At 41.8% G+C, this 65,507-nt stretch overlaps 1 protein-coding gene across 3 annotated transcripts; it reads left to right on the forward strand.

Annotated features, from left to right (window-relative positions):
- The first annotated feature begins 9,523 nt into the window (after positions 1 to 9,523).
- Positions 9,524 to 41,031, forward strand: NR4A3 (nuclear receptor subfamily 4 group A member 3). 3 transcript variants are annotated; one of them, XM_021528679.2, is made up of 8 exons: positions 9,524 to 10,012; positions 12,521 to 12,673; positions 15,249 to 16,138; positions 18,346 to 18,475; positions 19,422 to 19,594; positions 24,922 to 25,121; positions 26,294 to 26,472; positions 35,871 to 41,031. In XM_021528679.2, the coding sequence occupies exons 3-8, from the start codon at positions 15,251 to 15,253 to the stop codon at positions 36,131 to 36,133; spliced, it is 1,833 nt and encodes a 610-aa protein (XP_021384354.1). In that variant the 5' UTR covers positions 9,524 to 10,012; positions 12,521 to 12,673; positions 15,249 to 15,250; the 3' UTR covers positions 36,134 to 41,031. The 3 variants fall into 3 exon arrangements, with proteins under 3 accessions (XP_021384354.1, XP_077640824.1, XP_021384353.1); XM_077784698.1 differs by lacking the exons at positions 9,524 to 10,012; positions 12,521 to 12,673 and having other exon boundaries at positions 12,693 to 16,138; positions 19,422 to 19,652; positions 24,950 to 25,121; XM_021528678.2 differs by lacking the exons at positions 9,524 to 10,012; positions 12,521 to 12,673 and having other exon boundaries at positions 12,693 to 16,138.
- Positions 41,032 to 65,507: the final 24,476 nt, after the last annotated feature.

Genomic DNA, 65,507 nt, shown 5'->3' on the forward strand with positions numbered 1-65,507 from the left:
TCATTCAGTCCAACCTTCGACCAAGAAGGACTTTCTCGAGTACCAAGAGATATAGATAGAAAAAGATCCATTAATGCCTAGGTAGAAAAGTAGTAAATAGTCAAGGAGTTTGTTGGTGAAACAATGTGGATACTATATTGATGATGCTACAGGAGATGGAAAAGAGGAAATCCAAAGGCCTCCAGTGTTAGAAATAACCCAACTGGGGGTTTCATGTTCTCGTCATGATTTAAATACCATGCTAGGAATAGGTATAATGAATTATAAAATCGCAAAGCTTAGTGATGTTACCGCGCTGTTGAAAGCATGATACTATGGCTTAATATAAGAGCAGCAGCATGGAAAATAAAGGGAATTGTCTGAACTCTGAAGGGTAGAAATACTGAAAATTTAACTTACTACTTCATCAGCAACAAAAACAATAAAACAGGGAAATATAATAGGAAAATATATCTAATTTAGAACAGATGGCAGGAAGCTTTTTTCCCTCTTGCATGGAACCACAACTGCACAGAATGATCAGTGGGGAATTTTGGTAGGGTGAAAACACCACAGTTATTCTTGCACTCAGCACATGAAAGCTTTGGTGAAGGGAAGAGAAAATGGGAATGAAATTTGCTTTTTAAATTGCCCAGAACTTCTAATTAGTTTCTATTGCCAATTTTTACTGCAATATGACAAAGCTTTTGCCTCATCATCCACAATGAATTTCTTATAAAAATACAAAACATGTCCCAGTACAAAATAGGAGACTAATTCTCTTCATTAATTCTCTTGCTCTCACTTTGCTCTCTTCCTGTAAGGCAGGGTGTTGAGATTTGGCCCAAACTATGCAGGACAAGGTCTTTGGAAAGACCTTGCCTTCTTGCTTTGGAAAATGCACAGGTCATTTTACTAGAGAAACACATAGAATCATAGATCATCTAGTTTCAAGCTCCTGCCATGATCAGGAGATCATGATTGATCAGGTTGATCAGGGTCCCATCCAACCCAGCTTTGAACGCTGCTCAGGGATGGCGCATCTGTGCAGCAGTGAGCACCTCCACTGATTTTTCAAGTTCCACTTGCTGTTTCCCATTTGCCTTTGTGAAGCTCAAACACCCACAGGATTTCTTAAGCAAGCAGAATACAAGGTATGGAATCTCTTCGCTGCCATTTGCCCCCTCATCTCTATCATTGAGATACATAGGCTTTCTGTAACTGGAATCTCTGCTCTACATGTCCCAGAAGCAGTGATGATTGTTCTCTAAAGCTATTTACTTGTGTTTGACTTTCACTTCTTGTTACAATATTTCAAATTTTTTGCTATTGGAACCACACCATCATCTCATACAGCACTCCACCTGTAAGTTTTTGTGTCGTTTTTGGTAACACACACTGATGTTTTGCTTGTTGCTGAGCAGGGCTTACACTAAGTTAAGGACTTTTCAGTTTCTCACACCAAACCACCAGTGAGTGGATTGGACATGCAGAAGTTGTGAGGGGACATAGCCAGGACAGCTGATCCCAACTGATCAAGGGACATTCCATACCATATGGCATCATACTGAGCACATAAAGCTGGGAGAAAGCTTGGGAACAGGCTGGGCATTGGTCAGCAGGTGATGAGTAGTTGCACTGTGCATTGCTTAGTTTGTATATTCTAACTAGTGGTGGTAGTAGTAGTAAGAATAAGACTTTCCATTTCTGTTGTATGAAACTGTCTTTATGTCAACCCATTAATTTTAGTTTTTTTTCCCCAATTCTCTCCTCCACCCTGCCTGTGGGGGGCTTGTAAAGCGAGTGGCTGTGTGGTGCTTAGCTACCCACCGGGTTAAACCACAACATCTACACTGCACACCTGCACTCAGTGCACTTTGCTCCATTTGTTCCCAGTGCACTTTGCTCCATTTGTTCCCAAGTTTGTTTTGGTAATCCTCATTCCCAGTGTCTCCAGAGGGCTGCAGAGAGAGGCAGGTGTAACACACATCCAGGCATGGCATTGCCAGCCCACTCTGGGCTGCAGCAACCCCAACTTGCCAGTTTCATTCAAGTTTGGATTTCATGATTTTCACAACCCCAAAGACTGGACTCTGAGCTCATCATCCTGCTCCAAGCTCATCATCCTGCTCCTGGAGTTTGGGCTGTAAGTTTGGGTGCATACACCATTATTTGGTCTTTCATATATAGTGCAGGGGGGTGGAAATGGAACTGATTTCATCAGCTCATTCTAGCAGTGTATTTCAGCTGATTCAGAGATGCCAGAAGGTTTAGACATGATTGAAGAAAGCTGATGCTTAAACTCTCTTAACCTGTGACGTGATACTAGTGCCCACTTCTGATCTTTAAGATATTATAAGCTTGAAAGAAATAGTCCAGATTCTCTCAGGTGAATTATTCATTTTTTATATAAGAGAGAGAAAAAAAAAAAAATTACTGCCATTGAGGGATTTGAGGCCTTGTGCATTAGTAAGAAATAAACATTAATAGTAATTAGTTTTCATTTCTGTGCCTTTATTTTATAAACACTCTGTTGTAATTTTACAGATGGGGAAATGGGGCAGGTGGAGGTAAATGAAATTGTGCAAAGGCACAAGCCAGGACAGAGAGGAAGCAAAAAGCAAACTTGGACAGGCAGTTGCCCTGGCAGCTGCAATCTCTCACTTCTCAGACCCCTCATCTACTACAGCTGAAGAAATGCTACGCCTTGGGTCTTGGGAATGGGCAGTTCAGACAGCACAGTAGTGAGAATACAAAGAAACCGTAGGGAAATAGTAGGAAACAGAGAAAATGTGGTCCAAGAAGAAGAGAGTAAATGAAATGCAATGCTCAATAACCTAGGAAGATCCATTGGTTTGGAAATCATTAGGAGCAAAACAAACAGGGTAACCAGAAAGTTAGTCCAATAGAAAGCAGATGAAATTTAAAAGATCTTAGAAAAAATAAATAAGTAACAAGTTGTTGCTTTTGAGGAGCTATCCTTTATCAATACAAATAGAAAGTCTGCCAAAAAGGCAGTGCCTCTGAACAAGCCTAAATGATTATCTGGTATAAACTATTATTTTTTTTAAGAACAATACAGTTGCATTTGTTTAGTATTTCATGTGGTAAGTAAATAGACTCCTTCTTAGGAATAAAGATTGACAATCCAGTCAAGAATTAAATGTAGAAATGAACCACCCAAAAGGAAGCCAGAAAAAGAACTTAAAAAATAATTATAATTGCTATAATTTCATTAATTATGAGATAGAGGGGAAAATATTATATTTGGGGGGTTTTAAACCATTCCCATGGCCTTGATCTTTTATTAAAATCCATCTCTCTGTAATAAACATTACAGTCTGTGAGATCTTTGCCTAGGATAAGATGAGCTTGAGCCTTTTTCTTTTCTTCCCCGCTCTCATTTTTCTTCAAGTGAGCACAATCAAGTAAGATTGTCCTTTTGAAAGTATCAAGGCCAATGTAAAATGTAGTTCTTTTGTATCCATTATAAGTCCAGTTTAAAGCTGCTTCATTATTACATAATTAATGTACTTAATTTAAGATCCCTCTGAATGCTCCTTCATCTCCTTATTTAATAATCTGCTGTGCTTGCATGTCTGAACTTTGTCTGGTCCTGGTTTCTCCCATTCCTAATCAGCTCTTATGCTGGCAGTAGGAATTACACTCTCAACAGCCCCTCTGCTTAATATGATCACAGTTCAGTCTGTGGGCTTGTCTACAAGGCAGTCATTCCATTTGTTAATATGTGACCTCCTTTACTTTTAATTTTGGATCTCCACAACCAAGGAAGAATAATCTATTGTCTTACAAACCAGGCAAAGTGAACAGACTGAGTCAGTCCAGGAATATTCAAGCCTCCCCATCTGTGGTATTACAGAATTCCAGGGCAATTCCACCAGTTGGTGGAGCTTCTGTCTGGGAAAACAGAGCTATTGTGAACAAAGCATACTGTGCATATTTCTAACATTCATAAAAGACTGGGTTTGAATCATTTGAATCTTTCTCAAAATTTCTTCCTTTGGGGCAAAAATTTCCAATGCATGGCCATGATCCAATCATAGTCATTTGGAAAATCTGAGCATAAACCATGCAACCATGTCTTTAACTAGTTGTAAAAGAAAAGATAAATGTTTGACTGTAAAACTATGACAGCAAGCTAGTTTATATTGGTACTTCATTTACTGAAGACTAACACTTGGTTTTAGCAGGGCACAGCCTGCCAAATACACCACTAAAGACTAAGATAGGCCTTCCCCTCTTCCTCATCATGACCTCTCTATGACAAAGGCTCCATTCAAGCAAAGGAGGCAGAATTAATTCCTTTTTCAGTTTGGAAACACAGAAGTGATAAACTGGGTGTTCTGATAACCTTTTGTAGCATGCTACCTCTCATCTAGAAACATTCTGGCCTAACGTTATAAGGTAGCTGAGGCAGAGCTGCTGTTCTAGGCTATCAAACTTTGGTAAGTGTGGTTTTGAAGAGGGTCACACCCTATTTTCAAGACTTTAGTCACCTTGATCAGCACCAGAAGGTGTTATATTTATTTTCTGAATGACAGAATACCTCTGAAGGGCAGGATTCTGACTCAAACGTAAATTCAAGGATGTTTTAGATGATCAGATTAAAAACTGCAATGTTTTTTCTAGTACCCTATGCCCACATATTCAGAAATTCAAATTAATCATTTAACCCTTCACATGATTGCAGGGTGAGGAAAGGATACAAAACACGACCAAGTTCAACACGATGGTAAGAGCCATATTCCAAATCCCACCCCTCTGGAGCAAGGAGATGTAGTTTAGGATAGCAGGAAGTCTTAGGCTAGTAGAACCCTACCTCACCTATGAGATTTTTTTAAAGACACAGCTGGAAGGAGACAGGTACTATTTTCTGTAGCTCTGACAATTACAGCACTCCCTAGAAACAGAAGATCTGTGATTCAGCTCCTTTCTTAAGAAGACTCAAATCCACACTGACCTTTATCTGAAAGAATAGCCTCATCACCAGGTTATTGGTTGTCTATGAAGATATGGAGGGGATAAAGGAACTTTAACATAGAAATCATGCTCAATCAGACAAGAAAGTTCTCTTAAGGCCATGGCAGTATTTTTATACTATAGGTGTGTAATATTAAATAACACAAGCCGTCCTTAAGCAGTAATGGATAGGATAGGCAGATCTCCTCCAACCTAGCAGACAGCCTGAAGCACTAGACTACAGTGCTTGCACACAAACCTGAAAGTGGTTTTACCACTTCAAACAAGTGGTTGAGATACCACCCAGAATGATGCAGAGATTACAGCGATCAACTGGGAGGTAGGGAATGTAGGTTAAATTTCCCCATTCCCACCCTTGCCTCCCTGCTCCAGACAAACTCAGTGAAACTAAATGTCCTGTTTTCTGTGCAAGTGTTGGAACTACTGAGCTATTGTATAATTTAGGTGCACTAGCCAACTCCTCTTTGGGGTTTCCCTAGAATGGCATTTAGGTAGATGAGCAGTTGCTTTCTGCATCCTGGAGGAAGACAGGAAATGTTATTTTAAAATATGCCAGGGGATACTCTTTGCATAGGAGGTTAGACTAGATGCCATTTCTACGGTACTACTGAATCTGTGATAGAATGCCCTGGGTTGGAATGGATCCTAAAGATCATCTAGTTCCACCACCCCTGTCATAGGCAGGGAAACTTCCACTCAACCATGTTGCTCAAATCCCCATCTAGCCTAGTCTTAAACACCTCCAGGGATGGGGAATTCATAACACCTCTGGGGAACCTATTCCAGTGCCTCAGCATCCTTGCAGTAAAGAATTTCTTCCTAATATCTAATGTGAACCTGCCGTCCTTCAGTTTAAGGCCGTTCTCCCTTGTCCCATCATTGTCCGATTTAGGTGCCTCTGGATAGATTGCAGGCAGTCAGGATTTCAGAAGTTTGATTTGGGCATCCTAACCCTAAAAACAGTGGCATTTCATTGCCTTGGCCCCAGAAATCTGCAGCCTAAAGACTGCCTCTGGTCTTGGGGCAGCCAAGGGAATTCTGTTAACAAGTTGCCATCAAGTTATTTGGCCATAAATGCAAACATGCATTGGTACTGGAAGTGAACCCTTCAGCCTCTCCATGCTGTCTGCTCTCAGTGTAACCTTCAGTCTCCCCAGTTCTGGCAGCACCCAGTAAATTGCTCCTCAACAACCTTCCCCATTTCCTTGAACTTTATTTCACCCAAGGCCTCCTTCATACTGCTGCAGGCTTCCTCCCGTTGTTGCAGTGCCTGGTTTTATTATTCCAAGTTATCCAATAAGCCCTAGGAATGACATCCTTCTGGCCCTCTCTCCTGCACGGCCGCCTCCAGCGAATCAAGCTGTGTACACACCAGTTAGACAATTTGCCTACTGTTGTTCCTGTCCCCTTATCTCTCCCCCCACCCCCACCTCGGTGTTTATGCTTAATGGATTGGGAGTTCCTTGCACGAAGAACTTCCTTTTCGCCTCATGGGAAGCACACAGAGTAATGTGAGTGACCTCTCATGTCATAAATAACTGCAGGACAGCAGACCGTGCTCTCCCTAGAGGGAACCACTGCCTTGGGTCGGTCGGTGAGCAAGTGCCCGGCCCCCTGCGCAACTCCCGCATCTGCCCGAAGCACATAGCGCACTCAACGCCACTTTCTAATCATTTTCTCCAAACATCCCATTTCCTGTTCTTTAAATAGCACCTCAAAGATTATTTTAAAGGCTTTCAAAACACTCTTGCCGCCGGTTTTGGGTTTGGAGTGGGTTTTGTTGGTTGGGGTTTTTTTTTAGCCTTCTTGCATGACGATATTTTCACGTCGTGGGAGACAGGAACAGCTCGAGGAAGCTGCGAAGTTGCACGGAGTACCCGGGGGAGGAAAGGCGGGGGGAGCAATACGGTTTCTAGGACAGTCCACCTGGCACCGACGTTTTGTTCTTGCACACACTTTCAGTGCGGAGCTGCAAGTTTCGGCACGACTCTGGAACTTTATACCCCTCTCGGGGGTAGCCCGCCCGGAGCGGGGCGAGGGGCCCGGAGGAGGGCGGCGGCGCTCCCCGGAGTCCCTTTCCCAGCAGAGAGGCCGAGATGCAAAGGAGAAATGACAGCATGGAAAACGGAGTATTTTTATCTGGGCCAGTGCCCGGGGTGAGGGGTGGGCGGAAAGTGCCACCCTCTCTGTCTCTCCTCCCTTGCCCTCAGCCGCCCACGCCGGCAGCAGCATCAAAGGGAATCTCCCTTGTCGCGCCGTGTCAGCACCGGGGATGAGCGCACCGGCCCGTCATGGCATTTTCGCTTCTCCCGGCGCTTACTCAACAGGCGGCAGGGGAGGGAGGGCTGGTTTGGAGGGGGGGCGGGGGGAGGACTCCCAACCAGCGCCGCTTCTGCCATGAGGTCACCGCGGCGCTATGCGCTGTGCCCGCCGCCGCCCCTGCTCCGCTCCGTTGCGTCAGGCAGGGGGTATCCCCGCCGCGGCCGACCGAGCGGGGCATCCCCGCCGCGGAAACACCCCGCGCTGCTACGCCTGTCCCTCGCCGGCGGGGCGGGGGGGCGATCCTGCCTCCGTCCCCTCCGCCGCCTCCGCGCCACCCCCCCGCGCCGCGGGCGCTCGGCCGTCGCTCGGGAATGTCAGCAGTGGTTCGCCGGGGGACCGTGCGGGGATGTCATGCGATGCGATAGGGAGGGAAGGCAGCGCCCTGCACCGAGGGAATCGCACCGAGCCGGCCACGCGGAGGGGAACTCCAGCCACAGCCACCAAGAGACTTTTTTTTTTTTTGTAGGAGGAAGCCGGGTCTGGCACCCCCCGCCAGCGTGCGGCTGCGGCTCCCTCCCCCCGCCGCCGTGAGGGCTACCGGGAGGATGGGTGTACGCGCCGGGGTCCCCGTGCGCTGCCCCGCACTCCACCCCCTGCGCAGAGGAAGCCGGGCGGGGGCGTGGCCCCACGACAATGGGACTCGCCGGCGCTATAAATACCCGCCCGCATCTATATTTGGTTTGGCCGGATCACAACCGGGGGGGCCGGGAGGGGGTGTCCCAAAAATAGCCCCGCGCTCCCGCCCGCCGCCGCCGCCGCTCAATGGGCTCCGGCCCCGCCCCCTCCCTCGCGCGCGATCCCGAGCGCCTCGCGCGGGGCCCGGCGGGGCTAAATTTAGCAACGCCGCTTGCGTCAATGACGCGGCCGCCGTGCGTCAGCCCCGCCGCGCCCCGCCCCTCGGAACGGGGCCCGCCGCGTCCTGTGCGTGGATTGGCCGCGGCGGCGGCACGAGGGCGGTGACGTGGGGGCGCGGGCTGGCCCCCGCCGGGGGCCGGCGGCGTCCGGAGGGGAAGCGCGGCCGCGCGGGGAGCCCGGCGGGTTCCCCCGCGGGGGGAGCGGGGCCTGGCAGCGCCGCGGCCCCGGGCGGAGGGAGGGAACCAGGGAGGGAGGGAGCGAGGGACGCCCCGGCGCCCGGGGGAAAACGGCGCGCACCGCCTCGGGAAGGGGATCCCGGGATCGGACGTGGCCGTTGCGCCGCCGGTCCGCGGCTTCCGCAGAGCTCTGCGCCGGCTCCGGCTTTGTCTCCCCGGGAGGGAGCACGCTCCGCGGCGGTGCCGGCAGCGGGATGGTGGAGCGAGACGCAAAGCGAAAGTGCCGCCGCTGCCGCCGGTCCCTCCTCCTCGGGGCGGCAGGCGCCTCGTCCGCTCCGGCTCCCGTCCGTCGGGAGCACACACTTGGCGGAGCCCCTCTGTGCGGAGCACAAGCGCGGCACCGGCCGTCACGGCTGCGGTGACAGTCGCGAACATCCCGGCCGCCGGCGGTGGATGTAAACACGGCACCGGGCACGGCGGCGGGCGGCTGCCGCCAGCGGAGACAGCGGGGGAGTCGTCCGCCGCCAGCCCGGTGCCCCACGCAGACACACAGACACCGAAAGACACACGGACACAGTCACAAGTAGGCGACAGCGCGGACGCTTCTCAGGGCCGCTCGCACTCGTGCCCGCTCTGTGAGCGGCACCTCCGGCAACCTGCTCCTTGCTCCTGCGCGCTGGAAAGTTTCGAAAGAAAAGAAAAAGAGAGTGAAAAAAGGAGGAAAAAAAAAGTTGGAGAAGAGAAAATAATTCGGAAAAAAAATAAAAGGCAAAAAGAAAAAACGTTTCTAGAAAATGAAAAAAGTGAAAGAAACCTTTATTAATTAATCCTAAAAGTTCCACTAAGTAACGAATCAAAGCTCTTTTCATTTGAGTCTCTCCAGTAAAGATATAATAATTTTGTTATTATCACTATCTTAATAATAATAATAATTAGTAATAATATTATTATTATCAGATTTGGGAACGACTCGCCAGGTTGTGGCGGGCAAGAGGCCCGAGCCGGCCGGCCAGCCGTGCCGTCCCGCTGCCGGCGGCTCAGCACGGCTCTGCCGGGGCTCCGCACCGCTCCGCACCGCTCCGCACCTCTCCTCTCGGCTGTGCGCGGCTGTGCACAGCTCGGCGCGGCGCGGTGCGGCGGGAGCGCGGCGCACACACTGGGGCGGGGGGGGGGGGGTCAGTAGCGTCAGGCTCCCATGGCGTCACTATTGACGTTTCGCATTCCAGCCGCTCTATGGAGAGGCCGCTAGGGCTCCTCTCACATAAATGACGTTCAGAGAGAGGGAGCGGGAGAGCAGCGCAGAGAGGCGCCTCCGTCCCCTCTCTCCGGCGCAGGCACACGCGCACCCCGGGGCACTCGCACCGGGACGCGGGCACAGGTCCCGGCCCGGCTCCCGCCGCACACACACAAAGGCACATCGCGGCGGCGGCCGCCGCTCGGCATCCCTCGCCCGTCCGCCTGCTCACTCCCTCCCTTCGCCCGGGGACGGGCTCCTGGCTCCTCAGGCTTTTTCACTCCTTTTCCATGCCTCGGGATAACGCACCCTCTGGACCTGCAGCTACCCGGAGTCTGAGGGATTTTGTGTCTCGGGTCCTGCCGCTGGACAGCGCCTACACTCGCCTTTAAGGAAGCGGGCACCTACAAACTAGATGTAAAGACGGAACCTCCACAGCAACCGAGTACGTATGCGAGTGAACGGGAGCGGCTGAGGGATAGGGACAGCGCGGCATGTCCCCACTCCGTGAAAGTTACGCCGCCGGGGTACAGATGCTGGGGAGATGCCGGCGGCGAGCGATGCAGCTCAGCCGATGCGCTGCCGTGCCGGGCTCTCGCTGAAACTTTTCCCTCACCTTCCCCCCCCTCCTCCCCCATCCTCCCCGTGGATGTTCAATTGCCGCTCGTCTTCCGAGCGTCCCTGCCGTCTCGGCAACTCCTGCCGTGCGCGGGGCACTGCTGCTCTTCGCAAACGGGAGGGCTGTGGTTGAGCGGAGCGGGAGCCGGAGTCGGTGGTACTAAGGTATTCCTGCTAGTTGTTGTCATGGAAATGATGCTGCCGGCGGCGGCGGGGAGTTTACAGCGCCGGTGATGAATGGCAGCAATTTGTCTCCCTCCTTTAGCCGCGCTTGGGAAATAGGTGGCTCTGTTTGCACAAGTTCAGCTGTCTAATAGGGACGGCGAGGCAGGTTGAGCTCATCTCACTTTGGGAGAGAGCAGCCCCCCTCGGCAGCCCAAAGAGCTCGCCCAAGAGGTAATTGCTGGAATGTGACATATTGTATTGAAATGAGACGGGATGTTTGCACGGCACGTCTGCCCGGCATCTGCTCCTCGGAAATGTGCACTTTTCCCTCCGGAGGTCAGAAGTGGTAACGAGGGGCCGCGGTGCCCCGGCACGGGCGGTACCGTGCGGGGAGGCTGGGCTGCGCCGCCGCTGCCCCGCTCCCTGCCCCCGCGGCGCCTCTCGCCTTTGCCTTCTCGCCTTAATAGCTGCGAAAGAAGTTTCAGTCTTGGAAAGAGGCGAGAAAGCGCGGGCGTTGGGTTCTGAATTATGTAGAGGGACAGTTATCGGGGCAGCATTATCGCGATAGCCTGTCCCGAGCGGAGATGCCGCTCACCTTAGCACGGCTAGTTAAGAACGCCGTTACTTAACTTGAAATTTTTGGGTACGATGGAATCCGTGCGAGGATATTTCTCAGGGAAAGGGTGTAAAACACTGTTTTATGTAGGGAGATTAGTGTATTGGGATAGGATTTTTTTTTTCCTCCAGGAAAAAAAAGTTTGGGAATGAATCGCTAACTTTTATCCAAGCCGCTTCACTCGATTACATTCTTCGCCCTATTTTTCTCTCCTCCGTGGAGACCGTTCTATGCTGGAGTCAAGCCCCGGTAAAAAAACAATGGACTAAACCAGACCAGACGGTTTCTTCGGAGGTGAATCTCACGCGATCTCGTGGATATTTGCTGGAGTGACCGTGCGGCTCGGAGCGATCCCTCCCACGCACCACCCCCCCACCCCCCCCCCAAAAAAAAATATCGCCAGCTAACCGGCGGTGGAAATCCAGCACGAAACTTTTTAATTGAATGGAGCTTCCCCCTCCACAGTCCCTCCCGGGTAAATGAAGGTTTCGAAACTCGCCTGAAGAAGTCACAATCACAATGGAGAGTTTCACGGTTTCCTCCTCGTATTACAGGGTGGGGAGGGGTGTCACTCGGGGCTGAATGTAAAGTGCACGCAGGAAGAAAAGAGCTTTGACAAGGGTAGTTATTTCCTCCTAATTTACAGCCCTTACGGCCCTGCGCTCCTGGCTCGGGCGGCGGCAGCCCGGAGGGGTGCTGCGTGGTTAAAGGCGCAGCGAGTGTCTCTAGGTAACCGGCGGCTCGGGGGGGCAGAGAGGAGCCCTAGGGCGCTCCGCGCCGAGCGGGAAACCGCCTCGTAGGAGCTCGTAAGGGAACAAAACCCTCGGGAGAGAAAGGGACGAGCTGACAGGCGCTTAACACCCCAGGAGCTGGCGGGGGTTCAAAGGCGAGGGGCGCGGGGAAGGCAAAAGATAGACGAGAAGCGGGAGAACGAGTCGCCGGAGACCGGCTTCCGTGGGCAGGGGCCGGCGCGGCCGAGCATCCCCCGCGCTGCCGCGGAGTCCGGCTAGCAGCGCCCAGAAGGTTGGGGGAGGCGGCTGGGCTGCGCTCCCTCCTCCCCGCCGGTGATGATGGGCCCGGAGACACCGCAAAGGGTTTAAGCCCGGTCGGCAGGACACCCCTCAAGTCTGGCCGGTACCTTGCATAGAAACTCCCAGCCTGCAATTTTTCCCGGTCTCTGCATCCCAAAAAGAGAAAGTTCTCACGGGGAAGTGGACGCTCGGGGATGCTGTCCCGCTTGTTGTAGTCACCCCGCCCGGGGTTATCCTCTTGCCCTCCCCAAGCTCCTCTCCTGGAGAACAAACCAGCGGCTCCGTTGTCCCAGCCCGGTGCTCTCTTGCCTTTTGTGTGATGAGGGAGCGGGAGCCGGCAGGAATGCGCTCCTCCGCCGGCTCCCGCTTCCCACCCGCGGGGCGAGGCGGAGGGTTGGCGTGCGAGTGCGGGGGACGGTGCCCGCACGTCCCTGCGAGGCGCCGCGCCGGGGGGAGGCGGGGAGCTCCCCTCTGCCCCGCCGGACACCGCCGCCCCTGACTGTGCCTTGTCTCCGGCGGACAGAACCCGGGTCGGAAGAGCGCCCCCCGCCCAGGCCAGGCCCCGGGCCCGCCTCCGCAGAGAGGTCCCAGCCGGCACCCACCCCGCCGCCGCCGCCCGCCGCCGCCTCCGTCCGCACCTCCAGCCCCACCATTCAGCGCGCAAGATATCCACCAGGTAAGCTGCCGCTCCGGGAGAAGGGCAGGAGGAGGAGAGGGGTGCGGGAGCTCCTGGCGCGGCCCCTACCCTTCCCAAATCCCTTTGGCATCATCGGCCCCCGACGTCCCGGGGAGTTTAAATCCCAAAAGGATCAGAGCAGCGCGTGTCTTTCGCAGCGATTTTGGAGATGCCGTGCCTGGGCACACGGGTTTGCGAGCCCCTCGCCAAAGGCGTGCCAGATTGAAGGGGAAGCTGGTTGGGGGTGCTAGTGTCCATGTGAGAAGCCCAGCTTGCCTGGCGTTAAACTGGGACTCCTTTACCTCACGTTCTCGAAAAGAAAGCAGAACACCATAGTAATAGCTCCTAATGTCCCTGTCCTGATGCTTTTATCCATTCATTTGGGTTTTGATGACAGGTTGCTCTTCAATGCATCTCCTGTGGGGCTTTTTTTTTTCTTATTTTAATATTGTTGGATAAAGAAAAGGTCCCAGGTTATTTTCCTTGCAGGGGAATTAATACTGGTGCCCTAAGTGGAAAAGTAGAGGTTAGACTTAGACAAGTGCGCTGACAAAAAGCAAGGTAGGAGGAGTCCCACAGAGCCAGGAGAGACCAGATCTTTAGGTTAGGGATATTTTTTCAGTCCTCTAGTCAGAGTTATTTTAGACTTCTGTTTTTCTGCTCCACTTTGCACAGAATTCAGTGACATAACTCTGTTATGCTTGGAAAAATGCAGGAAAAAAAAGGGACATAATGATCTGTTCCCTTGAACTCCTGCTCATATTCTGGGCTAGCAAAAAACCATTTTTACTTCATAGAGCTGTGTATCAACATGTCCAGTTGTGACATTAGCTGTGAACTCACTCTGTTGTATTTCTCCATCAGTTCTCAGTGGAGGTGTGTGGAAAGAATTTAATTCCCTTTCTATCTGATTAAGCACTGATCACTATGTTTTAACAGCCAGTCCTTAAACTAGCAAATGATAATGATACGACTTGCTAGGAAATGTGTGTGTGTGGAATCGCATGGACAGAAATTGACAGGAAAAAAAAAAAGAGAATAGTAGAATAATGCATAAATAACATTGGGAGGCAAGGCTTAGGGGGGAGGGTTGTCCTGCCTCCTTGTGCAAGCTTTTGAATTTAAAGCAAAGAAGGTCTTAATTTCAGGAAACAGCACTAATGTTTCTTTCCTCAGATTTTAGTGTTTTCTCAAGAGGAAGAAAGATGTGAATGGTTTGTGACAGTGTGATAATTCAAATTTGGGGCTTAGTTTAGATATATTTATCTGCAAAGAGGGAAGGAAATAATTAAAAGTTGATTTAACACAAATTATTTGGATTTCTGCATGCCAGGAGTGAATATTTTAAAATTGTAAGTGAAAAGAGTTCTTAAGAGTTCTCGTTATTTACAAGGCATGTTTTTTTTTTGTTGGTTTTTTTTTTTTTTTAACATGAATTATTTCTCAAGTGCATCTGGAATATAAATTACCCTGATTAAGGAGAGATGAACTGCACTTAATTTTGATATACATTTTATCCATAGTTACTTTTCTCTTTATGAGAAAATTTATACTAATTGATGCATTTCATTCCTCTTCTGTGCAACCAAAATACACCACACACTTTTAGTTCAAGTTGCAAATATTGGTCTAGAATCTCACAGTGTTTAGTCAGGCAAACCTCAGTGAATTGCAGAACTGGGTCTATTACTTCCTGTGACCAGCAAATTACATGGCAGACTAGTAGGAAATGTAAAAGAAAATAACAATCAGATCTTTTCAGCCAGGCACTGTGTTGCTTTGACCATTCCAGCTATCAGTGAACCACATTAAGTTTCATGACTAATGAATAAAACCAACTGTATTACTGGCCTCAACCTTGCTTTCCCATGAAAACAGAAATAGCACATATCTTTTATCCAACATTTTTGCAAATTGAAGGAGGTGTTGCACCTTCCACTTTTAAAGGAGAACATTCTACCAAAGATAAGCCCTAAAACTAATAATGAGACAGCAACCTTAAATTATTAGCTGACCAGAAATATTCTTCAAATATCCAGAGCTGAGTAAGCAAAATTGATGTTTGCAAGTCTTAAGTCACAAACCTTGTGATTTGAGTATTCCTCTGACATGCGCTGCAGATGCTGCTTTTTAAAAAATAAATATAATTTTTAAAATTATGCATTTGATAATTTCGTTTACCCTTCATGAAAATGTTAAAAATTTTACGGCATGATTGCATGCGTAGATTCAGAGTCATAAACTGTTCTCATTGTGCTTATCTAATTCTCATTGACACCTATGTATATTAAGCAGCAGATGTAGGGCAGCTTGAGATGGATTCTTTTCTCGCTCACACTGGTATAAATGTGAGTTTCTCCCTTGACTAGATGAGAGCAAACTCCTAGTACTGAATGCTTAGTCGGTCCCTGGTGCATATTTGTTGTTGAAAGGAAAAGACTCGAGGCAAATTTAAATGTCTGAATGGGAGTTGGGTGCCCAGTTGAGCTCTGGGAAAGCTTCTAGGAAAGAAGTTAGAGAGGGCCTGGGCCTGGTGCAGTGGGCTTGTTGTTAATGTGCCCCTTTGCCCTTGCAGATATGCCCTGTGTGCAAGCGCAGTATAGCCCTTCACCGCCCGGTTCGAATTATGCATCCCAGACCTACGCGTATGGCTCGGAGTACAGCTCAGACATCATGAACCCTGACTATGCCAAGCTGACCATGGACCTGAGCAGCACCGAAATCACTGCCACTGCCACCACCTCCCTTCCCAGCTTCAGCACCTTCATGGAGGGTTACTCCGGCAGCTATGAGCTCAAGCCTTCCTGCCTCTACCAAATGCAAACTGCCTCCTCTGGCCAGAGGCCCCTCATAAAGATGGAAGACACCCGGCTGTCCCCATACCAGCCCTCCCTGCCCCCATCCACAGATGAGGGGATGCCCAGCACTTCCATGTACTTCAAGCAATCCCCACCCTCCACGCCCACCACGCCTGGCTTCCCCGCTCACCAGAGCCTGTGGGACGAGCCCCCGCTGCAGCCCACGCAGACCTGCCTGCCTCCCGGTGGGCACCTGATGGACGCCGCCCCCATGAAGACCGTGCCTCCGCGCTTCCCTCTCTTCCACTTCAAGCACTCGCCTCCGCACACGCCGTCCGCGGCCGCCCACATGTGCTACGACCCTGCCTCGCTGAGCCTGCCCCTGGGCTCCGAGAGGCCCGCCGCCAGCCAGGCTCCCATGGAGGGCCATTCCTACGGGCTGCACCTGGCCAAACGACCAGCCACCTTAGCCTTCTCACCGCTCGGCCTCAACGCAGCCGCCTCCAGCCTGATGGGCGAGAGCAGCGGGAGCGGCAGCAGCGGCCTCCCGTCTCCGCCCAGCCGGAGCTCCTCGTCCGGGGAAGGCACCTGCGCTGTCTGTGGAGATAATGCCGCCTGCCAGCACTACGGGGTGCGGACATGCGAGGGCTGCAAGGGCTTTTTCAAGGTGAGGGATCCGCGCTTTGCTCCCCTCCCTGCTCGCTCCCACCTCACTTCCCACCCTCTCTGTCCCCACGGGCTCCCCGCCCTGACCTGGGGCTTCAGGGACATCGTGTGTTAAAACTCAGCTCCCCAGCGGGGTGGGAGGGATGCCCAAAGTTTTTGAAGGTCAAGGAAAACCCTCTGCAGGATAAAAGGATCAGCTATTCTCTGCTGAGGAGAGGCCGTGGCAGTGATCTGGGGGAACCACGTGTCCGGTCTGCCAGCATTCCTCAATGAAATATAGGTCATCCCAGTTTAAGCTATAAACTGTGTTTATTCTGTAGTGAAACTCATCTGGAGTACATTCAACCTGGGTTTTACTCAGTCACCAATTCCAATTACACTTTTTTAAATTTTTTTTTATTAGATGAGGAAAGAAACCCCGAAATCATAAAGTCCACTTAATATTTTAGGTGGTGGCAGCAGTGCCATTTGTTGTCCAGGGAAAGTTGGCCTGAGGAAGAATGCAGGGTGGTCAGCACCAGGAAGAAACTGGTTTCACTCATGGGACAAACCCAAGTACTTCTAGTTACTTTTGATTGCTGCCTTGTCATTACCCTTCAGCTCAGGAGCCCGGGGAGTCCTTACCAGGGAAAAGCTGCCTCCAGAGCAGTGACTAAGCACTGCACAGGGTCCCCGTGCCTGCTCTGCAACGAAAGCAGCTTTGCAGCTGAGTAGCAACACACATAACTTAGACACAGCAGTTTCTCAGTGGGAACTTTGCACTTATATTTTCAAGAGTTGAATATATTCTTTAGATCTTAGGTCTGGGTGCTTTGTAATTTCCTTTCATCAGAGTCTGAAGGTGCAGATTCCAGTATTAATTTCAGAAATAGCTTGTTTAAGAAAAGAGCTTGCGATTGACTTTTGGTAGGATTGATCTGCGCAGCAAGTTTAAGATTTGAAACATTAGAGGTTGATTTTGTATATTTCTTCTTGCTAAGACAGTAGTTATGCCCCTATTCTGGTAAAAGATACAATGGGAACAAAAACAGACCCAAAGTATTTGGGGGGAGGGCTTACAACATTTTTTTGTTGTAGGTGGAGTTTTCAGTGTTACTTAATAATAGTCTGTTGACCACGTGGTAACACATACGTCTCCTATAAAACTAATTTGTTATTTAAATATAACTAGAAAAGGGACCACACGTAACATGGCAATAGCAGCTCTTTTTATCCCAAACCTGCCCCTGTGGAAATCAATAGCATACCCTTGAGTTCAACAGTACCTTATTCTGCAAAATAAACTGTTTTCAGCTCCAAATCACAATGAACAATATTTGCTGTATCTCTTGTATTTAGCACATTGAGGCTGTTATCTGATATCCACCACAAATTATGGAATAAAATTTATGCATTAATTTAATTGACATTAAAGATTTAATATTGAATGTTGAGTTGATTAATTTGTTCCTGATGTCTTTTCTAGTAATACCTTTTTGAATGTTATTTATTGATGTATCTTTTATTTTAAGTATGGCAGCATTATATGTTTTTGCACTGCTATTTGTTACATTCTTGCAAAGCTTACCAGGTTTCTACACATTTTAATTTTGTTTTAGTTTTTTCAACATGACTTTAGAGTTAATTAAATTTACATAACTATGTCATCATTCTGTCCTTTTTCCTCAGGTCAGGTTAACTTTCCCAGAGTATTTAGCCAAACACATTTTGTAGGGGTTACTGGTATTTTTATTTTTCTCCCTGATGATTTTAATGGCTAACCAAACCAGTTATTGTGGTATTTGACTAACAATAGTGATAGCAAAAGAAGTACATTGCAGATCATTTTGATTTTATTTTAATAAGGTCAGCAATAATCAAGGGAATGAACCAAGTAGAAAATTGTTCCCAAAGGGATATTAAAAGCGGAGATAATCTAATCCCCAAAGGTAGATGGGATGACCTGGTAATTTCAGATATGATTTTATCATTCAAAGTTGCCTGTCTCCAGAGACTTGCTTCAGAAAAATCCTAGATGATTTTCATTGTCAGCAGCTAGCACTAATAAAATTGTTTTTCCTGCAGGCTAGTGTGTTAGGAAATTAATTTTATCTAATTATATGAATTGCACTGTCACTTTTCACGTTGTAATTAAAACACATTTTGTCAGGTTTTAAGCTGCTCAAGAAACAATCAGTTTACTATTTTTACTGTGTTGCATTTTCGCAGAGAACAGTTCAGAAAAATGCAAAATATGTTTGTCTGGCAAATAAAAACTGCCCAGTGGACAAGAGACGTCGTAACAGATGCCAATACTGCCGGTTCCAGAAGTGTCTCAGTGTCGGCATGGTTAAAGAAGGTAAGGACTCTGGCTATTTATGATCCCAGAAAACTAAAATATCATATGTTTTATGAATCCATGTCTCTCTGTGTGTGTATGTCAGCATGGATGTCACTACAATAAATTTGACAGTGATGAGATTCATAACTTACCCCAAAATATGTGCATTTATGTAGTAATGTATTGATTTTGTGCTTTTCACCCCTATTATCATATTTAGACCATAGACCCCAGAGTTCAAGAACAGCAAGGTCACAAGAGGATAATTTGACAGTGGCCAAAATGTCTCCTTTATTAACTTTGAACATTGCTCGATAATGCTGCTGGCTTCCCCTTGTTATCTCACTGGGGGCTGCACTGGATTGTGTGCATTTTGACGTAGGATCTCGTTTCATTCCCATAAGCTGATTGTAAATTTGCAATTAATTTAAATGGAAACAGGATCAACTCATTAGTCCCAATTCTGCAAATATTTAAGCATGTGAGTAATATTGTGTGAGCAGTCCCATTGCAAATACTGACATGGATAATATAGCCTATATAGTGTGGCCATATTTTTTCAAATGCTTCAAGAAAGCTAAAATTACTTTGAATTAATGCCTCTGTCATTTAAAAGGGACACTGCTAGTAGAAACACTAGAATCTGTGTTTCATATTCCACTTGTTTTCAGCAGTGGGGTGTCACGGGCACACTAACATGCTGCAAACAAAGCATGGACAAAAGGAACACAACTGGGCTCTCACTAAGCAGCTACATTGCTGCTTACGATCGTAGGTCTGACACAGTTCTGGTGCCATTTGTGTTCCTTTGCAATCAAAGGCATCAAGAGCACGTGCTGAAACTAAAGAACACTCTTATTTTTGCTGGTCTGGCCACCGTAAGGAAAGAAAGCAGGGTGTTCATTCTGATCCATCATTTGCTGGTACCTTCACAACTGATTCCCTTGGGATTTTTTTCACCTAGTTGTCCGTACCGACAGCCTGAAAGGGAGAAGAGGTCGGCTGCCTTCCAAACCAAAGAGCCCCTTACAGCAAGAACCCTCTCAGCCCTCCCCGCCCTCTCCTCCCATCAGCATGATGAATGCCCTCGTTCGAGCTTTAACCGACTCCACGCCCAGGGAGCTGGACTATTCAAGAGTATGTCTCACTTTTCTTTCCCTGTTTGCTTTCCGCACAGAAATGATTTGCGAGCTGCGTTTCCCCTTACCAGCTGGTTTGCCGAAATGAAATTAAGTGTGAAATTTGGATGAGGGTAGAAATGGGTCCAGCCAGACGTTGTCTTTTTGTGATAGGTGCGCAATGAGAGGAAAGGAAGTGCAGTAGGCATTAGTGTTAGTAACTATTCATTGTGAGGATCTCAATCATAAAATAATCTAATAATCTGCAGTAGATTCAGTGGCTGAGTTAAAGCAAAGATGCATGGATAAAGAGAGCATTCTTCTTGCAAAAAGACTGTGCTGAAGCACGATCAATTATGATGTCATTGATTAAGCAGGAGCAGTACTTGTATGTCCAATATCTTAACTTCCATTTTCTGAAGGCTAAAATTTAATAGCACTTCCCTAATATTCATATAGAAGGGTTGCAGAGTGTGACACTGAATGGAAAAGACCATTCCTGTTGAAATCAATAGGAATTTTGCCATTATTTAAATGGGAACAGGGTATGCTTTGGATACTCCAGCATAAATATTCCTTCAGTAAAACTCACATTTTTAAAACAAGCCTTTTAAAATTAAAATTCTGAAAAGTCATCAAAGCTTTACCAAAGATTCTATATTTTTGTAACCTTATGATTTAATGTAGTATAGTCACAATTTAAATATTCATGGAATATTCTGAAAGCTGAAAAAAAATGTTCAGGAGTTATTAAAATGCAGCATTGAAATGGCTTGTTAAATACAATTTTTAGGCACGTTGATATAGGATAAGAAAAAAACTACAGCTATGGAAAAACAAGATCAAATTCTTCCCCCTTAAAGAAATATGATTGTATTTGAGACTGTTAAAAATAGCAGCTGTACTCAGAGAATAACTCCATTGGCCATTTATCACTTGTTGCTAAAGTAATATTTAATCCTAAAGCATATTTACTGCAATTATATAAAAATTACATTATGCTATTTTAGACTATACTTATATATGTATATATATATTTTTAGCAATTTAATACATGCTGTAACATATTTTCTTCAAACTAATCTGGAAGTATTAAATCATATTATTTTTCAAGTCATTATCAAGAATCTAGCTGTTCAGTGTCTGACAACTTACTATGAGGAGAATGTATTAGCCATATCTACATGTACCTTAACTTACTCAGAATGTCTGAGAGATCATTTTGCAAATATCAAGGTGTGTGACGAGCTGTGCTCTTTGATAGAAATCTTCTGGGTTCCACAGAATTGCAGGAGTCGAGAGGCCATGGGTTGTATTTCTTTATCGATATAAAGTTCTTTTGCATTTATAGAAAACTGAACAAAAATTATGTACTTTTATGTGACTTTTTTCTGTCCTACAGTAATTCTTTATCTTTTAATGAAAACAGCACACAAATTTAATTGTTGAACAATTGTTGGATGTTACAGGGAGGATATGATTGACAGTAAATTAATTTAGTCTCGGTAGCTAAAAGATTAAGTATGATTATCTGTTAGAACCTATTAATATCTACGTTTTTCTTTGCACTAAAATATATAATAGTCTGTTATGCCCAGTGGTACTGAAATAACAAAAATATTCTATAAGAAATTAGTAGATTCTTATGTTTTCCATAGACCCTTATACTTACTTTTAAAAGTTAAGGGAGATCAAAAAACAAATGCTGTGTAAAGAGCAAAAGTAACTGAATTTAATGAATTTAATGAAACATGCCGTAAACACACTGCAATGCTAAAATATTCCTATGAAGAATAATCCTGTAGCTGTAAACTGTAACTTATGGTACATTCAGCTAGGCTGTGATCCTGCTGAGCACCACAAATGGGCAGATCTGGAAACCTGGCTTTGGAGTCAGCCCTGACACTGCTGCAGATATGACCTTAATGTTTAGCACGGTCTTTGTGTTTACAAGCTGTAATATCTTGACTGTCTTAAAACGACTGATAAAAGTTTCGGAGAAAAGCGTGTATCCCTTCCTTTCAGAAAACCCTGTAGACACACACACACATGAACAACCCAGGAAGAAAACAAAACCAAAAATAAATTACATAAGCTACAAACTTTACACCAAAACATTGGAAACAATTCTGTTCAGAACATGGCTGCTTTTCATCTAGCACTGGTTTTAACTTACCAGTCCACAGCAGTGGTATATTTAGGTACTTGGTTTCAAAAGGCAATTGCCAAGGGCCCTACTCTGGTCTCACACCTGTTTACTGGTACAATTCCCTGAGTTTACGCTTTTAAGGAAGTGAGATGAGAAACAGACCCTTGCCATTCTTATTCATGCAGAGTAGGCACCAATGTAAATAGAAATGTTGCCTTTTCAGAGGGGGAGTGCAGCTTTTAGGCAATATTCCCCCCTTTCCTGGGCCACAAAATTAGGCACATATCATGGCTTTTGGAAAAATGAGTGTAGGCTTTCGTCTGTGCAGAGAAGTTATTGTTAGGCTTTTGCAGCTGTAGCCGTGGATGAAGGACTGATGAAAGCAGGCAAAGGGCAGAGCTAAGTTGTGCTATTGGGCTTCCCAACCTCAGGCTTTCCAAATCTCTTCAGATATAACATAAAAGTTAATGTTTCTTGCTACACATGCAACCCCCTCCTTAAGCAACAGTCATATTTCATTTAATTCCCAAAGGCGCTCCAAGGAATGGAAGGGGGCAGAGCTTTGTATTTTGTCTTTCTCCTGGTTTGCCTCCAGTTTGCATAGGGCAGGTTTAGAAATGCAGATCAGAGGGAGCCCTTTCGTCCTGTGGCCTCCTGACCAAGGGCAGGATTGCCAGCTGTCTTGGTCACAAGTTAGGTCAAATATCACTTCTTCTCCATGAAATGAACATGATAAAACCTCACAATTGTCTGCATGAAACATAAAAATACATATTGTTTATGTTACTTGTATGCTCCTAAGTCTGTTACAAGTAAATAATATTTTATTTTAAGAACTCTTTGTAAGTGCTAATACTTTATAGTGAGCAGTGATGTATTGCAGCAGCTGAAAATTATACAATTCCGTGTAATCTTTTACTTTTCTTCTAAAATTGCCCTCGTGGGATAGACTTTGCTAAAATATACACGTTATAATTTTTTTAGATGCATTTAATTTGATGCAGTGCCCAGCGTGGGGTATACCACACTGTACATTCACAGTTACATGACATAATGCAGCATTCAGCTTCATTAGAAAATGTGAAAGCTTTGCCTTACTTTTGCCAAAGGAATGTTTTATAAATATTGGGAAAAAATTAACACCTGGCATAATTACTGAGTTGTGATGAGTTGTATTTAGAATGAACCCATTCAGAATGAGTAGTACCTTTTTTCTTTTCCTTTTGTTTTCCTTCTTCTTTACTGCTCAAAGGATCAAGAATATATCTTGGCTTAGCAGTACCTGTTGTGAGGCAGGAGTTTCCATCAGCCTGTTTTCGTTTCCTTGTGTAGTAAGAAAGAGGCATAGGTCAGCCCGTGTGTGTAGCAAAACACATCTCCCAGAGCCAAAATGCACACTTGTTGTGGCTTGCTCTGCATGGTCACTTCTAGAAGGTCCAGAACATGTGTGGTCTCTGAAAAAGTAAATTGTCTTTTTCTACCCATTAATTACCTGGGTGCATCTTGCTGCAGTTCAGTGCCAGGGGTAGTTGATTCTTGCTGCTTGAGCATCCTTAGCTGCTCCATTCAAGCGGGGGTCTGAACACATGAATATGATGCAGCATACAGATTTTTCTACTGCTGCTCCCTATCTTCTTTGTATTGTGGCCTCTACCTGTCTCAATGTCATAGGATCCTTTGGAGCAGCTGAGGCAAAATTTATCTCTGCATGAACTTTATAAGAAGGATTGCACCTGTTTCACTAGCTGATTAGGGATGTGATCTGGAACTCACTGTGAGAAACTCATGCAGTTAGTGTTGGGTAAGCAGAACAGAATCACTAAGGGCTAGTACCAGGACCCAGACACAGACAGAGGTATCTAGGGTTGCTGTAGTTCTCCCATCAGTCAGCAACTCTGACAATTGTGTACTTTATCCCTTACCTACCAATAGCAACCAGCTCCAGCCAGGAGAGGCAGAGTACAGGACAGCTACCTGAGAAGTTCTGCTTACTGCCCCATCTCTCCATGCTGCACAGAGGTGACTTCTGGGTGGCAGTTAGCAACTTAGGTGATACCTGCAGCCCATGGTTGTAATATTGTCCTCCCAGGCTGCCAGACCACTGTTACTGATGGGAAAAGAGTTTTTCCCTGCTTCCACTCTGGCTTGGAAAGTTGTTAAGAGTGGCCTTTGGGCTGATGGACTCAAGCCTAAGTGCATGTGGGAAGCTGTTCCCAAAGGGTATGCAGGCTTCTTTTAGCTGTGGAGACTACCTCAGCCTTTCTGTGTCTGAACCTGTAAGAGAGAGTGGATATGAAGTCTCTCCCAGAAATAACCCAGCAGATGTCTGATGATGAGGATGTTACTACAATAAATGCCACATTATTCAGTACCTGCTCAAAAAAAACAGCAGCACTTTCCAAGCACAGAATTGGACTAAGCCACAAAAGCCCCTGTTTTTATATTCTGCCAAGAGAGAGAGAGCAGTGTCAAAGGAGTGACAGGGATCCACTGGTGATGAAGTAGGAGATAGTGGGGAGGGAGCTGTCAGAGGGTCACAGGGAAGCTGAGCAAGCTGAGACTGTCAAATGGTTGCCTGGAAGAGTTATGGCCACATAAGCAGGATAATAGGTTCTGCTGAACCTCAAATGCTTCAATTTGAAGGATAAGAGGTGATATGGGGCAGCTGGTTTACTTTGAACCAATTCTGTATTCAAATGAAGCAATGCTGCATGTGTCAGATAAAGTGTGATTTATCTTATGTGTCTCTATCACTGTCAGATAAAATGCACTTTGTGAGGTTTTGGAAGAAATCTGCATTTCTGACACACTGAGACAAATTCATCAATGGGAAAAGTGTTTCATTGTAGTAAGCCAAATAATGTTCCTCTTCTAGTGTGATGCAAATTAGCCTACCCACCAACCTTCTATTTCTGTTTACTAATAGCATATAGGTACTTGTAAAATGTGATATTATATATTAGTTATAAATTTGAAATTACTTCTATACATATGGAAATATTTTTGTAATACCTATCTGAATAGCAAAATGCCTGTAGGTAACTAAATAAGTAGGTAGATGTAGACCTACTTTTTATGTCTTTATAAATAATACCAGCTTTGCCACAGAAGGAAATGTTGTCGGGCAAATAATGCTGTATGTTTCACAGAATGCCCTTAAATGCATATAACTTTGCTTTCTGTGGCTTTCATTTTAGTACTGTTCCACTGATCAGGCTGCTGCAGGCACAGATGCAGAACATGTACAACAGTTCTATAATCTTCTGACTGCCTCCATTGACATAACTAGAGGCTGGGCAGAAAAAATCCCAGGATTTACTGACCTCCCAAAAGAAGATCAGACATTACTCATAGAATCAGCTTTTTTGGAGCTGTTTGTACTAAGACTCTCCATCAGGTAACTATTTATTTAATTTTCTCTTAAGATGATGTGAAAAATCACCCATCTGAATATTTTTAAGGAATAAATATGGCACTGTCTTTGAACATTGTCATTTGTACCAAGAAAAAGGCACCAAAAAAAAATCAGCAATGTTTGCACACAAAGGATATGGTGTTTAATTTGTTTTACACTGTGGGAAAAATCAAGAAGGTGATTTAAAAAGAGATCATGGATGTCACCAATGTGCTTCTTTTATTTGATCTGTCCCATTTTTCTCCTACATAGTAATCAAAATTGATCCTCAGGTACTATTTGAGCAAGTCTGCTCCTTACTCATAAGTATGAAATATAGAAATGCACTCCAAGTATGAAAGTTTTTTCTTTTCCCTTTGTAATCTGTTTTTGAAAGGGATGAGGAAGATTTAAAATCTTGTTTGGATTGGTTTTCTTATTAATACCAAGTCACTTAATAGAGTGAGATGCTTTGTCAGTCTAGTACTAGCTAAGACACTACCAAATCCACTTTCAGGAACTGGCAAAATTGCAGACTGGTGATTTCAGTTATGCCCATGTTTATTTAAGTTGAAAATGACCTTTTAATGTGTTTTTTAGCAAAAATATTAGTAATAGAGAGGGAAAAAGATGAGAGCTTGGCTGTAATTTCTCTCTTGCACACAGGTTTTCATATAAAAGAGTTTATGCAGTTATGTGCATTGTCCTGCATTACTGTGTGTGTTCTCCATTATTTTCTCCCTGCCAATTTTTACAATCTGAAAAATGCAGATGATACTAAGTAAATGCTGAGAGCTGCAGAACCTATCTCTTTTTATTAGTTTTGTATGTCAAAATGCACTCAGTATTCCTTTGGTTCAAACATACAGTATTTAATGCAAAATGTCTTCTCTGTTTATGCCTTTGGGCAGGACTAAAATCTTAACTAATTAGACAGTCTACACCACATGCTGCAGCTAACCTCAGGCTTATAACTCTACCAAGTAAGAAATCACAGAAGCTTGTTTGTTGTACTTTGGCCCCAAGGGAGAAACATATTGTCAAACGTGAATGCCCACATATGTCTCGGGATAATATGCCTTGGATTTTAAATGACAGATGCCTCAATACTGGTTATGCATTTTTCTGTAAAGTAGAAGATGCATTTATAATTTTTTCAATTGTTTTTATTTGAGGTCTGATACTGCTGAGGATAAGTTTGTATTCTGCAATGGACTCGTGCTTCATAGACTTCAGTGCCTTCGTGGATTTGGGGAGTGGCTCGACTCTATTAAAGACTTTTCCTTAAACTTAAAGAGCCTTAACCTTGATATCCCAGCCTTAGCAAGTCTATCAGCTCTAACTATGATTACAGGTAAGTGTTCTTTGTTAACAGAAAGCTTAAGACTCTAGTGCTTTGCTTTATTGTAGATTCAAACAATTTCAGTTAATTTAGCTATATTGAGGGTGAAGTAATTATGAGTTTTAAGCACTAGCATGACCATATTGAAATTGTGGATTAGCATTAGGCTGTCAGACACCCCTCTTAAAATGTAATCTAACTATTTATTTGCAGCTTCATTGTTTTCTTGGAGTCATCTCTAAAAAGCAAACTGCTTCGTAGCTCCTACAAAAATATTCAAGATACTTGCTGAAGTCCCATAAAAAAAAATCTTAACAAAATTACCAGAGCTAGGTCTTCAGTGTAGGAATAGTAATATCAAGACAGCTTGAGACCTAGAAGCTGTACAGCTAGCATAGCTCATCTCTCAGCAAAATGGCTAGACCAGAAAGAGTGCTCCATGAGGGCAGGCACGCTGCATTTGGTAGCCAGGCTAGCCTAGATATTCCATGTACTGCTTTTCTGAGAGAGGAAAATCAGCAAATTATGAGAAAAAAGTCACATTCTGCAGTTGTACAAAAGCTTTTGGGTGTGCATGTGACTGTATGACCCTTTCTGCTTGCTGGGCTGAACAGCAGGAAACTAATGTCAGAATCTTCCAAATCTGTCCAGTAAGTACAAAATAGGGGAAGATAACCTTTTAAGGTGTAATTTTTGCATTCCTGAAACAATACAGCCCAGGATACCTTGGGCATCTTGCAATAGAAGAGTCACGGCTGATGCAGCAGAAGGAGTTGGGAGAAAGCGTGTCTGACAACCACATAGCAGAATTTGGAGCAGGAGTCATCTCCTCAAAGAGCCTCACACTCATATCAGAAAAACTGATAACAGTTTAACAGTGCAACCGTGTCATCAGTGTGAGACAGGGCATCAGTGTGCCCTGAGCTGGATCTTCCCAGGGATGCGTATAAGCTCCACTGGGATAGATATTGATTTCCTTCTGTATTTCAGGCATGCACTATGCAGGCAGTGGCCCCAGCAACACCAGCTGTAGTCTTCATTTTACCTGGGATGAGAGTGATGTCAGGGCAACCCTGAGATAAAATGACAGATAAAATAAAATTGGCCAATTCTTGCTAGCATTTGTGGGGCCAAGATTTTGTGTTCAGAGTTTGCACAGTACGCTGCCTTCCTGCATTTTGGTGAAGGGTTATTGTATGTATGTAGCTCTTTGTTTCTTAAGTATTTTCAGGGTTTTTTTTTTAATTTCTGTTAATTTCTTCTGCAGTTGGAAAGGGTACTTTAAGATCCAGGCTCTGGTTTCTTTGATAAAACATTTAAGATCAGAATAACTAAGTGGAGCTGCTTTACTCTGTAAAAAAAAATCATCAAAATGAGTGGCATGTTAAAGTCAGAAAGAACTTTACAAATTTATTTTTTTTCTACTGCATATATACATGCACTAGCATATGTTCACACCTACTTACATATATGTACTATAAACACCTACATATATGTGTATGTGTGTGTATACTTATATACATACATAATGTATTTATGTATGTATATGCATTTATATAACTAAATCAAGGGCAGGTGCTGTCCCTCTCTATATTTATATCCAGGCATATGTACTTATATATATATACATACATATAGCACACATCTGAGTGATTTAGATTACTTACTATATATGAGATATGTCTTTTTTTTAGGTAGCCATAGGTAGTATGTTCTTGCTTATCCTCCTGGAGGCTGAGAGTCTGCAGGATGATGAACAGGATTCCCAGAAAGTTATGTGAATGTAGCAAAAGCAAATGTATAGGAGGAAAACTTACTGCCCTTACAAAACCATTTTCTGTTTTAACATGGTAATTTGTTCAGTTAAGCACTGCTTGTTTGCCCTTTACATAAGGAGACAGTGTTGTCCAGTGGCTGGCTCAGTTCACCTTAGGATAATTAGAAATAGGTTTTAATTGCATACATCCCACATTTCTTCCTTTCCTTGATCACAGCACTTACAGGAGTTTGCTATATTGTGCTTGTCTTCTCAAAGTTTCTAAATGAATGGAAGCAGTTGTTGCCTTTAAAAGGAGACAATTTCTGTTCAATTTCTGTTCAGAAGCTTTAAGATTTTTCTCTGTTTGTCAAGCTTCTCTTGATTTTTTTTCTCCTGTGTGAGATGGTATTTAAAATTAATGTTGTTTTCTGCTTATTCTTTTATTTCGTGAGGCTGGTATATCTCTGCTGATTTTGTCTAAGGACAGCATGTATTTTCATGTGATCTAAATTAGACCAAAGCTGTAGTGACTTATATTCACAGGTTTCAGATATCCAAGGGCAGTTAGCTAACTCAGGGACTCAGCCAGAAATTTGGTCACCTGAAAACGGATAGCATTGTATAATGATGAACAATATTAAAAATAAAACATGTAAGAGGAAATCAGGTGATTCTAGCTAGTGTATTGGAATTTTTTATTCAGGAAAACATTGAGATTTAGCTCAGATGTGCATCCCACAAGAAATGGCTTCTTGTCTCCTCCCTTCAGTTTGAGTATGACAAGCCATGTGATGGTTTTCAGCTAGTCAGACCAAAAGAGAAAAAATAATATAGAGAAAACTTGCAAAGATAAAACCTGAAGAATCTGAAATGTTGAAAAATTTTAAACATTGTTCTGAGGCTTGGCTTAGATTTAGATGGGTGGTTTAGGTGCCCTTCTTTATCTCTGGGGAAGACATCCTTTTCTTCTGTAATGGATTGTTGAAAGCAATGGGTAGTTGGCAAACTCTGCTTCAAGCCCTTTCTGTGAGTCAGACCAAGGAAGAGCAACCTTTCCCAGAACATAGGATATCCAACTATTGAGTACCACTGTCTTTTGTCTTAAGGCAACTTGATATATTTCACAGGCCACAGAATGGCTGTTGTGTCTGATGATTTGTGGACAAGCTGGTGGTCAGAGGGACACCCAAGGCCCTATCTCTGGTCTGATTCCAACAGGAAGGGAATCTGACCATGGTTCTCCCTTGTTCCAGGTGGATATCTATTTCATTGATATCTGCTTCAAAATAAGGAGTGAGAAAACTTTCTAGTTGTTTGCCTTTAGAAACAACACTGCAAAACCAGAATGCTGCCTTGAACAAAATTTTCTTGATTATCACATTAATAGCTGATGGCTATTTGATGGCTTGATGGCTTAATCAAATGAAACAAACAAAAAACCCAGAAAACAAAAAAACCAAGTAAACAAAAAATCAACTCCAAGATAACAGTCCTGTGATCTGTAATAGTCATAGCCTGTTTTAATACTGTGCAGCAATTTAGGTAGCATTAAATTCAAGAATTTTCTTTCCAGATAAAATTCCTTCTGAGAATAATGACCTGTTAATTCTTCTTGATTTAATGAGTGCTGTCCCAAGCCCAAACAAAGATGTGCACTTAGAAAGCAAACCTTCTTAAATACTACCAATCTTTGGCAATTTTGCTGAGGGAGAAGAGTAAGAGGAGTCACTACTCTCTTTCTGCCTGTGTTCTTCAAGAGTGACAGGGACAACTAATATATGTCTCCCAGTGAAGGAAGAGGGAATAAATGTAAAATTCAGTGCTGGAGACTAAAAGATGTTCCACTGGTCCCAGTGTCTTAAGATATACTGAAGGCTGTTCCTTCAGTTTGGGATGTCAGATTGTCTCCCCAGTAACAGCTCCAGTAGTTCCAGTGACCTTCAATTAGCCCTGCTGACTTGTTTGGAGCTGCAAAGCTCCATGTTCTCTCCCAACCACAGCTGCAGATGACAGCACAGGATGCATATAGGCATGTAGGGTCATTCTTCTCTTTTCAGTGTAGTTCTCTACATTGCTTGCTTTGGGTAAAACTGATTTTTGTACAATATTTTGTATTATATAATCCATTAGAAAGTCCATATATTTTTTGCTTTTTCTATCTCTTTTATATGTCCTGGATATCTGTGGTATGTTGCCTAGAAGGAAAAGCATTATGTCAGATTACTGATGAATTTTCCCGTCCTCTCAGATAAGACATCCGCTTAAAAGAGCACCCAGAATGAAGGAATTTGCATCTTTACTGTGGGGGCTTGCAAACAGTTAACTTAGAACTCTGTCATGCCAAAGCACATCTTTTTACTGTAAGGTGCTCCTTTAGGATCTTCCTCTCTCTGTCTCTCTTCTCTTTTTTAACTTCCTTTAGTTGGTTTAGAAAGGCTGGACACAACTTCCTCCGCAGCATATGAGTGTTGCTCTAAGCATCACCCAGAAGAAAGTAAGTGGGAAACAACACATGACGCTCACCTTACATGCCTATGAAAGTAGAAAAATTATCTCTCATGTTCTCCTTTGGATTACTTATTCTGTTGGTATGTAGCATCTAGTGAGCTAACGAAGGGCACCAACATGGAAAGGAAATGCTGGTCATCTTGGATCAAGTTCTGTTGTTAATTCCACACAGAGGATTTCTATGAGTTTAGAGTGTTCATGGATCGCAAGCGTTCCTGCACAGTCACTCCATGATGGACTAGGCAGTGTTGAGGATGCAGCTTTGCAGAGTAGACTAGATACTAACTCAGCCTGTGCTTTAAAATGCTTCCTAAACTTCCCAAATGACCATTTGTTAGTTTTTTTTCAATCAGAGTGTAAATAGAAAGACTGAGAATCCAGTACAGATCATCTGAAGGGCACATTCTAATTCAGCCTCAAATTTTTGTCTGCTCTAGAACTGCTAGAGTTTTCTCTTTCTCATTCTTCTTGTTGATTATGTTTTCCTCTCTGCCCCTTCCGTTCTCTATCCACATCAAACCATTATTATTTTGCCCACTTGACACTCTCAGTGGGATGCTTCTGAATACAGAGCATGCTAGCCCTCATTCAGCCAAGCTCTTTCACCATATGTTTTATTTTAAGTGTGTTACAGACCAGCCCAGAACCACTGTATGTATTGGGCTTATTTACACTCCTAATGCTTTGTTAGACTGGCACCAGACCACTGAAGAATATTGTGAGGTTTCAATTAATTAGGAGTTTGTGTTTGTCTTCCTGCTGTTGGGCTTTCTGTTCCAGTTTATAAACAGAATTTTTAGCACCATCAGTCATACCAAGAAACAGTGATGAGACCAGTGTGGCTAAAAAGAGTATGAGTATGCTGCAGTTCCTTCTGAACATTACTTTGTCCAACCTCCCAATGGAATTGAAACTTACCTACTCTTCAGCAGCAGATCTCCTTCAGTCCTCTTGCCAGGATATCCTCTGGAGTGGGTGCTTCATGTGCTGGGTCTACATACAAGCAGGTGGCAGACTGGAGGAGTGTAGGAGAGCTAGTTATAAAAAAAAAACCCTCCAGATTGCATTGTCTGCCTTCCCCCTGCCACTTAGCTGAGGGAAATACTGTCAGCGTCAAAGTAAAGTACTCACTCCTCCTTTTACACTCCCACCTCTTTGTTGAGACAAGAACTCTTTGCTTCTACAGCAACCAGCAATTTCTGTGTTGTATTGTGGTTTTCATAAAAGAGGGAGCAAACTATGGTATTCTGTGTGGCCACTCATCTCACCTGACTTCAGGTACCTTGGTCACCTGATGGAGAATACAGGGCACTTCCAGAAGATGATTCATGCACCTAAAATTGTAATAATCTTCTAAAAATGCCCATCTTTACACTAGTGTTAGGAAGAGTTTGTGAGGTCTGTGCACCAAGGTTGGGGACCCTTGTGAAGTGTCTGAGAGCTAGGCAGGATAAATATGGGCCAGACTGCAACAGGAAAGGAGACTCTTGGATCTGCCCGCTTGCAATATTCCTGTGTAGCAGTGTGTGCACAAGAAAGCTGTAGGCAACTGAGCCTTGTGCTTATTTGAGTTATAGAAGAGGAAGAGAAATGTGAAGGGGGAAGAGAAAATCACATAACTACATCGAAACCAAGAAAATCAAGAGGCCTATTTTAAGACTGCAGTGTTCATCCCTTGCGTTTCTGGACACCTCAGAATTAATTGAGGCTAAAAGTGATACCCTGTGACACAGAGTGCAGAGCCCAAGGTCTTTGAGGTACTCACATTCTCTGAGAGGCATTTTCTGTAAAGATAGTGCTCAGTCTGCCTGACCCTGGCATGATCTACCTCAGGTCAGGGGTTAGGGTCTTTACTTTCTTCTTGTTGAGTTTTTGCCAATCAGTGTAATGATACCACAAAACCACATTCAGCTTCCTGGGAAAAGGAAAAATATGTAAAAAACTGCTGTGTTCAGTTTACCAGTATAAGCTAAGTTTGCAGAGCTTCAGACGTAAGACTTGTGATGAGTTTTTTTGATAGCATTTTTGCCATAAATCACTATTTTTCTCACAAAAATCAATGATATCCTAAAACACAATCTTGCTTTGTTACAGGCTGAGAAATCTTGTATTAGCTTTACACGTGCCTCTGTCATTATAAGAAAGTCTGACTACGATAATATTTACACATCTCCTCAATCAGTTAAAGAAAACCTATTTATTTTGGCCAGCTGTACTTCTTGGGAAAAATCTTGGCCTTATCATTCCCATGTGGATAAGACCATCCTGTGGAAGACAGAGAATGAGGCCCTTGGCTTCAGTGCCACTGTATACCCTCTAGCACAGGGGCCTCATGCTGCTCCCTTTAGGTTGGATAAGAAAGACTGTGCACTTTCTTTGTGCAAACAGAACAGGGCATGTGAAAAAGGCAAGAAAATGTGTTTCCTGTTATTTGACTCCTGTTCAATCTAAATCTTTGAGTTAATTAGGCCCTAGATGCCTCAAGTCTACCGAGGAACCTATTCTTAGATGAGTGTGTTCTTCAGAAAATAGTTGTGTTGTACCACCAGAAACTACAGTGGCAGTGCTGGTCTATTCAGTGTCCTTCCAAATAGATGGCTTTGACTTTCTATGGATGCCTGAGGAGTTTAAGACTAAAGCCCCTAGAGGCAGCTCCAGGCATGAGGAATTAACGCTTTTGGAGATTTACAAGTAGAAAAGGCCATTGTATGGCAATTACTCAGGGGAGGACAATATGGTTTATCAGGGACTGCTTTAATATTGTAGCCCCAGACTTTAAGGACAGAGTATCTCTTAATTCTGAATTTCCATGATTTTATTATGTAAAGTAAGGCCACTAATATGATAATCTTTACACACATAGTGTTTTGCCTTGTACATTTCATGGCTATTCACAAAAACACATGATTTTTTCATGAAACCTTCTGAACTTGTCAGTGGGAGGCAAGCTGTTTAGTTCTGGCTGGAAACGCTAACAAAGTTGCAGCACGCTCCAGAGACAGAGATAATTTTTCATACTCTGTAGCAAGGTATACACCTACTGAGGCAGTGGTTTGAAAATGTGCTCTGCTAATTTGTAGTCAGGTTTTGGATCCATTCTAGTATTCCAGCTCCTTACATCTACAAAATATCTTCACTTACACAGCTAGGAAACAAAATAGATTAAAAGATGGGCACTCTTCAAAGATTGTAAGATTAATTTAATGTCCTGCAGTTTCTCTCAGTAGGCTAGTGGTAAAAAAAAAAAAAAAAAGGCCCTACAGCTTTTCCAACCTGTATAAAATATTTATCTGCCAAGATTTTTAATGGCAGAATCTGTCTAAGTATTTACTCTCAGTGACCTGTATAGTTAATGCTTACGTAATTACACTATACACCATTTACTGGAAAGGCTTTAAATATTCATTGACTTCTCATGTTTTAATGTAAACAAGGCACTTAGGATACCTAGGGTTTTTAATTCCTGCAAGGTGGAAATGATGTCTGAAGCAGATGTCACTGGCTGGATAAGTGTTGCTTTGAAACAACAGGGCAGATTGATAGTACTTAAATGAGTGAGCACAGCAGCTTCTGGACAGAGATGTCCATGTCTGCACAGCTCTCTGATTCTGCTCCCAAACCAGTATATTCAGGAGCTAACTCTGCTTAAGTAAATACAGTTGAAAAAAAAAGTGTAAAATGGGTGACTATCAGTGGAAAACTAGACCTTTGCATTTCTGACTGCCCTCATTGAATCCTGCTTGTTTTATTGGTTTTTAAAGAGTATCTAAGCCAAAACAGGTGGAGAGCAAGGAGTTTTTATACACAGGACTGGGCAAGACACCATTGTGCCTGGTGCAGGCAGTACTCCTGCTTCTGGAAGTAAAGAGAGCTGTACTCTTTTCACTGTTCCTTGGGGGACAAATAGAGGACATGTCTATTGCTTGCTCCTCCTGGCATGGAGGAACAAGACTTGGGGACAATGGGTGCAATGTGGCTGCTGTTTGCCTGGGATGGGAGAGAGGCCCAGGGAAGGAGATGACTTCAAAAGCAGAAAGCACAAGAACTGCCACATTTCTCCTTATCCACTGCTGTCACTGCTTTATATATCTAATTGACTTAATATAACCTGCATTTTCTTTGATTGCCATATCTGGTCTGGCACAATTCTATTTCATGTGTAAATTATTATGACTTTTCTGTGAAGTCATTTCTTACTTACGTGTGTATTTCCGTCAGAGGCAAATGAAAACACCACAAATTTGAGATTTTTTTTCTGATTTTTTTTTTGTTCTGTTACTTTAGTTCATCCACTAAGCAAACAACATAGGATTCTTTCCCCTGTAAAAAGTCTGCTTTTAATGAATCACAAATCTGATTGATTCTACTCATGCTTAAAGAACTGTGAATGCATTTAACATTAGTATAGTATTTTTTAAAGATATTTGAAGGGGAATAAACCCCATCTATCCTTCCTTTTAGGAGTGCTGAGGTTTTTGTGATGGATAGCATAGCAGCTGCTCAGGCATTGCTCACTCAAAGCAAAATAGTTAACTTCCAGGCTTCTTTTATCTTAGAGCTTTTAAAGATGAATAAACTAAAAAGCAGCAGCTGATCAAAATAACAAAGGATAGTAAGGTGCCTTTAGTTTCTTATAAGAGTGTCTGCAAATTCCTGGTGGAATTCTAGGCCGGGCGCTGATGGAGCTAGCTAAGGATATTGATCGCCACTTGAATTCACTGAATAAATAATGGTTGCCATAGTTATTGAGCATTCACAACTGGTGGGGAAGCACGGAAATCTCCAAAACACCTCCTGTGATGGTTTTGCTGCAAAATCACCCAATTAATTCTGCCTCATATCATGAAAATCATGTCAGATACGCAGAATGCTTGGATTCCTTGTACCAGAATTTCAATCATAACTGAGCATCTCTGTCACCTGTTTTAGTAGATAAAGAGAAAAGGGCACTTGCTCTCTCTTATTTTGTGTGGCAAAAAGGTTAACTAACTCCATGTAACCCCAGCTGTTCTGAGAAATCTACACTCTCAGAGCACTTTTTGCTCCGAGTTCCAGCGCATGCACCTGGGTTACACCCAAGAAAACGCATTCTCTCCATTTGTGATAGGGATGCTGATGTGATTTTTTTCCTCTGGCTTTGCAGAACGACATGGATTAAAAGAACCAAAGAAAGTGGAAGAGCTATGCAACAAGATCACAAGCAGTTTGAAAGATCACTTAACTTTCAGTTGCCAAAACAAAGGACAACCACTCGAGTCTGCAGAGCCGAAGGTACTGGGTGTTCTGGCTGACTTGCGTTCTCTCTGCACACTGGGACTGCAGCGCATCTTTTACCTGAAACTGGAAGATTTGGTGCCAGCCCCTTCCATCATCGACAGGCTGTTTCTGGACACCTTACCCTTCTGAGTCAAACCACCCTCCTGAGAGGCAAACGCCCGCCAGAGCAGGCAAACGGATCGTGACTTACAGCTAACATTTCTGCCCTCACTTAACAGAAAAGCCGCTCCGAGTCTAACACGAGGTCTTTTCTGGCGCTTTGTCCTTACAACCTGAGGCCTGAAACTTACTGGCTTACTGGTTTGGGGTTGTGTTCTTTGTTTTTTTTCGTGTGATTTGGGTTTTTTAAATGGCTAATATGGCACTTTTGGACAATGCTATCCCAGCAGCAGTAAAAGGTTAACATGACTGTTTTAAATCTGTTGTTTAACACCTCATGGTCTGTGAGGAGTAAAATTGTAGAAGCTGTGTTTGAAAGAACAGCAAATTGTTGTTTGCCAGGGTAGTATGTGTTTTGTGAGGATACCTTTAGCATACTTCCTGCATCAAGGGCACATACATCAGCACAATCTAAACAAAAATTCACTTTTTTAGCAAAGTACATTCAATTAAACATTTCATACAAATCAAATATAGCAAAATGACAATGGCTGTTAGCTCCCATGTTCAAGTGCAATTTTTTAAAGTGCTGTCTTACTAAGTCTCGTTTATTAACTAATTTATTTTATTAGGAAAACAAACAGAAGAAATCAAGGGAGAAAATTACATGCACTAACTTACCTGACAGAGTTTTCCAAACTTGATTCCATGTAGCGTGACTTATTGACAAATGTATGTGGAAGACACGGGAGCAATTGTGGCTCAGTTGTTCCTTAGCTAAGGAAACCCGTGTAAGTAGTGATTGGAGCATACAGGGTCAGTATCAGGGATAGTTCAGTTCTAGACTTCTAACACAAGAAACTTGTTAGTAAACAGACAGAAGATGGTTTTCAAGAACAAGCAAGTCTTGTAAAATAGTATGAATGTAAGTGCTAGGAAGGATATAGTGGGCTGCGTTTAAACATTCCGTGTTCGTACTCCTTTTTGTATGTTTATACTGTTGATGCCATATTAATATGAGATAATTTGTTGCATAGTGTCTTTATTTGTATAAATGTTTGTATGCATGGTATATTGTAATGGCTTTGCCTGTATTTATTGCAATGACTGCCAGCTCATGGGAACCCTGTTACACATGATAATTAAATGGGGTGTTCACACTGACTCAGATACACCAGTTGGAAAACTATATACATATATATAATGTGTATGTATATATATGTATATACCTATATTTGTGTGCGTGTGTGTGTGCGCGTGTCTTTTTATTAACCATTTGTATATAAAATATCTGTCAAATCACAAGCAGAGTTATTTTACAGTTTATTTGCAGTGACTTCTAAGGCAGTACTGTTTAGCACTTTGATATTAAAATCTTGCTCATGTTTTGGTAAATTCAAATAATATTTAAAAAGTTCAGTTCTAAAAAACTTTATATGCACTGTATTAAGTCAAAATTTTGTTGGTCATTTTGCTAAAGAAATTTTTGAATGTCAACCTGATGTCACTGTATCTTTTGTTAGCTTTAAACATTCTAGCTTTTGTCTTTTTTTAAACTATGCTGTTTATATGGAAATTAAATTATACAATCAAACAGATGCCAAATGAATTGCCTAATTGCTGCAAAGGATAACCCAGATATCGAGTCACTGTATGGTTTTCAAAAAGTAATCTGGTATTTTATCACTTACTATGTTTGGATGTGCTTTTATGAAAAAATTATTCTTATATCAAGATTTATAGTAGTGTCAATAGGGAAACAGACTTCTAATCACTATAGTTAATATTTCTGGTTTACCTGCAGATAATATTTGGAAAAGTATTGCTTTTTGTATTGACTTTTAAGCTTATGTGCAAACATAATAGCATAATTAAATATCAGAGAAGCTAATGTTTCTTGTAGGTTGCTGTAACAAGCCTGACCAGCAAGACAAATATATTTTGACTGAATTTGCTTTTGTATATACTAAATATATATATATACATATATATATATATATATATACACTCACACACATGTGCGCATACAAAAACATACAAACATAAAATCCAAAAAAAAGAATGTTTGCTTTTGTCTCCTTGTGTAAGACACAAGGTCCCTTGAGAAATTACTTTTATCTAAGGACAAATCCTGCCAGGTGCTGAGCACCAGCCAGACAAGGGCTTGCAGGAGCTTTTTTGTGAGTGTGCCCGTATCAAGGATTTTGAAGCAAATCAGCATAGTACAGTAAAATTGCTTTTTTGTTGAGCAAGGTTTATTTATTAAGTGGAATGTGAGTGGGAGGAAGCAGGTTGAGAGCCCCGTGTGAGATTTCACGTAGTCTGTGTCCTCCAGTCTTCCATAGATAGTCTTAGCTGTGATACTCTCCCAAATCCCATCATCTGTGCAATTGTCCTTCATGTCAACTTCAATACACTGATTCATCCTAGAGTACAACCTGTCACAGTGGTAAAAGAAAGAGTTAATGCAGAATAAATCTACGACTATTCTTAGAGCTCTCTCAGTGTGAACATGCCTTTGCCTAGGCAGAATTCAGGAATATATCAGGTGTTAAGGGAGAGTGCCTTGCTTTTATTTCAGACAACAGTGTCTCAAGAGTTTCTTCACTCAGCTAACCACAGTACTTTCTTTTTTTTTTTTTTTTTTTTTTTTTTTTTTTTTTTTTTGTGGTGTTAACCTGTGGGTTGAAAGAAATGCTCATGTACATATACAATGTAAATTAAAATTATTAAATTGAATAACATTTTTTTCAGAGGCCCCATGTGTGTTGAATAAGTATGCTTAATTCTGTTAAAATCTGATGTGAATTTTTTATCATTTATAAAACATTAAAAAATTGTCTACTTGAGTCTTAAAAGTGGAAAAATTGGTGAAGCATGCTTAAGAACACTGGCAATTTAATGGCTAGTCTTTTGATTAAAATAGCTTTTACATAAATATATGCCTGCAGTATCTGGTTATGCAATCTCAATTAGATATTGAGAGCTGGACCATGGTTGTCCCTGAGGTTGAACCACATGTAGACCAGAGCAGAGAGACTATTCACCCCTCACTGTATTTCTCCTCCACGACAAAAAGGGACTATAGCTGTTAATCCAGAGCTGATGAAGCTGCAGAGACAGGACTGGTTGGCTACAGGGCTCATAGCACCTATGTCTGGCCAGAAAGATGACAGAGCTCCCATCCCATATTCAGCCCCTTTGCTAATACGTAAATCCTGCTAAGGCATCGCTCCAGCAGGCACCTGCATCATTTTCTTCAAATGTGCATCCAGCTCCTTTCTTTACTGTGCCATTGCTTTGCAGGAGGGATCGCTTATCCCCTGCCAGCAAAACTGTTTGGCTACAAATGCATTTCCAACAAATGCCGTTTTGAGAGGCATCTGCCACTATTCCGGGCATTGCCGCGAGTGCCGATGGCTCCGGCACACCTCCACGAGGGCTGTTCTGCAGGAGCTGCTCGGCTGGAGGTGGCATCAAATGATGTGTGTGCTGGGCTGCAGGATTGGCAGCCCCTTCCTTGGAAATGTGACAAAACAAAAGGTTGTGCTAACTCTTCAAAATTATTTTCTGTGGGTTTTTTTCCTATGCCATATTTTTAAAATTTAAACTATGAATCTTAAGATTGTTAATAATAATAACAACGAGTTTTGCATATTAGCTCCCTCTTGAGCAATATATGCAGATCTTGAGATCAAGCCACACCAGGGTCTGAACTTTCACCCTACAAGACAAAGTTTATCCTTACTAAACTTACAAGTATCTCAGTTTGTAACTACTTTAAGGCCTCGTGTCCTCAGACATGAGAACAGGTCTATGTCCTGATCTAACCTGCACTTGTGTCTTTATGTGTGCCTTGTGTGCTCATACCCCTAAACCACAACAGCACCAGAGGCCTTGCTAAGGGATGTGATGCCCAAAGGCTGGGCTGAGTCAGGAATATATGAGTAGGTTCCTCTAGTAGCAACCACCCTTGGACAAGAGACTATCACAAAGGCACCCAAAAATGAGGAACTTTTACTAGAGGTGAGTCAATCTCTTTCTACAGCTTTCCTACTTTTACTTTTCACATTCATGTTCATTTGCCCAATATACAAAGCTAAAATTTCAGTTATGCTGTAGTGAGGAGGGAGAGAGAGGGGTTTAATTGTATAAAATTAAGCGTGGTTCTGGGAAAAATTGGCAACACCCTTTGAGGACACTGAAACATGTCTTTTGATTAATTATTTGTATTATAGCAACACCTAGAGGCTACAACAGAGATCAGGACCTCATTTTGCTACCTACGCTAATTAGCACCTTCAGTTCCCACCCAGGAGAAGCTCCAGTCCAAACAGATAAAATAAGAAGAAATAGGAGAATGCCAACCCAAGGCCATACAGCATCTCAGAGTTGGTAATAAAACCTTCTGTTTGCCGAGCTAGTGTCCAGTGAATGCTCTTATCTAGCTTTCCTTTTCTTTCCATTATGCTGCCACTGTATTAAATTATAAAATCATGATAAAAGCATTGACAAATTCTAAATAACCCAGGTATTCAAACTGACCTTTCTTACCCTGCTTATGAAGTCATCCATGAGACTATTCAAAATTGTGGTCAATCACATGATTTCTCAACCAAACTAGGTAGTATTTAGAAAACAAATACTTACCTGTCCTTTCTTAAATTAATGAAGCCAACCATTGGGAATATTGAAATATATGGATTAAATAATAATTACTAACGGACAAAAAGGATTAACTTTTAAAAATGCCAAACCATTGATGTATTAATTGAATAAATGGGATGCCAGTTAATCAAATACTTAGCAGCAGAGGACATCTTTGAGAATTGTATTCCAGACTTGCGCTTGTGAGTATTACCAATGCAGTGATTTGTCAAATAAAAGTAAAAGAAACTTGTTTACCAAATGGAAACACTTACAGCAAATTTTATTCTGTTTTCTTTTTAGCTTTAGTCACCTTTATGTTCATATTCATAATACAGAATGTTCTGGCTGCATTTGATTACAGAAGGAGTTTAAATACTTGAAATGGTTATATGGCTGTGAAAGTCAACTGAGGCAAAGATGCTGGCCTTACCCCACAAAACCAAAGATTTTCTTTATAAAGAAGCACAGGATTCCACTTTACACTGGTTTTGGTTGAGACAGAGTTAATTTTTGTCACAGTAGCTGGTGTGGGGCTGTGCTTTGGATTTGTGCTGGAAGCAGTGTTGGTAACAAAGAGATGTTTTCGTTACTGCTGAGCAGAGCTTACACAGAGCCAAGGCTCTTTTTGCTCCCCACCCTGCCAGCCATAAAAGCTGGGGGTACCCAAGAAGTTGGGAGGGGACACAGCTGAGACAGTGTCCCCAACTGACCCAAGGGAGTTTCCATACTGTACGCATCATGCTCAGCAATAAAAATGGGAAAGAAGAAGGCTGGTGGGGACATTCAGAGTGGTGGCATGTCTTCCCAAGTCCCAACCATGATAGAAGCCTGCTGTCCTGGCTGAACACCTGCATGCCCATGGGAAGGGATGAATGAATTCCTTGTTTTGCTTTGCTCGCATGTGCAGCTTTTGCTTTCTCTATTAACCTGTCTCTATTTCTGGGAGAAACCCAAGGGTTTTCTCCCTTTTGCTCTTCTGATTCTGTCTCCCAGCCTGCCAGTGGGGAGTGAGCAAGTGGCTGTGTGGGGCTGAGTTGCCTGCTGGGGTTAAACCACAGCACAGATATAAATGATGTTCTGTATATGGTAAGATCCTTATGTGTGTATAGTGAAACTACTCAAATAGTACAAGGTTCTGAAGTCATGCCAAAGAAAAAAACATGCGGGAAAAAGGTTTTTTTTTCACATTGTTTAATATTTTCATAGAATCATTGAAACATTTAGGTTGTAAAAGACCTCTGATATCGAGTCCAACAGTTAACCTAGCACTGCCAAGTCCATGAAAAAGCCATGTCCCTAGGTGCCACATCTACATGCCTTTTAAATAACCCAGAGGCAGTGTCTCTATCACTTGGATATCACTTGGAATGGACAGCCCATTCGAGTGCTTGACAATCCTTTCAGTGAAAAAATTTTTTCCTAATATCCAATCTATACTTTCCCTGGAACAACCTGAGTCCATTTCTTCTTGTCCTGTCACTTGTTACTTAGGAGAACAGAGTGATCCCTGCCTGGCTACACTCTCAGGCAGTTGTAGAGCGTGATAAGATCACCCCTGAGCATCCTTTTCTCCCCAAACAATCCCAGCTCCCTCAGCCACTGTTTGAAGCACTTCCCATCCAGCTCCATTGCCTTCCTCCAGACTCGTTACAGCACAATATCATTCTTGTTCTGAGGAACCCAAAAGTGAACTTGGGATTTGAGGTGCAGCCTTACCAGTTTCCAACACACAGGGATGATCTCTCCTCTGGTCCTGCTGGCCTCATATTCCTGACACAGGCCAGGAAGCCATTGAATTCCTTGGTCACCTGGGCACAGGATGGCTCTTGTTCAGCCACTGTCAATCAGCACTCCCAGGTCCTTTTCCACCAGCAGCTTTCCAGCCTCTCTGCCTACTGCCTGCAGCACTGCCTGGGGTTGTTGTGACCCAAGGGTAGGACCTGGCACTTGTTGAAGCTCATATAGTTGGTCTCAGCCCATCAATCCAGCCTGTCTAGATGCTCTGCAGAGCCTTTCTGTCAATATTCCCACCCAGTAGATTGATATTCTCACCCAACTTTGCAAGAGTCTGAAAATTTACTGAGGGTGCACCTGATCTCATCCATATCATTGATACAAAGATTAAACAGAACTGGTCCCAACAGTCATCCCTGGGGAACATCACTCGTGACCAGTTATCAGCTGGATGCTACTCACCACTACCCTCTAGGTCTGGCCATAAAGACAGCTTTTTATCCAGCAAAGAATACACCTAATACACCCAATATATCCAAGACATGGGAAGCCAGTTTCTCCAGGAGAATGTTGTGGGAAATGGTGTCAAAGGCTTAACTGAAGTTTAGGTAGACAACATTTCTTTAATCCACTGAGTCACCTTGTCACAGAAGATCACATTGGTCAAGCAAGACACGCCTTTCATAAACCCATATTGTCTGGACCTGATACCCCAATGGTCCTGTATATGCCACTTGCTGGCACTCAGGATTATCTGCTCCATTTTAGACTATTTATCAGTTTTCCTAAAAGGAACAGAGATCTCAGGGCTTATTTAGGTGGAATTTTATCTCAAAGAAACAAATAAATAAATTAACCTGCTATGTGACATTTAAAGAAAGAAATGGTTTTAAGTACCTGAAATAGCTCAAATAAGCCAAAGTCTTTAATTTGATAAATAATGTATTTAAAAAACTCTCTTCATGACAACTTCCACAGTGGTCTATGATAAAACATAATTGTAGAATGAAAGTGAATTACAGAAATGCTTGATACTGGGGAAATTTTCAAATATAGCAGGCAGAAAACAGAAATTAATTTACCTTTCATGGGTTCTTATTATTTATCTTGCTGTGTTTCCTAATTAATTGACTATATTGATGTTTACATAGGGATTTGCTCCTTTCCAACTTTGCTTGATCCTGTGAAGAAGTCAGAATGCTGCATTTGTAGTATCACATTTATTGCCATGGCAACAGTCAGGGATTTCACAAACACTAATTAGGGTTGGCAACTTGGAATGTTTTCAGTGCAGTCCCATATAATTTTCCCTCTTTTATCCATTTCTCATTATACCTTACTTTAACAATTGACTTGTTCAGTCTGTGTACAGGTTTTTTCCCGCATGACCTCAGGATTCAGTTAATATCTTCTCTGATTTGCAGCCACCTTTCTTATACATTCTCACATACTCAGTTAAGAAGTAACTGCAGTCCTACCTGCATTTGTGTTAAGCTCCATTTCTTCCACTTCAAATTAGTCCAAGTTTCAGTACAACCAGCTGGCTTCTACACCAAAAGTAGTAAGGAAAGGTATGGAGGTTTAGCTGTATCTTCCAAGCTACTTTTAAAGGTAGATGCTAAATCTTGCTCAAGGCAGGCTACAAGCCTTCTGTTCACAGAAACCTAAGTTCTGTGAACATCCCAAAAATCATATTAAATATTTTAATTCAAGCATATCAAAAGCATTTATGGACACTTAATTTATTATGCAATAATATAGAGAACTGTGCCTACATAAGCCTCATGAAATTTAATAAGGCCAAGTGGACGCTCTTGTGACTGGGTCAATCCCAAACATAGGTACAGGCTGGGTCATCAGCCAGCTGAGAGCATTCCTGTGGAGAAGGACCCAGCAGGACTGGTGGATGAGAAACTGAATATGAGCCTGCAGTGTTTGCTCACTGCCCAGGAAGACAATTGTACTCTGGGATGCAGCAAAAGAAGAATGGCCAGCAGGTTAAGAGAGGTGATCTTTCATTGCCCTCTAGTGAGACCCTACCTGGAATATTATGTTCAGGTTAGAGTCCCCAGTATAAGAAGGACATGGCCCTGCTCAAGTGAAGAGCCAGAAGAGGCACAGAAAAATGACTAGGGGCTGGAACTCTGCCCCATGAGTACTGGCTGAGAGAATTGGGGTTGTTCACATGGAAGAGAGAAAGCCTCAGGAGACTTTGTTGCAGTCTTCCAGTACTTTAGAGACGCCTAGAGAAAAGATGGGGAGGGACTCCTTATCAGGGAGTGTAGTGGTAGGGAAAAGGACAATGGTTTTAAACTGATAGAGGATAAATTTGTATTAGGCATTAGGAAGAAATTCCTCATTCTGAAGCTTGTGTGACACTAGATCAGGTTGCCCAGAGAAGTTGTGGATGCCCCATCCCTGGAGCTGTTCAAGGCCAGGTTGGATGGGGCTTTGAGCAGTTTGGTCCAGTGGAAGGTGTCTGCCCATTGCAGGGGATTTTGAACTGGATTATCTTTAAGGTCGCTTCCAACCCCAACCATTCTATGGCTCTATGATTAATCATGTATTATGGTCATTTAACTGAGTTAGCATCCAAAAATCTTATCTCAAAAGTCTTATCAAGTCCTGTGTTGGTAGTGAACTTTTGAGCCTCTCAAAAAGCAAAATGTATTCATTTGTTAACAAAGGAAGAAGGTAAATTTGTGATGGCATCACCAGCAAGAGGGGAGGTTTCATTTCATTGTGCATGCTCAGGTTAAGAAAGAGAAGTGTCTACCATTCAAAGTAAAAGATTCCCATTCTGCAGCTCACTTGAGGACAAGTCCCAGCTGCTTGCCAAACTGTCTTCCCCCCCCCAAAAAAAAGACATCCAAACAAAACCAAGGAAAGAAAATCTAATTTGGAAAGCAATATGATAAATCAAATTGGTTGGAGTATATTTACACTCCAAGACACTACAAATTACTAGATAGAAAGAGAAAAATAATGCAACCACCTGAATTGTCTTTGTTACAGATGAAATCATATAATTTGTTTCTAATACAGAAATGATTTTTTACATTTTTAATTGAAAATAGGTATTTGAAGAATAAATTCTGAGTCTGATCATCTTCTTTCCCTATGTGATGGGGAGGTAAAAACTTCTCAATTTTGGAAGACATCTCATAAGGTATGAAGGAATTGAGAGCTGGTCTTGATGGTAAATCACTTAATCTCTTTAGATTATAATTGAAACCAGGGAAGAGTTACTATATTTTATAAGGAGATGTTATTGAAATAAACAGTATGATATGTTTAAAAAAAATTAGATTGGACATTCAAGTCAAGAATGAACCACTGGAAGAAGCTGTGTATTTCCACAGACATTGAGAAAACTGACATTGACATCTAAAGAAAGCCTTTAAATAAAAAAATGCTTGTTGCCTCAGAAGTTTGTTTGCCTCCCTGTGTTTTGAGGAAAGACTGGACTGTGCCAGCTTGCCCAGTTTTTGACAATGCCTCCCACTGCAGTTCACTGCAAAGATCAGTTTTAAAACCTAGTCCTAATGCTTTTGAGAAATTTGAACGCAGAGCCCTTCAGCCTTTGGGACCTTATTTTCATAACTTAACTTTGTTCCCCCTATCCTTAATTTCAAAAGGCATGGCCAAATTAATGACAGGGCTTTTTGCAAGCTTTGTGAACTGGGCTAGAGTCAAGAATTTCCACACTGAGTAATTTTATTACATGAAGTTTCCTGCCTGCTGTACAGAGCTGTGCAATATTCAGCATGAACATCTGCTTTTTGTCTGATTGCTAAAGGAAACTCTGGTAGACTGCTGCCCCTTTGAAATTAAGGATTTGGGGAACAAATTTAAATCATGAAAATAAAATGCCAAAGCTGGAGGGCTCTGGGTTCAAATTTTATAGAAGGAACAACACTCTGTTTTAAACTGATCTCTTGAGGGAAGCAGTGGAAAGTATTTCCATCCACTGGGCAAGCTGGCACATTTCAGTCTTTTGGAAAGAGAATCAGGATCAGAGAATTCGTCTGCAGGATTATACCCACTTTGGACCTAAGTTATAGCTTTCAGTGGAAGACTTTTCAAGGTAAGTTAACAAGGATGGCTGAACCTGAGAAACTAAAAATATAGATAAATATAGATAATATATACATTTAAAAATATGTGTTATGAACTTAAACTGTATGTTATGAACTTAACTTCAAATTCTCTTATGAAACATGAGACTTTTTAAAAAAAGGTTGTTTTACACCAGGCCTCCAAATCAGCCTCTCATCCCATTAGATGGACTTGTTAACACAACATTAAAAGGCTTCTGAATCATGCAACTGGACTCTCAGGGGCAGGAAAAATCCCCCAAATCTAATAAATATGGTGGAAAATACAATTTGGTGTTAGCATTCTCCTCTTTTCCATGCTGGGTTACTCTTGCAGCTCAAGTAAAGGCCAAGCTCTGTCTGGGCTACTGCATCATCTGGGCTGCAGCATTTCAGATGTGACCAGCACACAGCAGAACAATTGTCAGCAGCAGGGACACCAACACACCACACTCATTTCTTCCCTTCCTTGGGCTGGGGCAGGGATCATGTGAGTGGGAGGAGAAACAGCAAGAAACTCATCTGGCTTAAAACTAACCTGGTTTTCCCAGGTTGGGGTCTTGTCTGTGCTCCTACTGTCAAATTATTGTCCAGTCCCTGGTGCAAGAAGGACATGGACCTGTAGGGGAGGGTTTAGAGGAGAGCCATGGAAATGATCAAAGGGATGGAGCACCTCTCCTATGAAGAGAGGCTGAGAGAGCTGGGGTTGTTGAGCCTGGAGAAGAGAAGGCTCCACAGAGACCCGATTGCAGGCTTTCAATGTAGAAAGAAGGCTTAGAAGAAAGACCACTTCCCATCCTTCAAAGTGTTCAAGGTCTGGCTGGATGTGACTTTGATCAACCTGGTCTAGTGGAAGGTGTTCCTGCCCATTACAGGGATATGGGGCTGGATGATCTTTAAAGGTCCCATCCAATTCCAAGGCATCCTGTTCTTTCCTTACAGATCTGCAATGGTATAAATAGACACTTATTTCCACATTTGCTGTCAGGATACTTTGGCCGAATTTTTACATCTGCTTCATACCCACAGCATCAAATAGAACTAAGAATAGCCATGGGTACTTTTTGGAATCTTACTGCCATATATTATTTGCACAGGAGTAGCCTGCAGAACTCCCAGTTGAAATAAGGGGCTCATTGTGCCCAGTTCTCTTCACTTACATAAGACAACTCCAGGTCCAAAGACATTTACAAGAAATGAAAAGAGACAGAGGAAAAAAATATTATAGTTGCTGAATGGAGAGAACTTTTATGGACAGAGGCATTTAGAGATTGGTTCTGTCGTGTGGCAACTTTGGGAAAGTTAAGAAGTTAATCCAGATCCTACCATAATAGCCCATTGCTTTAAAAAATAAATCCTTCCCCTCTCATGCCATGAGTCAGCAGACTTTTCCAAAGCAGTTCTTTCGGACTAGCAGTCATCAAATTGCTTGGGGAGACTCTATCTTGACATATTTAGTACGTTCTTCCCACATCCCTCACAGAAGCCCACAGATGTCAGCTCCGATCAGACTCAGCTAGGACTGCAAAACCCATCAGGTTTGCAGGGCTAGAAGGCATGCTAAGATGGCCTAAAAAGTAAATCCTCCCAAAATTACTGTGTTTTCTGCACTTAGAGAGAGAAAGAGAGACATGAAGCTGCGATGGAGAACATTTTTAACAGTCTGTCCTAAAGTAAGAGTCTAGTTATTGGCTCCATATTGGTCTTAAAACTATACATTTCTAGAGCAAAAGAACTCTTTGGAAGTGGACTACTGATTTTAATCTCAAATTGTAGCCTTCCTCTGTATTGTGAAGAACTGTCACCATAAAGTCAGTGCAGCCCAAACCAGTAACAGAAACCTGCATGTCATATAAAGCAAATTATGTTACTGTAACTGTCTGTATATTTATTACAATCAGACTAGGTCATAAAAATAATTAAAATATCATATAATAGGTTCATTTTCAATACTGACTATTAGATGGGTGATTTATAACTGGACCATTTAAAAGATAACAATTCAGTAGGGAGGGAAGAGGGAGAAAAATAGTTTAAATCAAAACCCATATATTGTCAGAAAGATGCAGATGGTCCACAATTGCAGAAGATTTTAATTTTATGGACTAAGACTACATAAGGAGTCATGATAGTTCCGAGGGAAGGTCCATCTAGCTCAGCATTCTGACAGTGGCCAGGATAAACCAGAAATGAGCCGTGCAGGCTGATCATGACTTTAGGATCACTGAAAACCTAGCAGTGTACTTAACTGGCCTAGACAAAAGTTTAGACTTTTTTTTTTTTTTTGAGCCCCTATCACTAAAAAAATTTTGAGCATGTACCCCCAATATACACATATTTATGTATAATCTACATACATATATTTATTTCTTCATAACCTTCATACCTATAGTAGTGAAGTTCTGTATTTTTCCTGCATCCCACTGGACCATTGCCTTCACAGGCATTTTGCAGGCAGTACAGACACTTTAAGATGGTAAAGACCTGCCTATTTGGCTACCTGTAATCACAACCCTCTCTCATCTGCTTCATGAACTTTGAATGAGATACAACTCAGAAAAAGAAAGGGACAATTTGTCCAAGCTTAATAAACCCTGCTGTTTTAACATGCTAGCAACATCAATTTAATGTGGGAAATATTAATAGGAACTGGAAAATGTTCAAGAACATTCTACTGGGTATTTAAAAAAAGACGTAAATTTGCAAGTAGAAATGAATTCATGCTGGGGAGGAAAAAAATTGTGAAATATAGAAGATGTAGAAGTTCTGGTCAAACACTAGCAATAAAGATACAGAGAATGCAGAAAAAGGATAATAGGGTAAATTTGCAGTAAACTGCAAATTTAAAAAAAATGTACCCTGAAAAAAACAAATATATCAGAAAAGATCAATGGGCAACAGAGTTAGAAGGAACATGCAAGAAACAGAGTAAAAAATTGCTGCACCAAATATTGGTCCATTGCTAGAAACAGGTATTACAATTTTGAACACAGGCTCAGAAAAGACAGATGTGTTCATCACTATTTCTCTTCTCATTTCAGAAGGGAAGCAGGAGGATAAATCTGCCCAATAAAACACTGTAGATGGTCCAGAAACCTGGCATCTGGAATGAACAAAAATATAATGCAGATTCAGCTGCAATTACAGACGTACAAATCAAGCAGCTTAGAGGGAAACACAGCATGGAAAACAGGAATAATCTCAAAGACCTCAGAATTGCCTGTGTATTCCAAATATTTTAAAAGAGCAGAGAGATAATACAGGAAAATATAGACATGAATATTAATATAAATACGAACCTGGACACGTAATGAGAAATTTCATCTAGAAACCCACAACATAGAATTGAACACTTCAGGTGCATTTAACAATAATGAATATAATTACATGGAATGCAGCTCTTTTAAAACAAAGCTTATTTGTTTTATCTTCCACATCTTTATTTTTGTTCACAGCTATTGTTCTGGTTGACAAAGACAACTGTCCTCATACAGTATATTCGCATGCCTGTACTTTACATCATTTATCCATGGATTTTAAACATCACATTATATGGAACTAAAAGGCTGTAACTCAGGAATTGGTTTTTATCAGTCTATTAGTGAATTATTTTGTCATTGATACAGTTTCCACTGATTAAATTTGCATAATAATTCATGTGCCCCATCATGGAGCATAAAAACTGCCATGCAATTGAAGTGACAAATTATGCATCGCAAGCAGCAACTAGTCACAGTTAACAACTCACAAGCACTGACAATATTTTCCTTCTAAATCTTCAGGTGAGGTCTTTGAAAAATGAATCTATCCTCAGGAATGAAGATCAGTTAGTGAATGATTTGTGAATAACAACAAAAAGGCTAAATGGTCCATCCAGTCCTAGTAACATCCATGCTGACACTTCATCACTGACGCAGCCAGTTACTCTATTTTTAGGAAACAGCACAGCAATCTCATCACACACCACCTTGACAAAGGTTCCATGCAAACAGACAAGACTCAATTTTCCTGCTAGTGCAAGCTGCTGTCTCTATTAGTTTTGACAGTTTCACCAGCTCCATATCTAGAGGAATAACGTTGATAGCCACAATTGCAGTAAAATATTATGGATTGCCTGTTTTCTGAAGGACACAGGTATATAATATTTTAATAGCTTTTAATGGGCTTTGTGTACAGATTTTGTATACAGTTATGCCCCTTACTGTACATATTAATGTTCCAATTTCTGTGCTATTTCCCACTTGTTGCTCCAAGTTTTCTCTTCTTTTGTTCCTATAAGGTTCTCTTCAGCAATTTTTCCCTGTACTCCTTTGTCTTTCCAGTGGTTTCCCATCTAGTTGAGCCCTCAACATTTTGCTTTATTTCACTGCTAGTGGTCTGTACCAGTTAGTACACACCAACATTTCTCTCTCCTGGAGCTGTGCCACGATAGTCTGCACCCCGTGTCATGACCAATTTCCCTTCATGTTTGACACCTGTGCCTCAGACATGTATAGCTTTTTAACTTGCTGTTCTAAGTGTGGCAATCAATCTAGTCTTCCTCCCAGTTCAGGGACTGGGGGAGATCCAGCTATGGCTTCTGTGAGGACCAGCACCACTGTGCTTCAGAAGCACTTGGTACACTTGGTACACTTGGTAGGAACTGCATTAGCTGTACTCCATTTTGAGCCCATGAAGACCCAGATGTCCAGTCCCCATGTATGCCTTGCTATTTTTAGCTTGTTGCCTCCTACATTTTACCTCTTGCAGATTTTCTGACATTTTATTTCATTTCCTTAGTGAAAACATATGGCAAACAGATGCCTAAGCAAGGCCCCAGGCACTCATCTCTTTTTCCAGAATTTTCAGAATATCTGGGAAAATTCTGAGATTTACCCTGATATGCATCACACTTGCAATTTATTTCAAGCGCTACCTTTTCACCCTAAATACCATCGATTTTGGGGATATGTAATTTTAAAATCAAATTTCTGTCTCTGTTTTCTTTTTCCAGAGTCAACTTTGAAAACATAAAGCATGTTTCAAAGTGGTGGTAGTTGGTTACCAACAAGAGGAAGCAAGGATGATCTAAAGACCTTCTTTCTCCTTGTCACATGCACATCTCAAAATTTAGAATCATTCCTCTACAAACATTAGTTTACCAGTACCTCCCTAAACCTTAAGTAATGTTTTCCACACAATGGCTTGACCACAGCCTTGTCTGAGATAAAAGGGAAATTATCTGAAGACTTGAAAATACTAAATCTAGTTCTGGTTAAAAATTGCTGGTACCGTCTGAGGCCAGGATTTAGCTGTTTTGCATAGATTATGGGTATACTGAGCTTGGGCAGCAGCCCTTGCTGTGGCCAAGGCATTTATTCCATGGGAGAAAGTGTCTTCCAAACCACCAGGAATATGGTCAATCTTCAGTAGAGCAATCCATCTCTGTCATGCACTTTTCCCCCTGGTACTTTTTCTCCCATTCTCATGCCTCACCCTCTGTTATACTATCCTAGGGCAATGCATTTCAAATTAATATTTCAATATGTTGAAATTATTTCTGAATTTTAATGGTGTATTTGTATTCTGAAGAAAGTTTATTTTGGTAAGGGGTACGTGGATATCGGCATACTTTCTTAAGGTTGCTCTGTAATTAATAGCTCACACAGGACCTGGAAGACAAGAAATAACATATCTGTTTCCCCCCTCCTTCCCAGGATTCATTCATTCCTGAAACATGAACTACTGAGCACAGAATTTATGATGTAATCATGTTTAGAAGAGAGTACTGAAAGCCAAATGTGTGAAAGGTGGCAGATTTACCCTTAAAACTGGATCTATCTCCCAAACATGAAGATAGCCAAGGTGTGTCAAGATTTACTCCAGATATCAGGCATCAGGATGTAGATTTATTCACAAAGTGCAAATGTTTAATTTAGAAGCTGTTTAAATGAACAGCCTCTTGAATTTATTGTCATACTTCCTTTTTTCCTTTCTCATTAATAATGCTGCTTTTTTTTTTTTTTTTTTTTGCACAAAGGATGAGAATGTTGCCATGCACTGTTTTCTGTATTGATATGCGGCAATCAAATAATGCTGAATTAAATTATTTTGACATTTCTAAGATATTCAGTGGAAACTGATACAAAGGCTGGATGAAATTGCTCTAAAAGGCACAGCACACAGAAAGACTATAAGTTCTGAGGCCACAGGGTCTTTCAGAAGTGTTTTACTGGAATTATGTTTCATATTGTATATCAAAATCACACAGGTGAAAAAAAAAAGCACAACTTAATCAATGCCACCCTGATTTTTGTATATGATGTTTCTTTTTCTTCCAGATAATCTATATCAACCTAAAACATTCCTAACAAATGAAGGACCCCTTTTTGTTGCCAAAGGAAAGGCTAGAGAAAATAATGGACCAGCAGCCACCACAGGTAATTCCCAAAGGATGCTTACTTTTTCTATATCAACACATAATGTCCCTTACAGATAAAGGAGCCATTTTTGCTGGTTGTACCAAGGAAGTGCTAAAGAATACAGAGAATTTAATCAGACCAGGTTACAAATGGGGCTGCTTGAAGGAAGTAAAGCTCTGTGGTCCTCCCAAAAGATGACTTCTGAGTAACTAGGGAGCATGCATCTTGTTCCCCAAAGTCCAGCTGCTTAGCTGCTTAGTTGTCGTTGCTGTTTAGCTGGGCAACAGGGACAGCATCTGCCTGTACTGAGCTGAGACCTCCCAGCCAGCAGGACTGACAGGTACTTTTGGACTGTCCATCACAGGAATGGGAATGGGGAATGGAGCAGAAGACTCCTATCTGCAACCTCAGACATCTGTGTAGGTCTCCTTCTGTTCTGTGCTTGAGCCTCCCTGGTGCAGACTGTTGGACCATTTCCACAGCCACTCTCTTGATAACGTGTTTCTTAATTTGCCTCAGTGTTCCTAGCCATCATTTCACTGTTAGTCACCAAATGTGTGTGAGCAAGGCATTTGGTAGCCTGTCCTTCATAGCTGCACAGGGCAGCTGCAGAGCAAAGGTGCTGGACCCCAGAGGGAGCAGGAGAAGCTGAGTGCTGCCCCAGCAGTGAGCACCCACTCTGCTGGCAGTCCTTTCTGCCTGTGCCAGCTCCTGTTCCATCGCTTCCCGCAGCACCGCAGGGGCCATAGGAGAAATCTGACTGCAAAATTATGTGATTTCTGTGCTAATTAAATGAAACACTTGTATTCATTCTGGAAAGGTACAGACATTTCTTCCCCCCCTCCCTCCCCCTGGAATCACGGTTTTCAAAGGAAATTGATTGCCATCACATGCATTAAAAATGGTATTTTATGGTGACTTTATCAAATGTACTGAAATATCTACGTTACATGTATAAATGTAACATGTTTCACCTTCTCTATCTAATCCAAAAGCTTCTTATTTTCTATCCACCCACTCGGGCACACATTTATTCATTAGGTACAAAAATGAACTGCACACATTAAATATATTCAGATTATTGTAAAACTGCTTCCACCTTGCTACCAGAATTGCCAAGGTAAAAATATATATCTCTTTTTCAAAAGATAGATGGTGATAATATAGAAATGTTTCTACTTCCATAGCACCTATACTAATACAAGGAGTCAAGTCTATTTAAAAATAAATTCACACTTGAACAGTTGCTGTACTCTATACATGTATTTCACACACTCAGAAAAAAAATTGTTATAAAGTTATGTAGCTGTAGTCAAGCATTTAGAAGTTAGGAAATAAGAGTGAAGAAGAATCTTCTGTGCCTGAAGAAACTTTTTTCTCCCCATTCCTGTATAAGTATAGTCCACAATTACATGAAAATATGATTTTCACCACAGGAATCCATCTTGTTTAAGCCCAAGAACATTTTTTTCTCTTCAAATTGTTCTACTCCAGCCACCTGTTCCATGAACATCTATAATATTATTTAATGCCCCTTCTAACCAGGTTTTCTAGGCATACAAATCTTAAGCTATGATTTGTCCCTCAGACTCCACTGGGTGGGCTCAACCAAATACAATGGAAAAGTGGAGGTTTTAAAGAAGAAAATCCTGTCCGTGTTTCAGGAAAAGCAGGGAAAAGTGAAAGCCCTACCAACGCCTTCATCGAAGTAAAGGCTGAAGGTGAACCCTGCTCTGCTGCTGGAATTCAGATGGCACAGCCCTGAGGTCCTGCACCTCAGGACAGCTGCCCTCATATGTCCTGCTGCACCAGGGCCACCCATATCCCTGCTGCACCCCTCACTTGGCCTCTCTTTTCCAAGCATCTGCTTCTTTTAAAAATCTCATTTTTTTGAATTTTTTTTACCCAAAAAATGCTCCAAATGTGTTACCTTATAGCCTGGGATGATGGGGATTACACTACAATCAGATTTACATCCAGAAATCTGGTTTCACTCTTTTCTTCTTTTCCTTCATACTTTCATTGGCCTCAGCTTCTTGCTTTTGTCTGGGTGATCATCTTTTGGCTCTATATTTCTCCCCCACCTTGCACTCTCAGTTTGTCATCAAAACTCCCCCTCTGAGCTGAACGTTTGAGCTGTGCTATTTAGGTTTGCAGCCCGGAAGTCTGCAGTAAAAATTCTACACACAAGATGTGTCAGGGCAATTTCAGTATTAGGTGATAAAATTCCCCTTCTTTCTAGTCCCCCTTCAGTCAATGTTTCCAACAACTGCCCAGTCTCTCAAAACCTTCAGTGTCCTAAGATGGAGCTGGGTCACAGACCATAGTAACAATGCCTATGTCCGAAAAAAAAAAAAATTGTTATAAAAAAATCAGCACACTACCTGAGGGTTCATCAGCCATCTCTGCCAAACACAAATCACAGATCTTGGACAATATATTGTAATTTTGCTAAAGATTGAGAGCATCTCAATAGAGATGTCTGCACATTGGCAGGAAATTGATTGATTCCCACTATTCTTTTTATTCAGAGTCTGCTTCCATTTTCTCTCATAAGACAGAAGTGTAGCTGTAGATGGTGGATAACCTCTGGTGTATTCACAGGTGCCATGCAATACATATATACACATTATCACATTGATTTTCCTGTATGTGCCTTTACTGTCACTCCTCATTGCTGCAAATGATTAAATGAAGTAGCAGGCAGTGAAAAACTACAAACGCTTTCCATTTGGCACTATCTGTAACAGCAGCTAATTTGCTTGTGTCCATGAATATCCAACTCATGTTCTAGGAATTACCATTTCCTAATTTGGTTAAGGTCCCAGTGTTAATTGCCTTGTACAGAGTAACCACCTTTATTTTGTCTCTCTCTTTCTCTTGCTTTTTTAAGTCCTTATTTGATGATTCAGTTTGTATCCACATGCACTTAGTGATAAATAACACTCTGCCTTAGCAGAAAATGCCTATTGAAGGGTTGCTGAGAGACTGGACATCAATCTAGGGAAGAAACACTACAAAAACTACAGAGCCCACCTGCAGAGTGAAGCAAAAAAAAAAAAAAAAACCAAAAAAAACCACAAAACAACAACAAAAAAAAAAAAAAAAAAAAAAAAAAAAAAAAAAAAACAACCCAACCTAAATTCTAAAGTACACATCTATGCTGTATAGTTATGATAAGAGATTTTGCTTGAGTTCCAGTATGTCAACACTGGAATAGGATATTTTTCCTTCTTAAATGAGTCAAATACTAGTGACTGAAATTAATTACAAGGTTCCCACTTGCTGTGATAAAATGTGACCATTACATGGGAAATTTAAATTGAAAAATATGAGTTTTAAAGCATAGCATTCTTCATGTCTCATGCTAATGAATTGATATATTGTTAAAGAGTCAAATTGCTTTATATAGTTTGAATTTCTATTGTTTCCAGTTTTTTTTTTAACATACAAACCCACAAAAGAATAAAACAAATGGATAAAATAAACACATTTCTAGAATTACATCAATCTAACATTTTACAATAAAATTTTTACTTTTCATACAATTTTCTTTTGAAATGTTACTATATCTTGCAGTTTGCCTAGTCTTTGGAAGTTGCTTCAACAATGAGTGGATAGAACAGAACTACTGAAGACTCCACCCTGCTAAGGGTGGTGGTGAAAATGTATCTTTGACACCTCTTCCTGTCCTTACAGTGCTGTCCTAGTGATGTATTGTAATGAATGCTTTTAGCACTGCTGTAGTGCTTCGAGATCTGCTGTAGTGCAGTATAGACCCGGGGCATTGGGACAGCAGAAAAGAAGGAAAAGCTTTTGGGATGAGTCATCCATAGGGTAACAGAGCTGGAGAAGGAAAAAGAAGGACAGAGAGAAAAGACTAGTGGCAGAGTACTCTGAGGGTGGCAATGTAAAGAACAAGGCTATTAATAACAAGAAACACATGTAGGGTGTGGGCTGGAAGGTGGCAGATCCCAGCATTCCAATCAGCAAGATCATCCTACTGCTCCCTGAAAACCTCCTTCCTTATCCAAAGGATGCAGAGCCAAACTACCATCCCACTTATGTTCTTTCTTTGCAGAACTACCTGTGAAGACAGACTTCCGCAGGAAACACAAGCCACTTCACTGCTCCTCCACTTGTATCTGCACAGAGCCTTTTTCCTAGGAGCCACCACTTGCAGAGAGCTGGGTGTAGCATGAAGAGCATCAACTGGTGGGACAGCTTTTCATGCTCCATGCATGCAACCCTGGAAGGAAAGTCATAGAGGACAGAGGGCTACAGTGAGGGAGTTCATGAAAGGCTATCTTATTCTCCTAAAATGTTTTTTGAAAGTACTCCTGAAATGGCAGAAATGTAGGTGTTAACATAAATCTTACAGGGTAATTGGAGCCTAAAGCAGTCTACAGGAATCTTGTTTATTGCATCTGAACATCAAGTTCTGCTGTGAGTCGATTAACCTGAACACTAAGACCGAGGTTCAACTAGTCTCGGGAAATTACTTTAGTGATCAGCTCTGAAACAGTCCTGAGAATCACAAGGCACTTTCAAATTCCCAGCAAACTTTCATCTGATTCACTAAAGAGCTAAGAATCATCTTTAGGAGAGCCCAAACTCTAATTTAACAAAGTCCTGAATCAGAACCCCAAACCAGAAGTTTAACCCACACAGCATTAGTTTAAAAACACACCAGTGCAAAATTTTAATGCTCCCTCTAGCTTGGTTCTTTGACCACTTTCCTCCCATATGTCTTTTAGAATTCCCAGACAAACAAATTGAATCTGAACTCATTCCTACCTTCACTGTCATCCTTTTGTCATGCAGATCAGGTGTCTTCTCCTCTCATCCAAGAACTGCATCACTTCTAGCCTGCTTCTTGCAGCCCCCATACCTAAGCACCCTCCACATCAAGTTTGTCCTGGCCTTAAATTTTCCAGTACTAAAAGTCAAAGTATTGGCATTTGCTTCCAAGACCTGATGTTGAGGAATAAAGGGGACTAGTGAAGAGAAACGAATTATTTTTCACAAGGGAAATCAAGAAGAATAAAAGTGATGCTCTTTCTCCCTCCAAATTTTTGGTGTATTGCTTGGGAAAATGATGACAGCTATTTCTGTTGGGCCATAGTTCTGTTGCAGACATAGCAAGAGACTGGACAAGTCAGTAATATGCATAGCAATGGAGCAGTAATACTCACAATAAAATCTTAAGATAATCAGAGTCACATTTAAAAATTAGAATTTAATTTTTAAAAATTAAAATTGAGAGAACCAACTAAGAAACCCAAGAAACCTCCTGCAAAAGAAAGATAACTAAGCACTTGGCTCAATGTAAACGTTGTCTTGGTTTATTTTGAAGCTTGGGACTCATAAAAGCTATTTTGTGTTGATCACCTCCATGCTGTTCACTTTGGGACTGCTGCCCAGCTCAGACATGACCCTCAGCAGGAAGCAGTCAGATAGACTGAAAATAAGATCCAATCATGTTCCTCAAACGGTGCAATCAATGTGCAATATTGCCAACACAGTCACACAACAATTAGAGTTCTTCTGTTTTCCGGGTGTTTTACTTGTCTACAGCTGATGTAGAAGACAATCATTCATAAATCATTGAAGTCCATCCTGTGGACAGTATTTGCCACCAGATATAAAACTGCTAATATAACTCACTCTCTGTACCACCCCAGCTCTAAGCTAATGCCCCTCTTAAGCTTCTCTGAAATTCAGAGCTTTTGCACACAAAGCAATAATCTGTATTCACAGTGCCCACAGAACTTTAATCCAATCTACTATTTCTGAGATATGAAATAAAGCCATTTTAATCACAATTTAGTGTTTAATTCAAACTGTAATTATACTATCTTTTAAATAGAATGGAAGATATTTAACTAAAAATGGTCTTTATTACATGTTTATGTTTTCCCTTTTAGTATTATAGAAAACTGCAGCAGGGAGAAAGCAATATTATCATGGCTCATCTAAATACTAAACAAAAATGTAAATGTTCAGTATGATGTGCAGGGAATTAGTAGTAGCTTTAGCTCTAATAGGACTTGCACTGCTAATTCTCCACATAGCTAGCTGAACATGTATCCCAAAGTACTTATCAAGAAAACCAAATTTTCAACCACATTTTAAAGAAAAAATAGGCTTCAGAGGCTTTCTTTCTCTGAGACAAAACTTTAAAGAAGGTTTGTCTCTACAAGACCGAACTTCAGGACTTCATACTCTTACTGCCATACTAAATGAAAATAGAATAAGATTCAAAGATTATTTATGAGAAGAATTATTACTATGGAATCAAGTCTCTTTGCATATCATTTTATGCAGTATCTTCAGTCTCTACTGTTACAGAAGTTGAGCACTTCACAGTTTTAGTGCATACATGGCACTGAAGTAATATGAAATAATGAAAAGATCTACCTGATTTCACAACTGAGTTGATACCCTTCAGCTTTGCATCTTTGATGCTAGATCATTGATTTTCTTTTTCAATAAGTGTTGATGAGCATCTCTGCACTAAAACAGTCTATCAGGGAAGAAAGAAACAAGTTTGAAATGTGAACTTAAGCCATTTGTTTTATGCCATCATCCCTCTTCATGGCTTAGATACATCTATGACCTATGAGGAAGCAGGAAACAGTGAAGGAGTTAGTTGTAAGTGACTACTTTCTAATTTTGTGTCTTTCAGAGAAAAGGGCCTGACTTCTGCTAGGAGCAAATTAAACTTTTCAAGATAATACCAGCAAGCATCACTGTAAAGATCCAGGTCACGAGGGGTTCCTTTGCTGCAAAGAATTTGATGATTCTGGGAAACATATAAGAAATAATCAAAGCAGCACTGGGCCAAAGAAGTTTCTCATTTGAGAAAGTATATTTTATAAGGTATTTTTATCTTGCTAAGATAATTTCTCAGTTACATTTAAAATTGTATACCACTTGCCATGTATTAGAAATGACAGATACTTTCTAGCGATAGATTTTGAACTATACCTCTGCCATTCCTTCACTTCTGACTCAGCTTGACTTTCTTGTGAGTGGAAGTATTCCTCTGTACAATTGCTTTATTCATTAGTTTGCTTTCAATCATTTTCAGTATAACTCTGTGACCCATTCCTGAGGTAAGGAGCCAACCATTTTGTTGGCCATTACCACTCAAAGTAAAACTTTGAGATTAGAATGAAGACTTGCAGTAAAACTTCTCAGAGATGGTTTAAAAAAAAAAAAAGAGACAGACATATCAAATGCTAGGAATTGTGAGTAGAGTAATAGGCAACAAAATAGAAAATATAATTATAACCTTGCTTGACTATGTATTTGCCCATAAAATGAATACTGTGTGCAGCTCTGGTCCTTTCACCTCATTATTTTTTTTTTTAAAGAAAAAAAAAAAAAAGCCAATCAGAAATGGAAAACAGCCAGAGAAAAACTACAAGGATGAGCAAAGTTATTGAGTACATTGACCACAAGGAGTGGTTGCGACTAAGAAAAGGCAATGCATAGTAGAAATTAGGTCATTGGTGCAATGAGTAGCAAGAGAAAGTTGGACAGCAATGAACTGTCAGAAGAATCAGCTTCTTTATACAGACAGCAGCAGACCTGGGAAAATCTTTGCCAAAGGATCTTTCTGCCCAAAAGAGCCTTGCTCTCTAGAGGAGATTGGCTGAACATTTGAAAGAGACATCCACTGAGATTACTGATACTCCAAACCAATTCCGGTTCAGAAAACCCCCCCCAGAAAAGGTGGAGACTGGGAGAATATGGAGGAGGAACTAGCACATACACTTTATTAAGTCTGAGCTCACCGTGCACTTGTGGCCACTGCTGGAGACAAACCAACACCCTATGGCACACGAGGCCTTTGAATCAGCAGGGTGATTAATAGGTCATGGTACTGACAGGTAAATTCCTGATCAACATGATGTCAACTCGATGGCCTTAAAGAGTAGGAGGGTTGATTTAGATTAGATATTAGGACGAAATTATTTTCTGTGAGGCAGGTTGTCCAGAGACAACTTGTTGACGCCCCATCCCTGGAAGTGTTCAAGACCACAGTGGATGGAGCTCAAAGCAACCTGCTTAGTGAAAGGTTCCCTATCCCCTTGTTAATTCACCTCTCAGCACAAGGAACCTCTTTGGCAGAGCTGAACAATGCTTTTCTGGTTATCCCATAAGGGGGAAGAAAGAAGGCAAAAACAACTCTAAAAATCTTAAAAGTAAGTATGCAACATCAAGTCAGTGGAAAAGGACCCTAAATTAATGTAAGTACTCTAAATTTTAGGGTTTTTTTTCTCAAATTCTTTGAAGGTTTTATTGAACAGGCAGTTGCTCATGATCAGCACATGTTAGAGAAGCAGCAGAATCAGAAGCACATTCCTAAGCAAGAAAAAATAAAGGTGGCTTTTAATATAAATAGATTATGAATGTAAGATGATGATATTACACCTCTGGTTCTGCAGTTAGAAGATGTCCTGAATCCTTGCTTCTTGGCTAAATGGTTTTAGAAAAGGAATGTTTTCTGGTAAGTATCATGGATGAACTGGGTGGATGAATGAATGTTTGTTCAGTTGATTTGCCATTTTCTAATTTTTATCCCTGAATATAGTGAATCTTTTTTTTTTTTTTTCTTTTGACTCAGGAAGCATTGGAATCTTGACATATAATTAAATCTTCACCATGCTGATTTTTATGGAAATGTTACCACTGTCTTGATTGGCACTAAGATTTGACAGAGAATTTCTAAGGTCTTGAATAAAAACCCCAAGGAAGTGGACCAACTTCCTTTAGTTGGTAAAACTGCCTTGTGTGGAAACTCCTTTTTTTTAATTGGACTGATGTGTTGGTATTTAGCTTAAGATGATGCCAATACAATCCAGTATAACAAGAGACAAATGTTCACAAAAGACATTCCCACTGAAAGCTTTTCAGCTGAGTGAGCTCAACCTTCTGAAACTAAAAGGTGCTTAGGTGACCTAACAAAACTGGGAGTAGCAATAAACCATTGCTACAGCACATGCTGAAAGCTGATCAGTAGTTCTGAGTGGAAGAAATCCTCTTCAGTGGGAACAAAAAGACATTGGGAAGAAAACACCAAACATGGATTTTAATGAAATTCTAGTCATGGGTAAGTTCCCAGGTATGGCCATAACCCTGGCAACACATTTTAAAATGTTTTACCTTTGATTAGGCCAGCAGTGGATAGCTAAGGCACCCCAGATAAAGAGCCACAGGTGCACATTCCCTAAGTGCCAGCAACACGAACTCCCACCAGCTAGTGATGCGTGTTTCACCCTGCTCTTGTCTGAAGGGAGATCCTACTGCAGACCAGGCGTTGTAGACAGTCTCTGTACCCACCATCCTCTCTTTACAGGCTTTCCTGTATGACACTTGCAAGGGTAGATCTGTGGCAGGTACTATAAACCATTCCTGCATCAAGGTCAGCCTGTGAATATGCTGGAAAACACCCAAATAGCCAGTGCAACCTTCTATCAAAATAGACTCTTCTTTGCCCTAATTTCTTTCTCTCCTACTTTTACACCCTATGCAGCATTACTGCTGCTGCAAATATGTTAATGTATGATAAACCTCTTTTGTTTCACTCCCATTGGAGAGCCCTACTTTTTGTAGTACTATACAAATGATCCTCAACCAAATCTGAGATGATTTTGCCACAAAGTACACTGAAAGAACTTTGGATCAGAATTCTAGCAAATGTCAAAAACTATAGCATAACTTCTGCCAGCAGGAGGAAACAGTTTACCCCCACATTAACCCCCAGTATTTTACTTACATCAAGAACATGGCTTTTTAAAATGCTGCCACATATTCCACAGAGAACATCCCTCAATCAAGAATTACAGAAAGAGTTTGATTGTTTTTCCAAGGATGTATGTTAAAAGGGGATCTTGTTTCAAAGAAGCTCATGCTCTTGAAAGACTGTGAGAGAGAGCAGTGTTCACTGTAACACAGTAAGGGCTGTTTTCCATGACACAGTGGAAACTTTATGAATGGTTCTTGCCAGCACAAGCCGTTTGACACTGAAATATCTGTAGGAATAATGTTGGAAAAGGCAACAGAATTTTGAAACGCTCTACTGAAAAAAAATCCATCTTTGGGAACATAGTGTAAGCATCTTGGAAGTTCTGCGTCTACTGAGCAACACCCACTGAAATATCCCCAGCATGAGTTATCTGAGAGTCTGTGTGTAAGGAAAGATTGCTGGGAATAGAGCTAAGCATGTTAAATTAACTGCCCATTCTAAATCTCTGTACCTGAAAACTATGAATGATCTCATGTGGAAAAAGAAAGAGAAAATGCTTCAAGCCCTTCCTCAGTCAGATGTACTACAAATTTCTGTGCCTTTCTAGGATTCCCTATTATTTTCTCCTACATATTTAGTGGTGGTACAGAACAGTTTGATAACTATTTAGGGATGCACACAATCATCAGATCTGTAAGAGACCACTCAGAATTGGTCACTGACTTGCAATGAAAGTCTGAGTCTGTAATTCAGGAAGTTGAGCTCCATCTAGACTTTTTTTTTTTTTTCCCTGAGATCTCTTTTGCCATCAGAGGTAGTATTTTCCCAGACCTGAAGGTGGAACTCTTGTTCCTTTGATGATCTTTACATGAGTGACATAGCATTTTGCATTGTCATTTTTAGCTCGAGGAGATTTGGACTTCTCTGAAGTCACTGCTGGGTTGTCTGGAAAACCACATTAGCCCGAGTAGAAGAACTGGATAGTCAGGCATGAACGTCATATTCAAAATGAAATGTGCCAGGAATTCTTCAGATGTTGCCTGTTTGAACTCACACACACAAAAAAATCTTTCCTTTTGGAAATATTGTGATCCTGTTCCTTCTTTTGCTGATATACAAGTAGACTTCTTGTTTTTTTCTGGAGTCATCAAGTGTAAGGAAAGGATTAGCTGAGTATAACCTTGTGGTTGGGCCACATTCATATTGGACCAATGTATTCTGCTGTTTATGCTTGCAATACAGTGTATCTTTTGGAAAAAAATCTCCATGTTTTTACTGACAATTTTGCATTGTTTCAAAACAGTTTCACAGACAATTTGATCCTATAGCAAACTAAGATATGTAACATTTCTCATGTCATTTTTATGCTAGTTTTGCTTTCAGAGTTTGGTAATTTTCTGAAAACCAACACTTCTCAAATATTTCTAAGTATTACTTAGAAAAGCATTACTACGCTTATGACAAAAGTACCTCCTCACCTACATTCGATTATATTGTTAAAATATGTATCCATATATATTATATATATATATATATCCATCTATATCTCACATTAATGCACATCTTCTACACCTTTCATAACTTTCTTGTGGACTCTTTTCAGTGTTTAACATCCCTTTGAAGTGTCAATGCTCAAATGCGTTTTTTTGATAATGGTTTTATCAGTTCTATAAAAAGGGGGAATATCCAGTCCAGTTATATTTGATGTTCCTCTGGTTTTCTTCAGAGTATTAGCTATCAAAAGCTTTGTTCTGAGACCTTATGTTTAGCTGATTACGTCCAGGTCTTCTTTAGCCCTGTCTCATGCCCATTCTCCCAGATTCCAGGTGTGCCTTTAAGGCTTTATCTTGAGTGTGTGGCCTCCAATTTGACTGGCTTCAGAGGAGTATTTTTGCAGAAGAGCTTACAAAGCAATTCAAAGGAGTTTATCTAAGCAAATTGCTCTTATTTCTAAGAGCAAAGTAATCATTTGGTATTTTTGTGTCAGTGATTTATAATAGCATCAGGCCAAGAATAACACAAAGACAATCTAGAGACAAATCTTCACTTAGAATAATTTCTCTCAAGAACTGTCACCTCAATCACTAATTATGATCTTATTATCACTTATTATGAGGAAAGGCTGAGGGAACCAGGCCTGTTCAGCCTTGAACAGAGCAACTACGAGGGGACCTCATCAATTTATGCAAGTGTCTGAAGGGAGGGTGTCAAGGGGATGGAGCCCGGCTCTGCTTGGAGGTGTCAAGCAACAGGACAGGAGGCAACAGGAAGAAACTGATTCTCAGGGACTGCCACCTGAACACGAAGAAAAACTTCTGTGCTGCTGACCGAGCACTGGAATAGGTTGCCCAGGGATGTGGTGGAGCCTCCATCACTGGAGATACTCAAGAAATATCTGGATGAAATCCTGTGCCATGTGCTGCAGGATAACCCTGCTTGAGCAGGGAGGTTTGACGCGATGACCCACTATGGTCCCTCCCAATCTGACCTATTCTCTAATTCTATGATTCTGTGAACTACAATACAATTTGCACTCCTCATTGTATTTATGAGAATACCATACTGCTTCACACCAGATGGAAGCTATTACTTCATCATTATCACTTTTATTTACCAAAGTTAAATCCAAACATATTTAATCAAAATTTTTTTATAAAAATATATTGTCTGGCGTTTAAATATTGGCATTTAATTACTCTAACCAAGGTTAGCACTTCCATGATTCTGCTCCTAATCTGGGTCAAACTGTGAAACTGCTAGCCAGT

Source organism: Lonchura striata, chromosome 1 (assembly GCF_046129695.1).
Source record: "Lonchura striata isolate bLonStr1 chromosome 1, bLonStr1.mat, whole genome shotgun sequence".
NCBI classification, from domain to species: domain Eukaryota; kingdom Metazoa; phylum Chordata; class Aves; order Passeriformes; family Estrildidae; genus Lonchura; species Lonchura striata.

What these genes read in the sequence shown, in the direction of transcription:
- NR4A3 (XM_077784698.1), top strand. Translation starts at nt 15,227, where the DNA reads ATGTGCCCCTTTGCCCTTGCAGATATGCCCTGTGTGCAAGCGCAGTAT. An exon ending in GCTGCAAGGGCTTTTTCAAG is followed by an intron (nt 16,139 to 18,345) that starts GTGAGGGATCCG and finishes GCATTTTCGCAG; the next exon opens with AGAACAGTTCAGAAAAATGC. An exon ending in AGCTCTAACTATGATTACAG is followed by an intron (nt 26,473 to 35,870) that starts GTAAGTGTTCTT and finishes CTGGCTTTGCAG; the next exon opens with AACGACATGGATTAAAAGAA.